We start from the raw sequence: 71,588 nt of genomic DNA on the forward strand, positions 1-71,588 counted from the left end.
GGTAATGACTCTTCATATGAACAATCCTGTATGTGTGTTAGAATCTTGTTTTTCTCTTAATCTAACTAAACCATCACTTGTTATGTCTTTCAGAAGTATTAAAGCTAGCCATATACTGATTTCAGGGGATGGCCTGGTGTATCTTTCTGGATTAAACCATCTTTGCAGCCTAGTGAGCAGTGGGAAACGGTTAAAAGCTGTGTATGACTTCCCCCAGTTCAGTACATCAATGCTTCCCTGGCTGAGTCCTGAACTACTGAGGCAGGTCAGTATATGATGCAGTTCACTGTGGCTGAGCAGTCGTGCAGAAAATACGTATTGGCACAGATTGCATCTAAGAAATGTCTATAAAGAATTCTAATTGTGCCTTATAAAAGCTATTCTTAATTACTTAATGTCCTCCTTTTTATTATTAACATTTGACATCTTAGTGTTCTATATAACACTATAATTAAATACAGTGGTACCTTGGGTTACATACGCTTCAGGTTACATACGCTTCAGGTTACAGACTCCGCTAACCCAGAAATAGTGCTTCCGGTTAAGAACTTTGCTTCAGGATGAGAACAGAAATCGTGCTCTGGCGGCGCGGCGGCAGCAGGAGGCCCCATTAGCTAAAGTGGTGCTTCAGGTTAAGAACAGTTTCAGGTTAAGAACGGACCTCTAGAACGAATTAAGTACTTAACCCGAGGTACCACTGTACATGCATTTCACATTATTTGAGAAGCTATGGATAATGTGAAATGCATGCCTCTAAATTGTTGTAGCCCTATAATTTATGTTGAAATATGAAATTATTCTTGCTGATTATTACTGAAATTAAGTGGAATGGTTTCGCACATCCTTACATGATAGATTGCTACCTCTTATCTTCCTTGTAGGAGCTGTAACAATTATTCGAACTCCTAAATTTTTGTAAATATTTTCATCCCTCTCCATTCCTCACATTATTGGGAGGAACGCTGGAGTGAACTAGAACCATTAAGCTGGAGGTCTGATTTCTGTCTACTTCTATAGTTATTACTTGAGATTTTAAAGAACATTTATAGTGAAATGATCAGGCCTTAATAGAATATCAAGGTTTGGCATGACATGTACTTATATTACCAAGTTAAATATTACCAAGTTCTTAACAGATCTTGTTTGAGTGACCCAGATGAATAATTTACACACGCCTATATATATATGCAGGAACTAATACCACAGATTACATGACAGTGGCTTTTATTATGGAAGTAGTCTCCTGGTCCACACAGCATGCTGGCTCCCAGAAAGGAGATTGTGGCCTCTTTGCTCCTTCTCAGTCATTTTGCTGCTGCACTGCTTGCTCCAGTTTAGCTTAGCATCTCTTCCAAACCTAGGTTTGTGGTTTAGCTCTCTCTAGACGAACCACAAGCCATAACCAAGATTTGTCCTATGATTGACAGCTCATGGCTTGTTCATGAGTCTAGGTTCAAACATGTTTTAGCATGGCACAGGAGCAAAATGACTAGGGAGAAAGTGAAACAGTCATGATCTACATTTGCCTTAAGCCTTACTGCAACTTGAAAACCAGCTCAATATTTTCCCTGTTGTGATCACTAGCCTATAAAGTACAACCCTTTCTCCTAGTTTAAACCACATCAAGTGGGTTCTGACTTTGTGATAAACCTATGAAATGCAGCCTGGCAGAACTGGCACATAAATTAATTTCTAGCTTCTTACAGGTTTCAGGTATTTCAGTGTAAATATGATTAACCTTAGTACCGATTTTCAGTATAAAACAGCACTGAAGACCATAGCTGTATTTTATGGTGTTGATATTCCATTTTGCACATGAAGCCATTTGAAAGGAAGCTAAAGGTTGTATTATGAACTTGTTAAATGCAGCAAATACCATTTTTGTGAAGAAAAAATAGTGCAGTTGTGTTAAATCCAGTACCATACTCAAAGGGCATAACGTTGTGTGCTTCAGGGCTTGAATGTAGCAACAGGCTTATTTTTATTTAAATTTATAGGGTATCTTTTTTCAAAAAAAACCACCAACTTTTAATAGTTGAATATGCATGTTTATTTAAATTCATGGCACACTGGCATGTATTCAGCAGTTATCAATGCAATGTCTTCTTCCATAGGATATGTATGGCTATAATGTGAAGTCTGACATCTATAGTGTGGGCATTACAGCATGTGAACTAGCTAATGGGCATGTACCTTTTCAGGATATACCTCGGACGCAGGTAAGGCACAAAACTCTTCAACTTTTGACCGATAACAATGTCACGAAAAGAGAGGTGCCAATTTTGAGGATCTCGAACACCTAGCTACCCAATGCAATAAGACTTCCTCTGTTGTAATATTTCTAAAATGTATGTGTTTCAGCATATTTGCAAACATCAAAATGCATCCTTTCTGGTGCTCTATTTTTAAAAAATGTTGCAAAGTGGTTCAGAAATGTTTACCTATTCAGGAAGCATTGTTTTGAATAGTGTTTGTGCCAAGTTTGTTACATGTTCCCTGATTGTCTAGTCTAAGAAGCATCGCCCTCACTCTGATTGGATTGTTCGCTCTTAGTTGGCTGTGTAGCTTTGTGACACTATAATATAGATAATTGATTGGATTCAGAAGCAACATGAGATAGGGGAGTGGCAGTAAACAGCTTTGATAAAAGGTGCACATTTTAGAATCATGCCCCCCCCCCCGGAAATATTTACACTGAAAGTACCCCTACTGACCCAGAAATTAAACAGGTGTACATTTGAGGTGTACAGGTAGGGCTAAGACAGTCAACGGACATTTTCTTTCAGATGCTGCTGCAGAAGCTGAAAGGTCCCTCTTATTGTCCTTGGGCTATAAATACTTTTCCGCGTGGTGAATCCAGGATAAAAAATTCTCGATCAGGGATTGACTCTGGAATTGGTGAAAGTATGACACACACAATGACAAGTGAGAGATTGCAGACTCCACCAAAAACTTTCTCCCCAGCTTTCCATAACTTGATAGAACTCTGTTTGCAACAGGACCCAGAGAAAAGGTAAGGCTGTTAGAATTGAGTTGCTGCAGTTAATATTTGTATGGGGTTCAAAGAGCTTTCTAATTGCTTGAAAACTTTGTTTTATACATGAGCTCGAAGTTATCAAGAACTTCCCTCTGTATATTTCACATAGATGCAGTACATAAATGTATATTTTGTTCACTCACAGTGCAAATAGATATGTAATTTTTGGTGTGGATGCACCTAAAACTTTTAGTTGATTGGTAAGTGGGCAATATGGTCACACTTTCCTTGCATTTTAAAAGCTATTTTGGAAAATGTCAAAATGACCTTTTCTAACTTAAGTGTAGCTATATATTTAATCAGTTCAAGAGGCAGTTAATTGATTAAATTCTACAGTCAGTTGATAGTCCCAATTTTAAAATATCCACATATGAGGAGCCGGAAGCTACACTTTTTGCAGGGTTTATGTTATTTTGAAAATGAGCAATTTTAACAAGTGGGGAGCTTACTTAAAATGGAATACCTATGCTTGATTTTTCTTTCTATTGACTGACCCTGTAATAGGCAAAAAGAGAAGGGGAAGTTATTACAGTACTAATACTATATCTAAGTTCTGTTTTTCTTCCTGGGATCTAGGCCATCAGCAAGAGGTCTCCTGTCACATGCTTTTTTCAAGCAGGTGAGCTTGTTACAAATTATTAGATGTGTGAATTGCAGCTAAAGACCAAGGCTTTGATCGAGAAAACATTCGTGAACTGGGTACAACAAGCTGCTCATAGCTGAACATGGCTGAAACTGTGGTGCCTATAGCTGGAAGGCAATGTATCTGGAGCAGTTTGATTGCAATTTGGAGAACTACCACAAGTGGGATTTGTGCACAATATGCTTGCAGAAGGGACACAATACAATTGCTTCTTGTACTACGTGGTAGACCGTGTTCTCATCAGCAATGGGGAATATCTGGCTGCAGGTGCTACAAATGAGCAAGGAACCTCTGGCCCTCAAATGCTCTCCACCCCTTTCTAGTGTCACTAATTCATTGAGCCTGGTTACTGATAGTTGCATGCCTTGAGAAAGTAAACCAGAGCTTTAGAATCTGAATTCTGTGCCTGTTGCAAGTTAACGAGCCTATCCAAATAAATTCACTATGGCTTTGGCATATTTGTGGGTAAAGGTAAAGGTGACCGACTCTGGGGTTGCGGTGCTCATCTCGCTTTACTGCCCGAGGGAGCCGGCGTATGTGGCCAGCATGACTAAGCCGCTTCTGGCGAAACCAGAACAGCGCACGGAAACGCCGTTTACCTTCCCGCCGGAGCGGTACCTATTTATCTACTTGCACTTTGACGTGCTTTTGAACTGCTAGGTGGGCAGGAGCAGGGAGAGAGCAACGGGAGCTCACCCCGTCGCGGGGATTCGAACTGCCAACCTTCTGATCGGCAAGTCCTAGGCTCTGTGGTTTAACCCACAGCGCCACCCGTGTCCAAGTTCAAGTTCACTATTCCAAATCACTGTGTTCTCTCATTTCAGGTAAAAGAACAAACGAAGGGTTCTTTACTTTCACTGCTGCCTCCTGCCGTCCAACATGTCCAGCCACAGGTGCCAACAGTGTGTTCAGCAGCCATCTGTAAGACTGGATACGTTTTGCCAAATGAGAGAGAGGTGTACTGGGAATTCTAAAGATACTAAACCATACCTCTGATATCTCTCTCTAGGAAAAAAATAATGTGATTTTTGTCGCTGCTTTTTCCTTTTCATGTTCAAAATACAAATATTAGTTATATACTTGAAAATGATAAAAAAAATTGTGCCAATACTTTATATGAGAAAAATTCTTCCAAAGTGGTACTACAGAATGCAGCAACCCTCACTTCTTGAATTACCATAAATGCCTACACTTTCTCAAGCATCTCCCTTCCATTCTTACAATTGAATTGCAATGGTGCATATTTTAGCCTGGTATGGCATGTCTGATATATCTATGCCTTTACTGCCTCAGAAGTGTTAATCTAAAATACTGTTTCCCTTCTCTCAGCTTGTGTGTGTGTGTGTGTGTGTGTGTGTGTGTACTATAAACTTCTTTAAAGTAATGCCTATTCCTACTTTAAAAAATTGGTGTGCAAACCATTGTGAGCTTTGTATGCCATCTACCCTCCAACAGTTGTTGGGGTAGCCATTACTGCAGCCTGGAGACAGCTGTGATCTTTAATGCAAGGTATATTTTTAACAAAACCTAATCAAGGGAGAATAATTTGCATAACAGCAGTAAAACAGGAGTTTGAAAGTACTTGATTATATTATTTATAAAGAGATTGCTTAATAGACCTGCAGCTCTGCCTTGGGCTCACATCTCACTAGCCTTTAAAAAGCCAACATCTCAATTTGAATACTGTTGCACCAGCGAGGAAAAGGAATCTATGTGGCATACAGAAGACCCACTGAATGGAAGCATGGCTTTAATACTATGGCAATACATGACTGTTGGAGGTATACTGCTGCAAACACTATTCTAGGAAGCAAAAGATGCTGAAATGAGATGGGACTTATGCCTTGCAATTTGTCCTCTTTGTTGTGCCTTTCATTGAGACAGAATTCCCAATTACAAACAAGAAGCAGCAGCAATATAAAGGCCAGACTGACAAGAAAGAGACCACTTTCTATTCTTGTTGTTCTAGTACTGTGAATGACTGACTGAACATGACCTTAACCAAAATTCTTGCTTTTTGTACAGCATATAATTTTGGGGACAGGGTTTTTAATACTGAGATATTTACAACTATATTTTATTAATGCACATTTTATTTGATCATGTAAAATAGACGTTAGCTTAATTTTTTTTAAAAAGTGTAACCTCACAAAGTTATATCAGATGTGATGTTATTAGCATCACAATTGTTCTTTTAAATAGGAAACTACTGAAGTAATTCTTATGTGTTTGCGATCTCTTGCCATCTCAACTCTGACAAATGTAACTGGAATAAAATGTACTTATTTCAAGAAAGCTCTTCAGTCATGCTTCTTCTGGTAGTATTTTTACTTCATACTTATAAGTCAGCTAAAACTACTTTTGAGACCAAATATCAAAATTAAACAATTAAATATATAATAATGCAGTAGTTGTTTTTTTTAAAAAAACCAACTACTACATTATTACATATTTAATTGGTGTTTTTTTTAAAAAAAACCCTACTTGCATGACACTTATTTCCTACAGATTTGTCAAGATATATATGATTGCTGCCAGTGCCACTGTGAGGATAAAAACTATTTAAATCACTGGCAAAATGTTAAATGTAACAAATAAGCAAATTGTGCAGAAAGAATATAGTTCCTAACCCCACTTATTTGGGGGAGGAGCCCACTTAATTCAGTGGGATTTACTTCTGAGTAGCCAGTGTTGTGTTTGGGAACAAATCCCATGGAATTCAGTGGAGTTTAGTATCAAATTGACATGTGTATATACTTTTAGAACTGTGTAGACACTTCACCCTGGCAGTAAATTTGCTTTAACTAGATAAAAAGACTAGGTTAATGGGTCTGAGAAAACAGGGCATCATGGGTTGATTCTGCAGCTCATAGGCAGCACCATCCAATTAAGGATGACTCTAAGAGGTCTGTTGAGTGGATACAATGGGTTCTAGGCTTTTCAGCCACTCTTATCACAGGCAGAATGAGAACTCGGGAGCAGTGTGTGGTGGTCTGCAGTCAAATTCTAGCAGCAGGTAAAGGTAAAGGGACCCCTGACCATTAGGTGCAGTCGTGGCCGACTCTTTATTGGCCGAGGGAGCCGGCGTACAGCTTCCGGGTCATGTGGCCAGCATGGCTAAGCTGCTTCTGGCGAACCAGAGCAGCGCACAGAAACACCGTTTACCTTCCTGCCAGAGTGGTACCTATTTATCTACTTGCACTTTGACGTGCTTTCGAACTGCTAGGTTGGCAGGAGCAGGGACCGAGCAGCGGGAGCTCACCCCATTGTGGGGATTTGAACCGCCAACCTTCTGATCGGCAAGTCCTAGGCTCTGTGGTTTAACCCACAGGTAGTTAATGCTAAAAGGGAAGTTAGCTCAGTCGGTTAGAGAAAGGACTGATTTTATTTCTAATATATGCATTTGCCTCTGCACCCATGCTCAGTATGCATCTGAGGGGACTGAGCCAAGTGGGAAATTGCAGCTGCCTGCCCTCCATGTTTCCAAGATTTTCCTGAATTCTGTTGCTCTGCATATCTTTTGAGGGTGGAGCTGGCAAGCAGGGTCTATTCATTCTAAAACCAAGAGACCGCGTGGCAGCAGTGATCCCCCCCCCCTTTTGCCAAGATGACATCATCTAGCCAGCACGATACTGTGCCACTGGGAAAGAGCAAGGAATTGCTGCTGCAGCGGCTGGGCTTGACCTGAAAGGATTATTAGGCTAGGCATCTTAGCATCATACTGTGAGTAGTAGGGAGTTGCAGTAGACATTATGGGTCTTTTCCAGCAATCACCTAAGCACATTTCATCAAGCAAGAGATGAAGCATTGCATTCTGTATTAAAGTAATACCAGTAGGGAATTCTGAAGTAAGCATTAGAGGAAGGTCTGTAGCTCAGAGGCAAACACTTTGCATACAGATTGTCCCAATTCATCTCCAAGTAAGACACCCTGAGCTCCTGCAAGCCACTGTATGCAGCAGGGCTGAGGAACCTCCGGCCCATCAGCTTAATTAGGCTTGGCACAGGTCCCAATTTGACCTGCAAGACTGTTTCCCGCAAACAACATTCGCCTGCCTCACATCTGACGTGTGAGGCAGCTAAAGGTGCAACTCCAAAGGGAAGACTGGTAGAGTCCATTTTGGTTTCTCGGCTTCTCATTTTTCCAATGTTTACCGTACTTTTCTCTCTATAACACGCAGATTTTTTCTCCTAAAAAGTAAGGGGAAATGTCGGTGCGTGTTATTGAGCAAATGTGTGGTCCCTGGAGCCAACCCTCCCGAGCGCAGGGGCAAAAATCAGGCAAAAATCAGGGAGGAGGGAGCTCCGTGAGAGAGGAAGCTGTTGCTTTCCTGCATTCTGCCTCAGGGTCTTACTGCCCACCTGCTTCTGTTTCGGTTGCTGTTTGCTCAAACGGAACAAAGAGCAGGCAAATCCCCTCCCCCCCAGGCAAGTAGAGGGGAAAGGAAAGGATCGCGTCAGTCCTTCCTTCTAATTCCTCTCCGTGCTTATGCAGGTGGGAGAGAGAGAGAGAGAGAGAGGGCTGGCTTGGGTGGCTGGGTGGGGGAAAACTTTTGCCTTCCTTTCCTCCCTCCCGTTAAACCCCTCTCCTGCATTCTTAGCCAGCTGCTTCTCCGCACACCCCTCTCATGCTCCTTGTCCCTTCTGTGTTTTTCCTTCCCTCCCCACTTGAAATGTGGTTACAAAGCATGGATCCACATGGATCCTCAAGATCTTTGCATTGGGCCACACCAAATTCACCATCACATCACATGTCCATGGCTACAGCCTGCACCCAAAAAATCACGCACCCACTGTTGCCTGGGGCTGCAGTGGTGCAAAAACATGGTTACAAAGCATGGATCCACATGGATCCTCAGGATCTTTGCATTGGGTCACCCCAAATTCACCATCAGATCACATAGCATGTCCATGGCTACAGCCTGCACCAAAGAAATCACGCACCCACTGTTGCTGGGGCTGCAGTGCTGCAAAAACATGGTTACAAAGCATGGATCCACATGGATCCTCGGGATCTTTGCATTGGGTCACCCCAAATTCACCATCAGATCACATTACATGTCCATGGCTACAGCCTGCACCAAAAAAATCACGCACCCACTGTTGCCCAGGGATGCAGTGCTGTAAAAACGTGGTTACAAAGCATGAATCCACATGGATCCTCGGGATCTTTGCATTGGGTCACCCCAAATTCACCATCACATCACATTACATGTCCATGGCTACAGCCTGCACCAAAAAAATCACGCACACACTGTTGCCCAGGGCTGCAGTGCTGCAAAAACGTGGTTACAAAGCACGGATCCACATGGATCCTCAGGATTTTTGCATTGGGTCACCCCAAATTCACCATCAGATCACATGTCTGTGGCCACAGCATGAGGCACAAAAATGATACATCCACTGTTTCTTCAGAATTTTTTCCCCTTGTTTTCCTCCTCTAAAAACAATGAGCGTGTTATGGTCAGGTGCGTGTTATAGAGCGAAAAATACGGTAACTTCACTTCTCCACTGTTTCCTATCAGTTGCTTTCTTTTTAAAAGAAATTCATAAAATTCATCAGAATCCCAAGTGCAAAGTTTTCCTAATATAAACCTTTTTACCTAATGCATAATTTTGCAAGATGCATTTCCCTAATACTTATTATGTCCCCTAGTAGAATGCATTTGGTGTGTTTTCATGAATGCACGCTTATGCACACACTGCACCTTATTTGTGTTTTTGTACACATTACTTGGCTGGAGAAGTGTATTTGCAAAATTCAGTGAACTGCAAGGATGTCTTTCATTTCGCATATTGTTTTAAAAAGAGCTAACTAGGTAGATTCACTTTTAAATACAAACAGATTCAAATTTCTGCCCCACTCCTAGCTTAACGTCAGCTCCCAGTTGTTCTGTTGCAAGTTTATCAGAGCTGATAGGAAGCCCTACTTGAGATCAGATGCACTAGGGAGTTTCTCCATTGGAATACCCTGGTGTAGTGGGGGGAGGGGGAGCTTGCCATCAGCACTGTTCCATCCTAGAGGAAGTTCCTTTTTAGGGAAGTCATAGAATCATAGATTTGGAAAGGACCACGAGAGTCATCTAATCCAGCTCCTGGCAATGCAGGAATCTTTTGCCCAATGTAGGGATCAAACCTGAGCCCCTTTATTCATTTGCAGGCAGTTTTGATTCACACTGTGTCTGGAAACAGGTGACTGACAGGTGGGTGGCAATGCCCACCTGTCAAATTTGCCTAGGCCATTGTGGCATATTTTACACACGCATGCACGCACGGGCACAAACAGAAAGAGAAATGTATGGGTCATTGATATTTGACTTGACATAAGCCAGCTTCCTATCTATAATAATTTTAAAATATCCTTAAACTTTCTTTAAAAATGTATATACAAAGAGGGTTTTATTTTTCATAATAGCTGGGGGAAAGTAAGAACATACGTACGTAGCTGGTTTACACAGAGCTTGTTTCCATTCATCCATTATTTGGGGGTCTTGCGTTCTGCCTCAATATATTTTGGAGAATCCTAAGTACAACTTCCAGTTGATCGGGTGTCATTTTTAAGATCTGTTCTTGATTGTTAAGCATCTCCGTTATTGAACCCGCTTGATTTCTTGGAGTCTCGACAGCAGAGAGATAGGATCTGGGTGAATCCTTGGTTATGAGAGTCGTAGAACTTGGAGCAGGAGTTGGCCTTCCCTGGCTGGAGCTGCCCTCCGGGACTCTTCCTAAATCAAGAAGAGCTCTTTCTACGGCTTTTTCAAGATGCCTGTAAGCTTCCATGTCGATATCATCTGGGCCCGCAATGTTCTGAATATCAAAATGAAAGCAAAGAGTTGTTTTATGTATGTGTATAATAATTATGACAAACTTCACTGTAAGACAATGTGAGCTGCATCCCATTCATTTCCCCTTCTCCTCTTCCCTACCCATAAATTGGCTGATTTAGAAGGGGGCGCAGGAGAAAGGAGAGAAGGTGGAAGTCCCATTAGGCAAGCAGAAGTCTTGTTGACAATCCTGGATTACAACCCAAAGTTTTCATTCATCAGCGCTCAGTGGTTGGCTTATCAAACAATCAAATTTGCACTGTTCTCTGTCTCTTTGCATGCCTAAGCCTTACTTTATTTCATTTAACAAACTCATGCCGCTGTTAATATCTGGGTCAGGTTAGTATCTGTTGTCTTCTAATTATTCAGCTAAATACTAGTGGTTGCTGTTCTATTTCCTTCCCCATATTAGGAATTGGCTGAAGTGCTGTGACCGATACGCCAAACATTCTAAGCACTCAGATGGCAATGCACAGGTGCAAGTTCTTGGTTTGCCTAAAAGATAAAGGTAAAGGGACACCTGACCGTAAGGTCCAGTCGCTGACGACTATGGGGCTGCGGCGCTCATCTCGCTTTATTGGCCAAGGGAGCCGGCGTACAGCTACCGGGTCATGTGGCCAGCATGACTAAGCCGCTTCTGGCGAACCAGAGCAATGCACGGAAACGCCGTTTACCTTCCCGCCGGAGTGGTACCTATTTATCTACTTGCACTTTGACGTGCTTTCGAACTGCTAGGTTGGCAGGAGCAGGGACCGAGCAACGGGAGCTCACCTCATCGCGGGGATTCGAACCGCCGACCTTCTGATCAGCAAGCCCTAGGCTCTGTGGTTTAACCCACAGTGCCACCCATGTCCCTTCTTGGTTTGCCTAGGGAAACCCTAAACAGGTTCTAGAGCGGGGGGGGGGGGGCGCGACCTGTGACCTGCAGGCCAAACTTGATGTCATACAGGACATTGGGCATGGAACAGGTAAATGTGGGTCTTCAAGGAACCATCAGGAGCTTAAAGTGAGCTCTCAACTTTTGCTGGAAGGTGAGCTTCCAACCACCCAGAAGCCAATGAACAGTGGGACCATGCTTTGCCCATGGAGGGGGAAGTGGCTTTTATCTCATGGAAAAAACTTCTCCCTCCCAGGGCTATTCTTTGAAGCCCCCTGACATTGCAGGTGGAAAAAAGATGGAAAGGGGGAAGCATGGGGAAGCTATGGATTCCCAACAAATGACTCTGTGCTTCTTCCCACCTCTGACACCCAAGGTGGAAAGGAGAATGAGGAGGCTTGCAAAGTATAGCGGTGGCAACGCCCCTTGTGCTGTGGTTCCCAGCCTTGGAACCTTGCCCCTTCCAATCGTGATCTCATACTGACATTGTGCGACTGATGGGTGGGTTGCCCCATCCACCTGAAAAGTTGGCCCTTGGGCAGAGCGGGGCAGAGAGAGGTTCTCCACCTTTCCTGGAGACGGAGACCAAGATGCTGTTGGCAGGGGATTACAATGCCTGTAGGGATGCTGGTATGGCTGGGAACTGGAGTTGGAAGGGAGGTCAAAAGATGCAGAACGTGCAGAGGCAAGATGATGTGTATTGCTTTTGTGGCATCTTGTGTTTTACTGCACCTGTGCATATTGCTGTAAAGGTAAAGGGACCCCTGACCATTAGGTCCAGTCGTGGCCGACTCTGGGGTTGTGGCGCTCATCTAGCTCTATTGGCCAAGGGAGCCGGCGTACAGCTTCCGGGTCAAGTGGCCAGCATGACTAAGCCGCTTCTGGCGAAACCAGAGCAGCGCACGGAAACATCATTTACCTTCCTGCCGGAGCAGTACCTATTTATCTACTTGCACTTTGATATGCTTTCGAACTGCTAGGTTGGCAGGAGCAGGGACCGAACAACGGGAGCTCACCCCGTCGCAGGGATTAGAACAGCCAACCTTCTGATCGGCAAGTCCTAGGCTCTGTGGTTTAACCCACAGCACCACCCACGTCCCACGTCCCTTTTATTTACATACTGCTGTACACCACCTCAATTTTGTAAGTGGGTGGCTTATACATATTGTTGCAAACAAAGGAATAACATTTAAGGAACAAACGCCGTGTGCTGAGAAGCAGTAAAAAAGAAGAGAAAGTATGGTGCTAAAGGTAACGTGGGGCCAAGGATGTGTATGTACTCTGTGTCAGGTTTAGAAGGGCAGAAATGGCCAAGCTTCACATTACAGTGGTACCTCTGGTTACATACTTAATTTGTTCCGGAGGTCTGTTCTTAACCTGAAACTGTTCTTAACCTGAAGCACCACTTTAGCTAATGGGGCCTCCCGCTGCAGCCGCGTGATTTCTGTTCTCATCCTGAAGCAAAGTTCTTAACCCGAGGTACTATTTCTGGGTTAGCGGAGTCTGTAACCTGAAGCGTATGTAACCTGAAGCGTATGTAACCCGAGGTACCACTGTACACTGCTTTGCTTTGTGTGGTGCTATTCTGATACAGCAACTGATCAGGACTGCAACTGCTGTGCGGGGAAAGGGTTTACGGCTTTCTCGCACATGCTGTGGTCCTGATGAAAATCCTCTTCCGATAAGTTCCTACTGACAGCTTCCATCCCAGGCCAAATAGGAGGGGCTTTTTGTGTGCAGGGTGGGGTGGGGACTTTTATCAGGACTGGCAAGGGAGAGAAGGGTTAGAAAATTCTCCCCACCCCAACTGCTACTCCTGAAAAGCAGTACAGTCTCTGAAAACAATCATTTACATGGCCCAGGGATCATTGCTTAGTGCAATCAGCAGGCTGGCTGTGTAAGCAACCAGTAAGCACTGGGTTTACTGGGCTCATGGGTGTAGTCAAATCACCTGGCATTAAAGTCTTTAATACAGGAGCCCCTGTTTTGAAGTCTGTTTTTCCAAGATGTTGAGCTTTGATTTTAATTTGCAATGCTAGTTCCATGGCTCTGATCGGCTCTGTTTGGAAAAAATAAATGCATTAAAGCATATATTGTCCTAGATGTGCTGCCTTCAGAAATAATATTTGTGGTCTTAAAGTACAGAGTCAATAACGTTCTTACCAATGTGCTTCCTTTTGTACGCCCAGGAGCTGGTATTTTAGTTGTGGATGATTTTTCCGAAATATTTTTGGAATGGTTTTGTAGCTGTGGATCAGACGGGACAGCAGTCTTGGTGAGTGATTTTTTGGGCTTAACCTCCGTATCTCGCTTCTTCTCAGATTTCTGCTTCAAGCTTTCCCTTCGTGTACCGCTGGGGGATGCTGTTGCTTTGGAATCCTTCCTATTTTCGGTGGCGCTCAATTTTGGAGAAACTGATGGGTGCCTTTTGGATTTTTCTTTTAAAATCTCCTTAGAGGTGCTTCCAGTAGGCACCCTTTCTCTCCTGGTTTGTGTACTTATTGATGCTTGCTGGTGTGACCCACTATCCTTCTTTGTGTCAGATTTCTTCCTTTTTGCCTTCTGGTGGTGTTTAACTGCTGGCTTTGCATCTTCCTCAGATTCTGAATGCAAAAAGAGAAATGTCTGAGGGTTCACCGGAAAGGGAGGCTTGGAAATAAAACTGTGGGGCTTGCTGCAGAAATAATTTTTCGCTTCACTTTGGATGCCAATATCACGCGCACTCAAAAAAGATGTGGCAAATGGTTCAGAGATTCTCTTTGAAGTTTCCTCAGGTGACTTGCTTTTTAATCCTACATCAAATGTTGTTCTCGTTATATTTGGTATGATCAGATTATCATTGTACTTCGGCAACCTGTGACTTTCTTTTTTATGTTTCACTTTTTTGGGCTGACCCATCGTCTGAGTTTCTTGGCTCCTTGTTTCTACTTCCAAAAGACTTGTTACAGAAAGGTCTACAGCTTCTCTTTCTATTTTGTGTTTTTCACCCGCTGTTGAAATTTTATGAAGACTTTCCTTTGAAGGAACTTTTCCTCTCTCAGAGACATCTGTCTTACTAACTCTCTGACTTTCCTCAACATCTGGCAGAGATATAGTACGGCATTCATCCTTTATCTCAACTTCTTGGCTTATCCCAGTTTCAGAACTGTTTTGTATGGGAAGATCCTCAAAGCTTTTCTCTAAAACTGATGTTAAACCTTGTACTTCTGAATCTGAAAGTTTGTCTCGGTGGCCTTCATTTAGAAGTCTGCTCAAGAGAGACTTTAGATTTTGTAGTTCTTCCTCCGAAAACCTGTCATGCAGGCTTTGAGTATCTAGTTGTGTACTTTGCTCGTCTGAGCCTTCATCACTCTTTGCTAGTTTTTCCACTACTGGAAACAAGTTTCCAAGTATTCTCTTTAACTCACTCTCTGTGATCATGCCTATTTTTGAAAGTCTGTCTGAAAGATGGTCTTGAATCTTTTTGTTCAATGCATTCTTTAGGTTGGCAATTTCGTTTTCTGAAAGCACTTCAAAGAGATTTTGAATACTTTCATTTACCGCCAATGTCTCTTTAGTAAGGCCCTCGCTAGAAGAATCTTGCCATTCTTGCAGCGCAGCCTTCTCTGGTGTAACACTGTCATCCCCTTTCACAGCCAAGGACAACTTCCGGCACACTGTTTTCAAGTCTTCTCCCTTTAATCCAGCCGCTGAAAGTTGATCTTTAAAGTGATCTCGGTGTTCTTTGCTTAAAAGTGATTTCAAACTTCTTATTTCTGCTTTTAAAATTTTTTCTAGGAGAGCATCATGAATGGAAAGTCGCTGCTTAATGTTATCTGTGTCTGTGTTCACAGGTAACATTACTCTAATGATTTCCAGTGACTGTTTAGAGGGTTCTTTTCTTAAGTCTGTCTTCTCATTTGTTTGTTCGACTGAACTACTGTCAGTTTTAGGATATGAAGCAGCCTCTCTATCACCATCTATTTTGCTTTCAGATAAACCTGTCCCTGTAACTACTAACTCGCTTTCTTTACTGCTTTCTTTAATAGTTTCCTTACTACTTTCTTTACTATGCTGTACAGATTCAGCTTTGATAGTGGTTCTTGATGGATGCTCACTTAGTGATTTTAGTGTTGTTATTTCAGTTTGTGAAATGCTTTCCCTGGATAAGCTTTTCCTCCTCTTGAGCAAATCAGCAGTAATTGGAAAAGAAACTATCTGGTCTTTTTCAGGTAGATCTGTATCTGTGATTATCCCCTCTTCACACAATTTGTCTATAAGATGAGCCTGCAAATTTTGACTTACAGCAGCTGTTAGTTTTGTTACATCTGGTTCTGCAACCTTCTCTCCAGACATCTTTCTTTCCTCAGGTAGACATTTATTATCCCCTGGCAAACTGCTATCTTCCAGCGTTTCAGACAGCTTTGCTTCTGAGAGTCCCTCTGCAACAATGTTTTCAAGGTTTTTGCTTAAAATCGACGACACTGCTACGACTTTTACAAGTTTATCAGCAAGCACGTCTTCAAGAGACTTCTCAAAGGAAATCTCAACCTGTTTTATTTCTGCTAGTTTATCTTCTAGTGTCTTTTCAGAAGAACCCGATGTCACAGTGAGTGGCTCCGAGGCCTTTTCATCCTGCATGCCACGTTTTTGATCCTCCTCTTCTAAATCCATTTTTCTTTCTATAAGCCTTAGTATAGAAAGCTCCCCGCTGCTCTTGATTAATTTAGTGTCCAGACCACTTGTCACTTTTGTCAATGACATCCCATCAGGTGGATCTTGGTCTTCTCGTTCTTTGTTAGCATCAGAGGGGTACGTTTTTTCTAAAGGGCCGACATCTCCTTTGCCAAAAATAGGTGGCGGAGGCTGTACTTTACTGACACTTCTCAAGAATGGTTCAAACTTGTTTCCACTAAAAACCGCTTCCTGGAACTGTAATTTAAAAAAGGGAGAGAGGGCATAATTATGAAATTTTGAAAGCTGCAAGATGAACAGAGGAGTTATGTGGGTTTTGGAAATTCCTCTGCAGTTGGGTACTGTGCTCATCTCTCCCCCCCCCCCCCCGGGGTCTTGGGAACAGGTTTTTTAACAAGAGGCTTGCAAATGAATAATTTTTATTGGTCAGATGTTTATGATAATACAACAAAATGAAGAGTATAAATAGGAAAAATGCATATAAATAATACATTAGTAATACAGTATATTTCCTACCAATATAAACATTATTTCTTATTTGTGGTCAGGGAATAAAGGAGACAGGTTATATTTTCAGCTGGGCAGTCATATGCATGCTAGCAGATAAGCATCAGAGGCCGTTGGATGGGGAATGGCAGCTGCACAAGTGCTATCCTATGATGATGTTATATCTGGGAGAAATTGCAGTCAAACATAACTATGTCTGGCTGCTAGTTAGTGAATGAAGGGGTTAAGACCACAGAATTAGATACCTAGACTCAGCTGGATTGAGAAGGCGATTGGGCTGCATCCGGCCCCCAGGCCTTAGGTTGCCTAAAAAGGTAAAGGGACCCCTGACCATTAGGTCCAGTCGTGACCAACTCTGGGGTTGCGTGCTCATCTCGCTCTATGGCTGGGGAAGCCCAGCCAGATGGGCAGGGCATAAATAAAGTATTATTGTTATTATTATTATTATTATTATTAGCGGAGGGAGCCGGCGTTTGTCCGCAGACAGCTTCCGGGTCATGTGGCACTTTGACGTGCTTTCGAACTGCTAGGTTGGCAGGAGCAGGGACCGAGCAACAGGAGCTCACCCCGTCACGGGGATTCGAACCGCTGACTTTCTGATCGGCAAATCCTAGGCTCTGTGGTTTAACCCACAGCGACACCCACGTCCCTTTAGGTTGCCTACCCCTGACCTAATAGCTGACCTGTGGTGAGAGCAAGCTCCCTGGGATCAGCTGAACTACTCAGCTGAGTTCCCCATGGGAAATGTCACATCCAGCCAAACCTTGAAGGGGCTTTGCCAAGAAAAAAGGTAGGGGAAAGGTGGAAATCAGGACTGTAGATCAGAATGCTGAAATTCATAAACAAGCCTCTTCTCCACCAAACAAAATTAACTAAAGGAATTAACAATGTGGCAATAGCGAGAGACTCCAGTGCTCAAAGACCACCCATAAATATATACCCCCCATCTACCTGTTCTCTTTTAAAGCAGAAAAACCAGGGCTGTAATAACCAAGGAGGAAGACGAGAAAGTGACACGTGTGTCAGCACAAAACATTTTCCAAATGAATCCAAAATGTCTTTTAAGAGGTACTAACTATCCCTGGCAAGTGAATATAGAATCAGATGCATGGAATGATAGAAAGATTGTACCAACTCCTCATGCTGTTTTCTGCAACAGATCATGAACTAATGAGGTAGATAAGAAACGTTGCATGATGCTGCCATCACTACAAGGACATCACCAAATCCACTTAACTGTATTATATGCTATCGGAGCAGTGCTTAACGAGTTATTCCTTACCATAGATTTCCAAGGCAATTGCTGTACTGGTTCAACAACTGAATCTAGGATGGATCAGCAAGAAAAATAAAATATTAAAGAGCAACAAATGGAAGAGCAACAAATTTTTAGTTGTAAAATCTGGTATTTAATTTTACTCAGTGTAAATTAATAATGCACAACACTCCCCAGCAAAATAGACCAAATCATTTGAGCAATGAGTTATTTTATCATGGAATTCAGTAAAGACACTGTCACTTCCATAAATGACCACAGAGAGCAGAGTGCGATAATATAATAATAATAATAATAATAATAATAATAATAATGGTCACATATTAGTGAAAATAATGTAAAAAACAGAGAAAATAGAAACATTTAAGGGAAATATGCTTCGTAAAAATGTGTATATTAGAAATTCTCTCTGAAATGCTAATGAGTTCTTGTGCGGACTAAAAAAAATCTGCAAAATGATGTGGAAATGTGGAAAGCTGAATTTAGGATTAGAAGAATGAGAAACTGAGAGAATTCTAGATTAACAGATATGCCCATCCCTAGCCCTTGGCCAGCATAGCCAATGGCCAGGGTAATGGGATATGTAGTTCAACACAAGGTAGAGGACACAATTATGGCTACCTTTATATGAGGAAATTATGTATTGTTGGGAAACTGTGTATGTGCAGCTACTCGCACAGAAGGCAATCTGAAGGAGTAAGTTTGCCTGGTGATAACAGAGGCATGGAGACAGCTCCATGATTGGTCAAGCTCTCTCAAGGGAGTGATAATTAATGACCTACTAACTGGAGTGTGTTAGTTCAGTGTTCAGAGGTTCAGAGTTCTGTGTGTCAGTGTAGGTGTTGTGAGTTGTGTCAGAGAGAGCTAGCAAAAGATCCGTGTTCTGTTCCTGTAAATAGCCCACTGTATATAATAAACACCTAACTACAAGTCCCTGGTTCCTGGTTCGTCTATCCTGTCTGCAGCCAAGTTGCCAATTGCTTCCGTGGATTCTGTGTTTACTCTGCTAGGTCTGGCTAAGGTCCTGCAACTAGTCAGAAAGTTGCGAAACACCAAATAGGTTTTGCCAATATGTATAACTGCAATATATTTTGGCCCCTGACTAAGGCAACCCCTTTCTTTTTCAAGGAACAACTTCTAAACACTTTGTAGCAGTTAGCGCACAAACATCCAATCTATTTACTTTGGCTTGATAGCAAAAGCAAGACTGCCAACTTGCTATTCTCTTCCAATACCCCTGTAGAACTTCCTATATATGCTTTCTGTATAATTAGTCCTGTCCTGAGAGTTCCCTGATTATCAGTTTCTTCTTACTGCAGAGGTATCAACTATAAAAGAATCCTGCAATTCTGCATAGTCTTATGGAAACACCTTTTCTGCCTCTAATGGTTCCCGATCCAAAAGATGGGAGATCAGCAATCCTACCTCTGGGAAAGAAAGACAGGAGGAGAAATGGAAATATAGGCTGTGTTTGAATGTAACATTAAATCATGGATTAGGTCAGTGGTTCTCAAAGGTGTGGCATGGTTAGGATGGCAATTGTAGCAGGAACATTCAAGGATAATCAAAGAAACATTTAAATATTTCAGTGTCCATTCCAATCCAGATAGCTTATCAGAATCAAGTCATTTCTTTTTGCTTTCAAATGTATTTCTCATCAATATAAAATGGTGTGGAGCAAGCAAATTTTTGTTCTGTAAGTGTGGCCCAAAGAAAAAAGTTTGAGAACCACTGGTTAGCCCTATACAGTGGTACCTCGGGTTACATACGCTTCAGATTACATACGCTTCAGATTACAGACTCCGCTAACCCAGAAATATTGCTTCAGGTTAAGAACAGTTTCAGGTTAAGTACGTACCTCCAGAACGAATTAAGTACTTAAACCCGAGGTACCACTGTACTGATGAGCCTCAATAAGTCTGAGGAAAGTGCTAGTAGTAGCAGTAGTAGTAGCAGTAGTAGTTGTTATATTTATTTATACCCCAGCCCATCTGGCTATCTGGGTTTTCCCAGCCACTAGTCTTAAGCGCTTCTCACATGGTCAGGGAAAATATTTCTGCCAAGTTTAGTTTCACTTTTGAAGAGTCTTATTAGCCGGGTGCCATGTTTAAACAAGAAATCCTTATTTAAAGCAAACTAATCATTGTAATAAGCCACATTCATAACCCATGCTTTGAAAAGTACAGCTGGTACCTAACTTAAGTATAAGTTACTCACTGGCATTGCAGTGCTCTCAGGTGGGGTGCTGGTTCAAAGTGCAGGATGAAGGCAGGAGGAAGTTCTTATGATGCAGTTCGCTCCTGCCTTTGTCAACAGCAGTGGTGGACTTAACATCTTGGGGGCCCTGAAGCTTGAACTGTCATGGGGGACCCTTCACAACCAGCAATGAGGTTTGGGTAACCACTGTTATCTTATTCAGTGGGACTGTTCCACAACAGACCACCACACCTTTACAACATCTGTGCTACTGACTCTCAAACTTTGGGATTGTTGAAATATACACAACAAAAGACCCACTAGACCCACATTTTTTAAGCAATGTGGAATGTAGTTCTCTAGAATTAAGCTTCATTAATTTCATAGTGGAACCGCCCTGGGTTGACAATCACATTTACCAGAGCTCCCTTGTACTTTTCTCCTCAGCCTAGTGTTAGTTTATTTGTTAATCTTTTTCTTTTTCTTGCCAGAAGTTGTTCCTTGGGGACAAAGCTTCACGCTTTGCTCAGAGGTATACATATTTAACAAAAGTTTGTTGGCTTCCTACAGGCGATATTCTTTCTGTTTCTTGAACCCAAGCACCAGGCCAAGCGAGGTTTTAGAAGTAGGTTGTGAACTTGTGAAAAGCCTTTTTTCCCCTTTTGGTCCTTGGCATATCATGTTTTGCTTTATTTTATATAGAACCCAACCACCTGGAAGCTGATGATTACTATTCAAAAAGTTTTGTCAATTTACCTGATGGTCTAGGAGGTGCCACAAACTGAGGTGAGACACTCACAGAAACTTCAGACTTAGGCTGTGATTCCTTTGTAATTTCAGAGGTGATACATCAAGAAGAAAAAAGATAGTTATTCACTCGTATAAATCACTGTAACAGTAAGAATGCAAAATGAGTGTGCAAAAGAACATCTGTTGGCAGAGTGTGGCTAGGTAGAACATCACCGTGCAAAGTTGGTCAGAATGGAGCAAATTCCCATTTTCACAGGCTCGAAAGTTTCTACTTTAACAAATCTTCCTGCCAATTGGACATTGTGCTGTTTGGAAAGTGACTTGGAAATTCACTGCAAAGGGTGGGATGAATGGGTGGTTAACAGGAAGACACGTAAACACCACAAGTAAATCAGGATGAATGCTTATTGTCGAATAACCCTCTCAAAAAAATCGGAACAAATTCTCAGTGAAGACCTGAGTCAGGGCACTTACTTGTTTATTGAGCATTTATCCTGATTTGTTTGCAGGGAGGCTAGACAATGTTGTGTCAAAGCAAGTGCTGCCCACATTTTCCAGTTACTTTTCTGTCAATTTCCTTACTGCAAAAAGTATTATCTTTGTGGGGATGTGGGCTTTGTTGCTCAAGACACCCCAAGTACAGAATCAGAATTTGCACTGGTATGTGACTGAAAAAGTCTGAAAGCGTCTATAGTCTAATCACCGCTTAAGTATTCTGCAAGCAAATCCAGATGAATAGTCATACCTCATGTTACGTTTGCTTCAGGTTGTGTCCCGCGGTGACCTGGAAGTACCGGAAAGGGTTACTTCCGGCTTTTGCCTCTCACGCATGCGCAGATGCGAAAAATGACGTTGCGCGCATGCGCAGAAGCAGCGAATCGCGACCTGCGCATGTGCAGACTCGGGTTGCGTTCCTTTCAGGTTGCGAACAGGGCTCCGGAACGGATCCCATTCGCAACCAGAGATACCACTGTACCAACAAACAGATTGTCTGGAGGATCCCTTAGTGTACAGCATATTTACAGTAAAAGTCTGATGCGGCACAGCTAGATCATCATTACAGTTGCTACCCTTGACCCCACTGTAAGAACGCATCTATTAATTACAGTGGTACCTCGAGTTACATACACTTCAGGTTACCGACTCCGCTAACCCAGAAAAAGTGCTTCAGGTTAAGAACTTTGCTTCAGGATGAGAACAGAAATTCTGCTCCGGCGGTGCGGCAGCAGCAGGAGGCCCCATTAGCTAAAGTGGTGCTTCAGGTTAAGAACAGTTTCAGGTTAAGAACATACCTCTGGAATGAATTAAGTACTTAACCCGAGATACCACTGTATATGCTATGGCTTCAAAGGAGCAAGAATGGTAACCTCAAAGCTCCAAACAGCTTGCCCATTAGAGAAGGAGAAAGCTGAATAACCCACATTATCCCCTGGGGAGGGGAAAGTGAAACAATATGTTACATATCACCTGTATTGGTACTGGCAGATATTCTTTAATAGGTGGTTTTTTGACTATGACAGGTATTTCCTCTTCTGTCACTTTCCTCTCAGGACCTAAAGAAGCAAGGCTTTCTGAATCCCTAGCCTCAGACGTTTTTGCTGCGCTTCCAACGGAACTTGATAGAGAGGTTTCAGACGCAGGATGAAGTCTTTCTCTTACAACTACGTCCTTCATATTCTCTCCATCTGAAGAGTCAGGATGAACTTGTTCTCTAACAACCGTGTCTTTCATGTTCTCTCCATCTGAAGATACTGGAGAACTCGTAGGGTTAGGGGTTACAGTCAGCGCTGGGACTGGTGGGGTTGTTTCAGCAGGTTGAGGAATCTGTTCTGATGAAAATAAGTTTCTGCGGGATGGCACAGGTCCAGAAGGTCGTGCTGAGAGAGTAGACAGTTGACTTGTCCATTTCTGCAAATGACAATAATCATCACCAACACTAGTGTACTAAAATGTAGTCTTTTTATAACTACTGGTCTTAATTTCAGTGAAATACAGTGGTACCTTGGGTTACATATGCTTCAGGTTACATACGCTTCAGGTTACAGACTCCTCTAACCCAGAAATAGTGCTTCAAGTTTAGAACTTTGCTTCAGGATGAGAACAGAAATTGTGCTCCGGCGGCGCAGCGGCAGCAGCAGGAGGCCCCATTAGCTAAAGTGATGCTTCAGGTTAAGAACAGTTTCAGGTTAAGTACGGACCTCCGGAACGAATTAAGTACTTAACCCGAGGTACCACTGTATACACTTCTTGGGGTATATGGCTCGTACCTCTGGAAAGGGACACATTGTGCTCCTTCTTGGGTGGTATGCCCACCTTTGGTTCCCACCCTGCACTCAGTTCTCACCTGTGGCCCCTACAAGCAGTCAGCATGCAAAATCAGCCACATCCTGCAAACGGCTTCGACTGGCCGGCTAAATCAAGTGAGGGGAGCCAATGGGTCTCCTGCATGCGAATACAGGCTCTGGCAGATTGCGTGTACAAGACCAATAGTGAGTCCAAGGGTCAAGAAGGTGGCTTCTGCACGTGTTGTTGGGGGAAGTGAGGGACAGAAGGGGCTTGACAACCTGGGAAGGTAGCCCATCCAAGAGAAGGACAATTCTGATCCTAGACCTCCGCTGCCTTGTGGCCATACTCATTCATGCAGAAGAGTTCAGTTGCTTAGAGCATGGTGCTGATAATGCCAAGGTTGCAGGTTCGATCCATCTTTGGACAGCTGCATATTCCTGAACTGCAGGAGGTTGGACTAGATGGTCCTCAGGATCCCTTCCAACTCTACAATTCTATGAAAAAGACTTTGGGAGTAAACCCAGAGGGAAAATCTGTATCTACTGTTTTGCGGTACATCTGCAGGAGAAGAAAATGCTAAGGAGTAAACCCTACACAAATCCGGAGTGGAATCCCCAAGATGTTTGGATGCATAGCTGTCAACTTACAGATTTGAAAATAAGGGACCAGCAGCCTTGAAAATAAGGGATCAGCAGCCAAAATAAGGGATTTTCTGAACACAGGTATGTTCAACTTCTGAGCCCCTCCAAGCCAAAGGCAGAAAGCCCAGCCAGCAGCCAAACGAAGCCTCAAGCGGTGGTTCCCACAGCGCAGCAACCGGGCAAAGGGGATGCAGCAAGGAAAACCACCGTCACCTCTCCGCTGGGAAGCGCTGAGCAACAGCAAGTCCCCAGGCAATGCGGCCGATTTGATCGGCACAAGGCATGCAAGCTCCACCTCCCAGTAGTTCTTAGACTCCTTATTGGGTGAGCAACGCAGCCAAGCAATACAGTTGGAGCCTCCCTCCTCCCTGGCCAGCAGGGAGGGAAGGAGAGGAGCTGCTTCCTTTGAAACCCGGGAAATTTAAGGGACATCATCAATAAGGGACAGCAGCAGGACACAGCGCTGGGATAAGGGACTTTCCCGCCAAATAAGGGACAGTTGACAGCTATGGTTGGATGGCGCCTTGTACGCCTCCTTCCAGCAACTCCTGCAGCCAAGCTCCAAGCTGGTGCCAAACATATTGCTCTGCTTTCCTTTGGACCACATCAGTGAGACCATAGGAGGTGGTCCTCTGCGCAGGCCAGGACCTCCACACACACACACTGCTCAGGCTTGCCCCCCAAGGAGGTCACTCTGTTGCTGCTGATGCAGCAAAAGCAATGCCAGAGGCAGCAGTTACGAGTTGCTGGTCTCTGCAACCACAGCAGGTGCTGTGATTCTCCAGCAGTTTGACTTCACCCCTAAAAGCGCACTCCATTGTCTCTTCAGACAGTTCGATGTCGACTCCTCAACACTACTTGGCAAGACTCAGGGCTCCATCAATTTGGCATTTCATGGTTGAATTAATACAAACAGAGAGTAACTAAGTAGGGAATGCTAGTAATTATTTCATGCTTCTTTAATGCTAGGAATTTTCTGAACAGTTCAGTACAACAGAATAGGATATGGTACCCTTGATGTGTATGAAAGGAGACAGGTGAAGTTAGAACAGTATCATAAAAACTCTGGGCATATACAGCAAGTATTACACAGACATTTGAAAAAAGGAATAGAAATTTCAAGAAAAATAAAGAAATCTACATAGCAAGCAGTATCACATGACAGAGCTCTTTACGGGATTTACCATTTTAAGACTGCAAGAAGGGAGACTATTGCTTCAATGCTTCCACAACTCCCTGAATGTAGAAAAATAACCATCAGGGAGCAAGGTGGGGTAGAACCTCTCTCCCGGTTGTACTAATTTTCTACATGCAGGGAGAATTTTCTAAAGTTAGGGGCATTTTATCCTTTGTCCAGTCTGAAGTGATACAGTCAATCATGTCTTATTTCTGAATGTGCAGCTGGCTGTCATTACATGTTGTTAGGCTACAACAACGCCTACTCAGTAATGTGATTTATAGGCTAATTTAAATATACCAGAAAAAAAAAACCCTGACCAGTAGGAAGAGGAATTATTTCACAAATTAAAAGAAAATTACAATCCTGATACTATTTAAGACATACCCTTCTGGTGGTGTAGCCAATATTCATTTAAAAAGGGACAGGTAGTTTTAAAAGCCTAACCTACCACAAGAGCCTCATTCCAGCATTTTACCTATTTCAGGTGTTGCTGCTATTTCTATAGTTCAAAGGTGGGGAACCTCAAGGGCCCTATAGGCAACCACCTGAGGGCTGCAAGCCTATAGTGGGACAGGCAAGAGGCCGAAGTAGGCAGAAGCAATGTTCCAGCCATACCAAAGTCCAAAGTTTCTACCAGGGTGCTGGAGAACTCAAATGAAAACACAAATGGGAATGGCTGATGTTTCCTCAACAGTTCCAAGTGCGGAACAGAAAACAGTTCAGCAAATGCAACTGGTATTTGCTACTGTTGTTGCCTTCAGCCCATAAACAATACATAACTGGTTATGTTACTTCCCCCCATGTTTGCACTGTGATCCTTTTGCACTGAAATGGAGTGGAATAACGCAATGCCAACACCGCGTAGGCAATTTACGTAATTAATTACAGTACTTATAGAATCACAGATAACTGTAGAGATGGAAGGTCATCCGAGTGTCATCGAGTCCAACCACCTGCAATGCAGGAATCTCAACGAGATATATGATGTAAAGTCATGTACCGTATTTTTCGCTCTACTGGACGCACCCGACCATAGGACGCACCTTGTTTTAGAGGGGGAGAACAAGAAAAAATAATTCTCCCCCTCTCTGCTCAGCGCTCCTTCAGCAAAGTGGCAGGAGAAACAAGGCCCCTTCAATTTCTCCCCCCGCTTCGCTGAAGGGGCGCCAAGCAGCTCTCCCTCTTTGCTGAAGCCAGGAGAGTCTTGCTCTCCCGGCTTCAGCAAAAGGAACCTGAAGCCTTCGGAGTGCAGTGCGAGTTCCCGCTGCGCTCCAAAGGCTTCAGGCGGCTATCCCTGAAGCCTGGAGAGTGAGAGGGTTTGGTGCACACTGACCCCTCTCGCTCTCCAAGCTTCAGCGAAAGCAACGCGTAGCCTCCGGAGCGTGGAGGGAGCGCTCCCTCTGCACTTTGGAGGCTTTGCGTTGCTATCGCTGAAGCCAAGGAGCCTGCATTCGCTGCATAGGACGCACACACATTTCCCCTTAATTTTTAGAGGGGGAAAAGTGCGTCCTATAGAGCGAAAAATACGGTGATTTTGCCAAAGTGGACAGACAGTGGGGCAAATAACGTGGTTTTGGGTGGAAGACAAAACGCAGTAGAACAGAAACAGCGCGGCATGTAGTAAACACAGGGAAGGACAGAAAACAATGCCTTCTGACACCCCTAGCTTTTGCATACCCATCTCTCCATCCATTAAAGCATTATTGCCCATTCCAGCCAGACAAAAGCAGTCAAGCAGGGCTGTTGAGAGGTGTGGTCTGGGGCAATGGGCACTGAGAGTTCTGAGGACCAGAGAGAGATGCATTTAGCCCCACATACACTATAGTCCTGCACATATAAGGCCTTGCACATATACTATAGTTCCTAAAATATGTGGGAGTGTGATTGACAGTAACCTCTTTAGCTGTAGGGGTACCACAGTGGTGTAATTTTATGAAGCAACCTATCAATAACACACACCTTCATGTCTTCTCCGGCGAATGATCTCATGTTTTCTTGAGACATTACCTCTGAAGCTGCAGGTGGCGGGAGAAATTTTTAGAAAGTTATATTGTAAGAAACTAAAAAAGGAAATACTACTTGCATAGCAAGACCACCAAGTTCCTTATGCTGGATAAATGCTTTATGGATCTTTTTTTGAATGCAAATGCACATTATGGTTATGCACCATGAACTCATAAGTGCACTGAAGTTCATAGGCATCGTCTTTAAAAAGCAGTCCCTTTTCAGCGTTCAAACACTCCATGCTGTCACCTTGACTGGCAATATGGTAATCAATTGATCAGGACTTCCGGGGAGGAACTTGGTGGACTGAACGTCTTCTGTCAGCAGCCATGGGGCAATTCTCCCCCCCCCCCATTTTCACACAAGGTAATATTGAACGTTGGAACTTTTGCAAATACCAGTACAGTGGTACATCGGGTTACATACGCTTCAGGTTACATTCGCTTCAGGTTACAGACTCCGCTAACCCAGAAATATTACCTCGGGTTAAGAAATTTGCTTCAGGATGAGAACAGAAATCACGCGGCGGCCGTGCGGCACCAGCAGGAAGCCCCATTAGCTAAAGTGGTGCTTCAGGTTAAGAACAGTTTCAGGTTAAGAACGGACCTCCAGAACGAATTAAGTACTTAACCCGAGGTACCACTGTATATGCTGCACTGTAAAGGGTAGAAAATTAACCCACTGGCCCTTCTAGTCTCCGCTCAAGATGAATAGGAAAACATTTGAGTGTTCACTAAACCTGAGGAGGTATAAACCGTAGATGCTTGAGGGCGTTGTATTTTCCCAACAGCTTCCTTGAAGCGAGATACCTGATAGGGAAGGGAGAGGAGTTAGAAATAGGCATAAAGTGCTTTCAAGTACAGACCATTCTCCTTCCTGTGATAATTAGCATTGGGACCGGAATTCTGCCTTGTTTCCAAGATTGCCACTTAACAGCCTTAACAATTAAATCAAATTGTGATTTGTCGTGCCACAGAGGAAGCTATAAAAATGCAACGGGAAAGGGAAGTAGCACTTTGGAGGAGACTCTTAATTAGGGTGGCCGACTGCAGAAGATGACTGGGCTCCTATACTTTTAGCAGGGGATTTCTGGAGGCCTATGTGTGGCAAGGCTGTTCTATTTTTTCTCATCCTCTCAGGTACTGTACCTATTCGCCCACAAGGAGAAAAGCTGGTGAGCAGGATCTCCCAGTCAACAAATAGCAAAAAAAAGTGCTAAACAACCCTTCCTTCCTTTTCTCTAACTACCAACCTTCTTCCCCAACCTTATACTGCCTATAACATTAGTGTCTCCCATTGAATATAAAGATTCTATGAAAGGAAAACAGAGACACTGCATGTTCTTTTGTAACTCAAGAAAACCTTTAATACTTAAAAAAAAAAGACCTCCACTTCCCATTTCAGCGGCCTGCAATTGCTTTTGGGTTTCGTAATAAATCATAATTCTTCCCCTTTGTACAAAAATGAAAAATAAACAACTGCCTTTCCCACGAGGTTTTGCCCCTAGTCAGTCACACATTATTTGTCTTTCTTTGAAAAGGAAATTACCTTTGTTTGGCCTGGTTTTATTTTTGGTCCCTTTTTTAAGATCAGTTGATCTAAATAATCTGCCTTTTCATGCCATGTTTTTAGATTCCGATATTCAGTTTTCAGTTTCTCCAGTCTAAAGAGCAAGGGGGGTGGGAATTAGTTTAATAGTACTGCAATATACGATATGCATATTTCTTTGCCATCAGCTAACAAAAAAAAAAATGACATTACATGTTTATACAATCCATGGTGAAGTTAAACTGAAATAGCTGAAACTAAGCCCCCTTTAACTCTACTGCAACTACCAGTTCACTTCACAATCTTGCAATAAGCTATTACCTGGAGGGAAAGTAGACCAATACTACTGAGGTTATTGGAACAGATCTGTTTTAAAGCCAATTTTTTGGTTGCTCTTACTTAACTGCTTATAGATAAGGCGGCTGGTAATTTACAACACAATCCTAACCACGTCTAAATCCTACTGGATTTAATGGGGTTTGCTCCCAGGGCTAGGCTTGCAGCCTCAGATTAACTGTCCTATAGTATTTTCCAACTATGATAATAGATGAAAACGTTAGAGGATGCTATTCACAAATAAACCTACCAGGTAAAAAAGAAAGACTGTGATCAATAATATCAGATCAGAAATCCCAGCCACTGCCAGCCACTTTTCCATGAAATTATCTGGAACCATATCAATCAAATTTTGAATGCCTTGCTTCGGTACAGAAACTGCACAGGCTGCCCAATAAGGACGACCGAAGTGCAAGCTTATTAATTCTCCTAGGCCTCTTGGCTGCCTTTGACCATGGTTTGCTTCTGAGCAGGGTTCAGCTTCTAGGATGGCAGCACCCATACCAACATCGTTCCACTCCTGCAAGGAGAGCTATTTCCAGAATGTAGTGCTGAGGGACCACTTATTTCACTCATCATAATGCACATCAATCTCTGACTTTTGTCTTCTGGGTTTCTGTGGGTTTTCCTGTTGTTATTCTGTCTCTCACAGCTACAATAAATCTACCATTAAAATTATGGACTGGTCATTTCTTTGTCAGAGGGCAAACGGGCAAATTTAGCAGGGGATCAAATACTCCCCCCCCCCTCACTGTATAACAAATGTTAGATACATTAATATATACTTTTTTAAAAAAACTTTGGCCTACGTCCTTGCCTTTCTCGGGGTGGCTGGTGCAAAGCCTCCTGAAGGCTTTTGTAGTGCTCTGAAGGTTTTGGTTTATCCAGATGAATCTTTGCCACTGAAACATTCAAGTCTGGAGATAAGAATGCAGGGTAATCCAGGCGCAGTGGCTTGATGGCATTGCTGGGGGGAGAGAAAAGAAAAACTAAGGCATTCAAATGTTGCCTTTGGAGATAATCACAATGGAAAGATTCTCCCCCTTCACCCTGCTACATGGGCTGCTACTCTGATGGTCACCCTTGTTGCTGAAGTCCCCTATATATTTGCAAGAAAAATAAGTTTCAATATGATTTTGATTCAGAAGTAAAAAATGTTAGTCCGCGACCAGAAGGAGGAGGAGTATCACGAAGAGTGGATTAAATTTAATGATTACTTAGTTAAATATGTTAAGTCAAATTAACTGAAAACAGCTTGCAGATACTTCATTGGCTTAGGATTTTATTTATGTTAAGTGATGAATTAATATGTTTAATTTCATAAGGTGAAGATCTAAGGATGTTAATGTTTAAGTTAATTTTTATAAGAACTGTGATTTGGAAAACCGCTAAAAGGATATGCAATGAAATTCAACCAAGGGGAAGCGAGGAAGTCACTTAACAATGTTAATAATTTTCAATAAGGCTACAATTTATGTTTGTTTGTCTTATGTGTTTGTTTGTTTATAATGCTGTGAAAACCAGTAATTTTTTTTTTTTAAAAAAACAGAAGTAAAAAATGTTAAGGAGAAGGGAAGGTTATTTGGGTTTATATATACATCCTTTTTGTTTCAGCGAAGGAGCATATTAGGGTTCATGCTAAGGCGAGCTTTGGAGCAGGCAAGAAGAAATTTCTTGCCTGAGTGCTCTGCAATTTGCAGAGATCACGGGTGTGTGGCTGAATCTATGCAATTCTCAACAGTCTGGGTACAGCATGGCTCATGGAGGGCAGGGAGCAGTTGCTCCTTTGACACTACCCAGATATGTAGAGGTCTCATGTCTCATGGCTGCATGTTAAAGTTAGACAGGAATTTCATTTCTTTGCTGACGAACAAAACTTCATCCATTAAGCGCCACTGCCAAATGCTGAAACAGGAAGCCAGGCAAGGACTTTTCAAAAAAGGTTTCTTTCACTGGACACAAGCGGGGAGTCTTGTGTGAAATATAAAACCTTGTAGCATCCTTGGGATGTGGCTATTTCCTCAGCCACCAATTGGAACCATATAAACCAGAACTTATACACAGCCCACCTGTTTATTGAGTATTCATCCTGATTTGTTAGCACAAAGTCTGTGAGGAGCCTAGACAACATCAGCTTTTTACTGAGCAGCCATTTTGATTTGTCTGTAGTGAGGTTATATGACATTAAATCTAGCAAATGTTATCCTCACTTTCCAGTGCATTTATCCTTATCACAAAGTCAGATTTTGGGGAGAAGGTTTGTTTTGGACAAGAACAAACTCTGCTTTAATCGCACAACCTGTATTGGGGCTTATCCACACTTACCTTTCCAGGCACAGTCTCCACTGCAAAGTTCCATGTCCTCCCGATCTTTCCCTGTGAAAACCCTCTCTTTAAAGCTGAATCGGAGCAAACAACAATCCATGGAAAACCTGAATCACCGTTTGCTCCAATTCAGTTTTAAAGAGCAGTGGGGAAAGCTCTGCGGCAAAAAGAAAAACACAGCGCTTGCACACAGGGTTTTAAAGTGTGGGCCTGTCCCTGGAAAGAGCAGGGCAAAAGGTAAAGGTGTACAAGCCCTTTGCTGATACACCACTCAAAAATAGCAACAGCCTGGAAGCGCCCATGAGACTCTGAAGAGTCTCTGAAGCTTGGTTGCTGCACACTGTGCTGTAACTTATGGGCTTAAATTGTTTTGCAAGGGCAGCGGGGGTGAACTAAGGGCAGCATTTGGCAATGGGCAGTGGGGCTTGCACTTACATGCACTGTCGCCCTTCACTCTTTCACACACAGATACAGACATACAGCAGCCAGAGATAAGAGAGGGGAGGGAGTTGGGGACAATAAAAGTGGGGCACAGGGGCAGCCTCTGTGGGCAAAATACACCAGCAGCCTTGCCCCACCTATGGAGCAGATTATCCTGGTTTGGTGTAGTAATCTGGTAGTTTTCAGACGTAAGGTAAGTGTTCTAGAGTTAAGATTTTATGATAGACAAAACCAGAATACACCAGAAATTTCCGTGGCAACATTCAGGTAAACCCTTGTTTCACATAGACTTTGGGGTTGCCTAGTGCTGCTAGGGTTTCGCCCAAGAACTGCACCCTCCCAAGTCTTCACATATACCTAATGAAAGGAGAGTGTGTGAGACAGAATATTTATTGTGCTGTATCTGACCAAGTCATTCTCAAAGTAGATCCACTGATTTCAATGTATGACTTAGCTGGATACATCCCATTGGAATCCCATAATTTGAAATGGGAACTCATTTACACCGTAAGATGTAAACAGACCCTCACATCTGCATACATCTAAAACCCTATGGGTGATATCCAGCTAAGTACAGTGGTGCCCCGCAAGACGAACGCCTCGCAAGACGGAAAACCCGCTAGACGAAAGGGTTTTCCGTTTTGGAGGCGCTTTGCAAATCGAATTTCCCTATGGGCTTGCTTCGCAAGACGAAATGTCTTGTGTCTTGCGAGTTCCTGCGGGTTTTTCCCCCTTTCCCCCCCTTTTCCTAAGCCGCTAAGCCGCTTATCAGCTGATCCGCCGCTTATCAGCTGATCTGCTAAAAGCCGCTAAGCTGTCAATGGGCTTGCTTCGCAAGACGAAAAAACCGCTATACGATGAGCCTCACGGAATGGATTAATTTCGTCTTGTGAGGCACCACTGTAATGTTCAAAGTAGGCACATTGAAATCAGTGGTCTTAAATCAATGGGTCTACTCTGAATACGGCTAACATTAGATATCACCATGTGGGTCCGATTCTAAAACATATGACTGACTGTATGCATAGCATTATAAAACAGAGTCCATTACATATTGAAACAAATCTAGTTAGATGTCAAGAATTGTTGCCTTATTTTGTCTCTTCTGTCTTCAGGAGGGGGAACCCGCAGAAACATGGAATATGCCACAGCCTTTGCAGGATCCGCACCTGGCAGTTTTAGCTGCAAAACAAAGCCATTTATGGCAATCAATAAGGATGAATGCTGAGATAGCTGATAAAACATAGCATAAAGTGGTACTTCAGATTATGTTCCATGACCTCCAATAGTCTCTCTACCCCCTGATTATGCATGGGAGACAGGCAAAGTTTCTATAGCTACTCATTGTCCGAAGTATTCTTGCAATTCTGTTCTTACTCACAGGAAGCTGTTATGGAATTGTAGACCCTTTTCATGGGTTATTATCTGGCTGTCTCTATGGGAGACAGAAATAATGGCAAGCGGGGAAGAGTAGACGTAGACTTCAACAGAGGCTTGAAAGGAGCTGAAAGTTCTGTCTCAAAAAGCAAGAGTGGCGTCCAGATAGGGGCTTAAATGGGAAACATGTCACTGAGATATTGCAACAGGGTAAATGGCAAACTGGGTGGATTAAACTAAAAACCTTATCATATTTCCTCCAGAAAGGGTCAACCCAGATTAAATGGACTGTCATTTTGATGTCAATGGCATCGTATAGATGCTGCAAAAGACATGCATGCATGAGGACCACTGACTTCTCAATAAATATACATCGGCTGTACCCCAAATGCCATCATTCATCCATCCAGTCTGGGCATGATTAGCTCATTAGAGAAAGAAATCACCCCCCCCCTTTAAGTGTCTGTGTACACTATTCATCTTGCTTTTCCAGTTTGTGACTAGTTGGGAATGAATTAGTCCCACCTTGATAGGACCTTTTATTGTTGAAAAACAAGTCTCATTTTCATCTCTGTTCTGTACAGTAAAATTATACTGCACTGCTAGGTCTCCTTGCCTCATTTTGTAATACACAATCAGAAGTTTGTTTAAAATAAGCAAACAAACAACTTGGGCAGTGTGGCGTTTGCCTCCTAGGTGGATCATAAGAAAAGGGTTAAAATGAGTGCGATGCGATTGGCCAGTGGAAACTGATAGGAAGAGTTAGGGATAGAGGGGGAGTTGTGTGGAAGTCAGTTGAGAGAAGGAAGAGGGAGGTTAAGTCTGTGGGTTGGTCGAGTTGTGTGGTGAAAGGGTGAGAGGAATTGTTAGATGGAGTCAGATAGATAGTTGGAATAATCAGTTTGAAGTTGTTAGGAACGCATAGGACAGTTAAGGAGCTAAGATTAAGAAACTGCCAAGGAAAATTAAGTGAAACCATAAGCTTGTTCATGCCTATAAACTTGATTATTTGTTAATGTTAACAACTGTCTGGACTACGTGATTACCCATGAGGAGAAACGGGTTGGTGGCAGCGAAGAAAGCAATCACAGTGGTGGCACGGGGTCAATAGACCGTCAAACGTCCGGAGGCCCTGTGTGATCGCCACAGGCAGTTTAGGTTAGAAACCAGTTTAGGACCTGATGGTGCTTCCTGAATTCACTCATTAATATGAGACTGAGGAGGAATCTTCCCTAGGATGTCTACTGAACCATCTGGAACTGTTTAAGGAATGGCAATCTTTAGCATGGCAAATCTCGTTTGCTCACTCTCTGCCTATAAAACACTACAAATAATATTCTGTGAGTTGACCTGTGGGCTGGAAAGTAATTTACAGTACATGGGAGGGGTGCTAGGCTTCATGATATTCTGGTCCCTTTCAGCCTTGTGATTCAAATTAAAATCATCTACTTCAGCAAAGAGAGACAAGACCTGATGTGAATATCCATATCCAAGACATCCATAGCAGAACATATATTCCACTTCTGCTGTGCAGAACACCTGTAGGTATAAAAATCCCTTCTTAGCATAACAATTCTCATTGCAAATTCAATTTAAAGTTATTTTATGGCAAACGATCACAGGTATAAGAAGAACAGAATTATTGAGTTTTTTAAAAAATCCATGGTAAGTCCTTCCCTGAAACAGCAATTAAACAAAAAGGAAAACTTTGCAGAAATAGTAATAACAAGCTCAGGTCCGCATCCTTATAGCCAGGACCCAAAGAAAGAAGCTGCATTAATGTTGGTTTGGAAACTTTTGCATAAGCACCCGAGGAAGGAAAGGTGGAAGAAACAACAAGGGGATCATCTTATCCTGGACTTGGTCCCCACCAACAGGGAGGAACTGATCAGTGAAGTGGAAGTGCTGGGAACTTTGGGAGGAAGTGATCATATCTTCTTGGATTTAATTATACACAGACAAGGGAAGGCTGAGAGTAGCTGGATATGCACTCTGAACTTTACAAAGGCTGATTTCAAAAAGCTTAAGCTTAACTACTGGGTGAGATCTCTGTGTCAGAAATACTCAAAGAGAAGGGAGTCCAAGATAGATGGGAGTTTCTGAAAGGTGAAATACTGCGCACAGCCCACAGAAAGCTAACCTCCAAAATGTAAGTGTTCAACAACATGGTTTAAAAATATTGAACAACAGATTGTGACATTACTCCTTTTAAAATACATACGCAGTAAAAAACAAGGCTGTGACTATAATAGTATTCTTCATTTTCTTGCTGTCTCCGTGAGTTCCTGTCCTCCTGTTTACAATTATGCACACACCAATAAAAGCAAGATAAGCACAAAAATTCATTACCGATAACCTCCTCTGCTTATAAACACAAAGCTTTTAATCAAGTCGGTTTCATGTTTACAGAGAAAAAAGGGCTACAGAAGAGTTTGTTCCCTTGGATCTGAAATTTACTAGGTCACAAGAACATAGGAAGATGACTCATACCGAGTCAGACCATTGATCCATCTAGCTCAGTATTGTCTATTACACTGACTGGCAGCAAGTAATCCAGAGTGGTTTGAAACACAACCAGCAGAAACCTTGTGGCTTCGCTTTCAATTATCCAGATTTATAGACAGCAGCTCTAATCAATAGTCTCTCTCTTTCCCTCTCACATATCCCCAGTGCAATGATTTGAAGCTTTCCCTCAATTACAAAGCTGCAGTTCAAATTAGACGAGGCACTTAAGATAGGTTGTGTGGGTTTTTTTACAACCATCGTGCAATATGCAATTAACAAAAATGTCTTACCATATTTCTGATTCTAAAAGCACATGTTTCAATGAAGGACTGTTTCTGAATGGGAGAGAAGAATACAAACAATTCGAGAGCTTCTCTACTGTTCACTACATAAAGACCATGAAACAAATCTTTCCATATTTTTTTTTGAATTTGCATTTTATTTATTTGTTAATATTCTTATACTACATTGGTAAACGTTGTCATATTACATTACAGGACTTACTATAATTTCCAACATGTATACAAAAATTATATACAAATTTTATATACCTAGAAAGAAAATGAAACACAAAAAAAGAACCAAGAGAAAAAACAAAAGCATTCCCCCCCAAATCAGATACATACCAACACACTAGCCTTCCTGTCTATCCCGTTGTATATTCCTTTTTTACAAATGAATGTACTCTTATTATTGTATATTTCTTTACATTATATCTAATACATTCCTATACCATTATGTGCTCTTAGTCTTTTTTCTCAACTCAGTCTCACTCCAACGTCAATCAAATGCTAGCATAGACAGCAAACCTTTACTGTATTTTTGAACATATGTTTTATATCCCACTTTTCCATAATTTTTTGATTTGAATTGCCTCTCAGGGTATTTGTTAACTGTGCCATTTCAGCAAATTCTTGTAGCTTGTATTCAATTCAAAATCCTTTATTAGGCATAGCACACCACACATTGACAAACAACATATACAAACTGTATAAAATACGGGTACAGCAAACACAATTTATCCTAGTCCTATTCTTAACTCCCAGAAATTAATCAATGTACATGAATAATATAATACAATTTAATATGAAATAAAAATAAAACACAGCAACGTCACCTACCATTAGAAACCACTAAGTCTCTCTATCATGGCTTGTAATGCCAGTCTGTGATTGTCGTGGCTTCTTGTTCCTTCCACCCTTTTGCCACCCGAGCTGCAGCTGTTGCATATAAGAATACCTCCCCCTAAAGGCCTTCAGGAAACAAATCTTTCCAAATGAAAGGCCACAGGTTTAGAAAAGAGAGCAATTGCCAGGTGTAATTCTGGATATTCTGATTATGAATCCACATTTGTAACTCAGATACACATAATTGTTGGACAGTGTTCTCGAAGCTACCAACATGTGTTTGACCAAACTGCGGGAGGCAGTGGAAGACAGGAATGCCTGGTGTGCTCTGGTCCAGGGGGTCACAAAGAGTCGGACACGACTAAACGACAAGACACATAAATGGTTGGTTTCCACAAACTGGTGCATATGCACAACCATGAGTGAGCTATCTGTTTGTTAAGTGTATAAAGAAGAGCCTAGCTGGATCAGACCAAAATTAGCCTTCTGTTTTCAAAAGTGGTCTTCTAGTGTTAAGCCTTCGCCTATTACTTGTACCAAGCATGCCTTATTCAGAGGTGTACCAATCCTCAATTTGGAGGCAATATTAAGTCTCCAAAAGTCACACTCTTCTGATGGTTCCATCATTGTAAGCATTTTGGCTTGCCAGACTGAACAATGCCTGCTCTCCTTACCCTGTGCACTGTTCCAGAGGTTCTCCAGACCCACCTACCCAAACAATCTTCTTTGGGAAGTGCACTGTTGTGCAAGCAGACATCCTTGCATGGGCTTCTGCTGACAAGAATAATTAGCTGAATTCTGCCTTAAAGACTTGGATGTCCCAGCTAGAATTTTAGAACCTAAACTCTGGCAGCAAATGGGGAATGGAGAAGTGTAGTAATCTTGCACTGTGACCAAGTGACTGAAAGACTTAGCAAGAAGGAACCTTTATGCATTTGAATTTAAGGGAAAGTGTTACATAACTTATCAATTCTGATTATGTAAAACACCTAGCAGAGATTAATATTTTTTCACAACGGGAATTAATATTTCATACATATTTATGGTCCTCTTTTTCGAAGCATAACCTGTATAATCCACATATAAGAGAATCTCTTTTTGTTATACTCACTCGAATGACTTCATAAAGATGCATGTTTGCATTCCCATAGAGCCTTGGAAAGTCTTTTGGACCATCAAAGCCCACCAGCTCTAAAGTAATCCTATTCCTAGGATCACCTTTCTGCTTTGGAACCTGAAAAACAAAACATGGGGTAAACCTATTAACTTGAGTACAATTTACTCCTAAAAGAAGCTACAGGAAATGTAACCTATTTGCAACAGCCTTCGTAGTACAGGTATCACAGGAACCACCTCCAGAATAAAAACAGGAGTCCACAAATTCTGGCTGACCTAGACAGTCAAGTCCAAAAATTTGCATGCCCATCTTTTCAGTCCCATCCTATTTATGTTGTGAAACAAAACAAACAAGATTATCTACTTATCTACTGGAATGTAGTTTGTTTGGTTGTTGTTGTTGTTTTGCTTTTGTTGTTTTTAAGGGATGGCATCCAATTTCGTTGCACTTGTGCAATGTTGCACTTGTGTAATGACAATAAAGAATCTATCTATCTATCTATCTATCTATCTATCTATCTATCTATCTTAAGCTTCCAAGCTTCCCCTATGGAGTGGCCAAGAGAAGAGCACAGGGCCCCTACACCTTTAATAGTTGTGCAGAAGGTACTTCAGAAGGTGGCGTTTCTTATGCAAGGCACACCTCCTGGAACTCCCTTTTCTGCACAACTAATAAAGCATGGCCTGGGCCATCCATGAGTCAGAGTGAAACAACCACCTCTGGTAGCAGGATCTGCAGGGCAGCAGATCTGGCCTACAAGGAATGCATGACCTGCTGTTGCTGCCGCTGCACTCCCCACTTGTCCCAGAGCAGATCTTCACTCCCCCCTTGTTCCCAATGTAGATCTTTACCCCGCCCATTCCTGATGTAAACCTCCACTCCCCGCTTCTTCCCTGGTGGGTGAGGAGGCATCATTTTGTGGTTTGCCTCAGTTGCCAAAACGTCTTGGGCCAGCCTTGAATAAAAGCACAAGAATCCTGTCCTCCGCCACTTCCCCACACTTATGACCTCTCTGACATCACAGCAGTTCTATCAATAATAGCTACTAAGATTTTCAGACAGGTAGCTTTAAGAAGATGGAAGTACAAGAAAAGCAGAAACATACCTTCAGAGAAAAATATCTCACGTCTCCGAAATTAATCGGAATTTGCTTCTTGCTTGGTCGGAAGACTTGGGGATTTGTGCATTTCATGATTTTATCAATGCTAATGCGAATCAGTAAGTAGGTGTCATGTTTAACATCAACTGAAAGAATCTCATGTTAAGGAAGAATAAATCTTTCTGGTGGGCAAGTGACCATAAAAGGAAGATGTGCATTGAGTAATAGTGCTAAGGAAAATTATGAGCAGCAAGTTACAACATCTAGTTAGCAGCTTGTATCTACAAGTCTCATTGACAGCAATGGGAATAAAGGTTAAAGCAGGTAACATATAGAGACCCATGTTCAGATTTCCCAGTGTTTGTATCTGTGGGGGCTCAAAATTTGACTGGAGCAGTGGTGCTGTGGGAGCGATTTCCTATGCATCATTTCGCTAGTTATATTATTATTATTATTATTATTATTATTATTATTATTATTATTATCCTCATCATCATCATCATCAATACCCCGCCGATCTGGCATACCAGATGGAGCTGGTAGACAGCTGCCCTGGACACAGAATTGACCTGCACCTCCATGGACAGCTGTGAGTCCAAAATGACTCCCAGGCTGCACACCTGGTCCTTCAGGGGCACAGTTACCCCATTCAGGACTAGGGAGTCCTCCATACCCACCTGCCCCATCCCCCCAAAACAGTACTTCTGTCTTGTCAGGATTCAACATCAATCTGTTAGCCGCCATCCATTCTTCAACTGCCTACAGACACTCACACAGGACCTTCACTGCCTTCACTGGTTCCGATTTAAAAGAGAGGTAGAGCTGGGTATCATCTGGATACTGATGAACACCCAGCCCAAACCCCAGGATGATCTCTCCCAGCGGCTGCATGTAGATGTTAAAAAGCTTGGGGGAGAAGAAGGAACCCTGAGGCACCCTACAAGTGAGAGCCCAGGGGTCTGAACACTCCAGGAGGAAGGAGCAGAACCACTGTATAACAGTGCCCCCAGCTCCTGTAGACAGTCCAGAAGGATGTCGTGGTCGATGGTATTAAATGCTTCTGAGAGATCCAGCAGAACTAGGATACAGCTTTCACCTTTGTCCCTAGCTCACCAGAGATCATCAAAGATCTAAATAGGCTTACCAGATGCTTCCCACTGCAGGGTTAATAGAACAGAAAAAGGATACATTTGGGGGTGAAATCTTTGCACTGCTTCACACTAACTGCCAACAAGCCATTCTATTAGAATATGAAATGTTATATTATGACTAAATTAACTTTATTAAAACCACAACTTATAAAAAGCACATTGCAGTTACACACAAGCTTTAAGGTATAGGGCAAATTCCTGGAATTATCTACGGGTTTTTCCCTGAAATCAAATGCTTCAGTGTTCTGTGCATTGGGTGTATGTGATAAGATAAGCTCACTGATTTATGTTCCAACATGATGACAAGATAGAAGCATGCTCCTCTGCATATTTACTTGGAAGTATGTACCACTGTGTTCAGCAGGACTTAGTAAGCATAAGATTTCAGGCTTGGGATTTATGGAATTTTCAGGTACGTCAGACCTCATTTAGAACTGCAATTCATATTGAAATTTGGTGCATCTACATGTTTCTTGATATCTGTACGTACTTCCACCCTTAACAGAGAAAAAGATGGTCCTTCACATTAGGTGGTTTTATTCAACCATCATGTCCTTCTTAATTTGAGATACTAGTCTGTGCCACATCTCAATACTCTTGCCTTCTTTTCAGGCACCCCCCAATTTACATTCTGAGACACCGCATACATCAGTGAAATCACGTACCCTATATTTGAAACACCACAGGAAAAAACCCACAAACACCCTGTTCTGCCCCTTTTTGTGAAGTTTTTCGGTCACAAATATATGCCCGTGTACACAGTCGCACACATACCGAACATATGTAAATGGGGGAGTTGCATACACACACACACACACACACACACACACTTTTTTTCATAAGAACAAATGCAGCCACGAAATGGAGGTGATTTTTCATGAGCACCAATGGAAGCTTTTTTTCTAATGTCAGTTGTAGCATGAGGTGGTGGTGTACATCAGTTTTACTTTTTAAAACAACACCAAATGTGGCTAAGTTCTTTTTAGGTTCCAAGAAGCAGAAGAAAAATGTACTTGCTTGTGTTACCCATGTTGCTTACTTGTTCATACAATTTCCAGCCCACGACTAGAAGCTCTATGCTAGGTTAACACTATGAAAATCACAATGAAGCACTACAAAGTTACACCAGTGCCTTTATAACTGCATCACAGGCATATACTGTATGCTAACCCAATGTATCTGAGACCAGGTTATTAGTATTTGTAAGAAGGTATTAACAGTCTAATGAAAGGAGAAAGTAAGGCAACTTCTCAAAGAAAATCTCATTCCCTAGCTTAGTCATCAAAACTTATTTGCAGTCTCATAGTAACTAACAGGTAAAGTATCTCCTGTAAAAAGGAAAATTCTATGGAAAAATAATAATGTGAACATACTTAATCTACGTACCACATCACCACAAGGAATTAAATTATGTACATCAAGGTACTGATTAACCGTTGATTCTTCAGATGCCTTCTGATTTCTCATTAACATCTATAAAAAAATTGAAAATTAGGTTCTGCAATTAACTAAAAATAGTAGATACTGCAACCTGAAGCAACTTAGCTTTGCACACATAATTTGAACATTTGATCTACATGGCATGTACCGGTAATTCATTTTGCCACATACTAAATTGAACGCCTGCAGTATGGCCAAAGACACTAACTCCTAAAATTTGAGTCACGTTAATCTAGCAGGTGGGCCGACAGGACATCCAGAAGGGGTATGTGGATGAACTGACATAAAGGAACTAAAATGGGTTGGGAGTGGAATCTTCCCATTGCTCAACTAACTTCTCACACCTTTTGACTTAGAATGTATGCAATAGGGGCTTTGAGAGTAGTTCTTAAAGCAAAGTAAATATTAGGGCTCACAATCTGGACCTCATAGTTCTGAGGCTACACACTCAAGATCACAGGTCTATAGGCAAGGCCTCCATCTTCTGAACCGAGTGTAAATTCCGATGTACAAATATAGATTTAATTGGGAAGAGGAGTGACATTTATCCCAACATGATTGTTATTCTAGTACTAGCTAGGAAGCTGAAATTAGGCACAAACAGCACCCAAATCAAAGGCTGGGCTCCATCAAAGGAAAATAATTGAAGGGAGGACATTTGCTTGGGGGATTTGATGATAATCAAGGTACTTCCAAGCCACCCAAAAATCTGGGATTTGGCATGTACCACGGCACACTGTTTAGAAGAAACGTCTAAAAAGCGGGCACTTTTGCACCAGACAGACAAAATGAATTTACGTCATAATAGAAGCCAGCATTCTAGCACAGGCATAGCCAAGATGCAGAAAGGGTGGAATGCTGGACTATGGAAGTTCTGCTTCTCAAGAGCCCCATCCACACCTTCAAAATTATGTTGCTTGGATTTGAGAAGAAGGGAGCAGGTACCTGCACACTGGCCCACCCCGTAACCTCAGCACATGGGTGCGAATCGACCTCTACACACAGACGGGTGTAGGCTCTTCCATGCGCCAGTTGCACATACAAAGCCTACATACGTAAAGAGCCCCTTTCTTATAGCATCGCCCGAGCTTGTGGAGTCGAGGGGTGCCAAGTTTCTCTCCCTTGCACCCCCTTCCCCAAAACCAGCGAATGCAAGTATTGGAAGATGTGAGCGCTCTGGTCTATGGTCTCTATGCCTGCGATTTGATGTAGAGAAAGGGGCTCTTTTCTGCAGGAACGGCGAGAATGTGTCCATTTCTTTACGAGAGCGGTACATTTCGAAATCAAGTTGCATCTGCGTTTCGGGAGGCCCGGAGAAGACCGTAAGGCGGAAACGTTGAGACTCGCATCATGAAAGAATGGGCAGGATGCTGGCCAGGGGCCAAACTCAGCATCCCCCAAAAGCAGGTATGGAGCCATGTTTCTCTTCCCTTTGAAAACGCGGAGCCGGTTCGCCCGTGAGGCGAGGCGCCCACCTCACAAGGCAGGACCAGCAAGTGCAAATCTTTATCCCCCCACTCCCAGGATTTCTGAAGCACATCTCCCCTCAGGCCTCCTTCCCAGGTAGGAGGGCGGGCGCCATTTTGGGCTCTGCCTCAGGTGGCAAAATGTCTCTGAGGAGGAGGAAGAGGGCGACGAGGGAAGCCTGCCCCCATCCTCTCTGGCCTCAAGAAATGGCGCCCTGAGTTCTTTGAGGGCACTGCGCTCTGCACACGCTCAGGGGCACTTCTTCCCTGAGTAGTAGTACCATGAGGAGGGAGCGGGCCCTTTCCCCCTTGAACTTTTCGGCCGAGGGGCCTCCTTCGGCGCCGACGCTGTCGCTCCGGCCGACGCCGAGGCCTCGCAGGCGGAGGATCGTCGACAAGGAGGAGCGGGGCGCGACGCCGGCGGAGGGCGAGGCTTCGGCGCCGCCGGTGGAGGTGACGCTCGCGCGGGGGGCGGAGCTGGGCGGCGGCGGGGTGTCGTCGGCCGGGGCGCCCTGGTTCGGAGGCTCGGCTGCCTTGCGGCCGAAGAGGCTCCGCATGGCAGCGGCGGCGGCGGCGGCTACGATGGCTGGTGGTGGCCTTGGTTCTTTCTCATCTCCCTCCGGTCGGGGAGGACGCGCCCGCCGGCAGCCCCGGCTTTGCTGCCGCCTTCTCCGGCGCCTTCTCCGGCGGCGCTTCCCCCCCTCAGGCGGCGTCACAATTTGGCCGCCTCACATAAAGGCGGCCCAGGAGACCCCACACCACCACCAGTAACGCCTCATAAAAAATGGGAAATTAATGGTAACAGGTTAGGATTAGCTCCTGAGAGCAGCACGGGTACCCCTGGGAAGCCCGCAAGCGGGGCGTCGTTATTATCATTATTATCACTTTATTTGTACCCCGCCCTTTTCCCCAAACAGGGACTCACGGCGGCTTACAGGTAAAATAGAAATAGCCAAAACATTTTTGGGGAGGGGGACGACGACAGTGATTTAGAAACCAACTAAACATGAATCGAATTAGAACTATACATACAACAGTGCACACACATACAAAAGGCAATTAAACATGAAATAGAACTATACATGCACACATAGGAAAGACAAACACGAATTAGAACTATATACATGCAACAATGCACACATACGGAAGAATTAAACGTGAATTATAACTATATACATACAATGCACACATACAGAAGACAAACGTGAATTATAACTATATACATACAACAATGCACATGTACAAAAGACAAACATGAATTAGAACTATATACATACATACAATTCACACATACAAAATACAATTAAACATGAATTAGAACTATATACAGTACATACAACAATGCACATGTACAAAAGACAAGCGCGAATCGAATTAGAACTACCTATCTATACATACATATAGATACGTAAATGGGGCATGTATTTTATCTGTACCTTGACATTTCCCCAGATGGGGACTCGATAATAAACAAACAATAGCATTTTAACTATCTATCTTGTTTGTTTATACCTTGCCTTTTTCCTAGACAGAAACTCATGGCAGCTTGCAAATTATGATTATGATTGTTTCTTAAGTTTGTATACCACCCTTCATCTGAAGATCGTAGGGCAGTTCACGATGTAAAAATACAAAATGAGAACACAAAATACATAATAAAACACAAATTAATAAACCCCCTCCCACATAAATAAAACAGGAATAACTAAAAACATGGGATGGGGGCAAGCATTAAAAAACAACTGAACATTAATGGAATTAAAAGTGTGTGTGTGTGTGTGTACACCCATGTACATTTAAATAAAATATTAAAAACACAGATTACTAGAAAAACAGTTGGGCACTTTCATTAAAAGCAATCAGTTGCCAAAAGTCTGTTGGAATAAGAAGGTATCACCTGCTGACAGAAAGAAAACAAGGGAGCTGGTGTCATTTCTCGGGGGGGGGGGGGTTTCCATTATATCTTTATAATGAAAATACTTGATTAAAAAACCTAAACAAATCTCAACTATATTCTTCCAAATATGAGGCACATTAATTAAAAGAGCTGATTTTTTATTTGCACAAATGTTTAAATTTTACAATGTTGTACAAGAGGTAGACTGAGAGAACACTTATTTTAAAAACCAATTTGGAGTTTCAAAATCAGTGACATCATGAGGGAGGCTTAAGAATTGGCAGAGTCTGTTTCTGCTTATACTTCCAACTACATTTGAAATACAAGTTATTAGTTCTTCAGTTGTATGAAACATTTGTGTAAGTACATTATATCATAAGGGAACCTACCCAACCCAACACATTAAATTGGGAGTACACATTTAACTGGAATTGGTCATGATACGAAACAATGAACTTCTGAAATCTATAATTCTAAGTAATGCAATAATAACTCAGTAAGAGCTGGTAGACAAATTTATATACTTGTTCAGCTACATTTATAAATTAAGCAGTACAATACAAACATGGTTTATGGGTGCCAGCAGCTGTGGCTATGGAGCAGCACAAATTTGTAAAGACATATTGCAAAATTTTCAATGAGTTATTTATGCTGCTCAAACTAATGATTTAAATATGCATATTAATTCCTGATTTAATTCTTTAAAGACAAATTGGCACTAAAACTGTTGTAATATTTTGAATGTCAATGTGCTCTCAATTCTGTGAAAATATGGCTACCAAAATGCAGATTATTAAAAGGGAAGAAATGTGCTACAAAGAATGTTCTCTTATTCTTTTAAGTTTCCTGTTCCATGTGTCTCCTTGCATTAGCAAAACTAGATATTTAGAGAGTAATTTTAGAATATTCCTAAGAATAAAGGAGACTTTGACACTGTCCTACTATTTAAAAACTATTGACATTTAAAAATAAACATAATTATAAGGTATGCAAAAAACCCACAACCCTATACAATGCAAAAATACAATTTAAATATAAAAAGTATTAAACAGAAATACAAATAAGCCATCATAACAATTGTATTTGAAGAGGGTCTCTGTGCTATGAAGACACTTTGGCTTCTTTATCTGGTGGGGGATATTCTTCTACTTCAGCATTAAACATCAGTTCTGCAAGAAAAGACAAAACAGTAGGGAACATTAAAATACAGTTGAAAACATACAATTTTCGTCAGCATCAAACTCTGAATGCCCCTTACGTATCTTAGCATTTGCTCCAAATCTCTAGCCTACAGGCCTAATTAGGGCCAGCAAAGGTCATTGTGATTTTTACCCCAAACCAGACTGACCCACCCCACACCGTGACATCAGGTATGGGGCAGGTAAATAAACAGGTGCAACGTAATAAACGGGAGCTTAAAGTGTGCTTCTGATTGATCACTGGCATGAGGGCTCACAACAGCGATCAGATGATCGGCACCAACAGCAACCCCCTTTTGAAGTTGCCCATTTGTAGGCATGGTTTGGATTCAAACCACCTGCAAACAGATTTGAATCCAAGCTGTGCTTGCAAATGGATAAAGTGGGGATTGCTGTCAGCACCAATCCATGCTGTCTTTTGAAGCTGGATTCTAAAGTTAAAAATCTGTTTAAAATGTATAATTTATTGTTGGAGTGGCATACAAAGGATGAACAAGTTAAATCAGTGATGATAGATTGGGCAAGAGATGTAGGACACAACATAATGTTTGAGGATTGGGAAAGATTGTGCAAGAAAGGGGTTAAGTTCACCGCATGTACAATGTTAAAGGAAAACATAATGAAAGTGATGTATAGGTGGTATCTGACCCGTTAAATTAGCAAAGATTTATCATACCTGTGATAATCTATGTTGGAAATGGAAAGAAAAAGAAGGTATCTTCTATCATATGTGGTGGACCTGCCCCGAGGTGAAAGACTTCTGGGAGAAGATTTATAATGAATTGAAAAAAAATGTTGAAATACACATTTATTAAGAAACCAGAGGCCTTTCTTCTTGGAATAACAGGTTTAGAATTGCCCAAGAAAGATGTCAAATTATTTTTGTATGCCACAACTGCTGCTCGAATTTTATTAGCTAAGAATTGGAAAACACAAGAAATACCAACAGTGGAAGATTGGCAGATGAAGATGATGGAATTTTCGGAGCTAGCCAACCTGACTGGAAGAGTCCGTGATCAGAAGGAGGAGGATTACCAGGAAGAATGGACGAAATTTAAAGATTATTTAGTTAAATATGTTAAGTTAAATTAATTGGAAAAGCTTGCAAATACCAGATAGGCTTAGGATTTAAATATGTAACGTGATAAATTAATATGTTGAAATTTAGATTGGGAAAGAAAGAAAGATGTTAAGTGACTAAGTTAATTGTATGAGAATATAGGTTTTGGAAAACCGTTAAAAAGATATACACTGAAATTCAACCAAGGGGATACGAGGAAGTCGCTTAACAGTGTTAATAAGATTAGTTTTAATAAGGCTAGGATTTATGTTTGTTTGTTTATTTGTTTGTGTGTTTAAAAATTTGTGGAAAACTAATAACAATTTGTGGGGGGGGGGATGAAGTTGCCACCTGATGTAAAGTAACTGACCAATACCTCAATTGAAGTGGCCTGCAGGGAGGTCAAGATCAGAACCCCTGATCTAATATGGTACTCTCAATGTGGTACTGTACAATGTTCCAGCTGTTTCTTTTCCAACCACCCTGCTCTCTCTTCTTTCCCCCAAACCATCACAATAATCTTTCCATTTTCCCTGCGTTCGGCTACCTCCAAACTGCAGTTGTTCCTTTCCTTGGAGTTTGCAGTCTACAGTACTACCCTGAATTTCCCTGGATCTTAAACAGGTCTGGGAAAGAAAGGGCAATTTGCCCAAGAAGAAATCTACGGTGGAGATTTTGCACAGTTTATGAATCGCAATGGAGCATCCCTGTCTTTTACCTTCACTGTGATCTAACTGGGGCCGGTAGGATAAGAAGAGCCAGGAGATCCCAACGAGAAGAGCTATCACAAGATTCACCACAATCCAGGGCTGAAGAATTTGTTCCTCTGCACCCGAGGTCCTGGGGGGGCGGGGGGAGAGACAAGTACTTATGGCGAAACTACATTTGACAGCATCGGTTCTGCTTGCTTAAATGTAATGTGGAAATGCCCTTTGAGCAAAAAGGTGAGTTATAAATCTATAGAAATCAAATTGGTTTGCATTCTATCTTTAAGCACCTACAGTACTTACCTATCGAGTGACAGGTATTATATAAATTAGGTGAAGTGTTAAATGCTACAAAATAGGTGTTGCTCAGAGACAAATTAGACATGAAGGCAGCAGTTCCATGAACAGAGAAAGGAGGGTGAGGGGGTACAATGGAGACCGGAAAAGGGGATCCCCTGTGCCCACTACATTTCTCCTTGCAGCCCCTTTCCCCAAGCCTTTTTATCCACTGACATCACTTCCAGTATCCTGGAGCTCAGCTGAGGAGTGCTCAGTAAGAGAAGTTTGCAAATGGAAGCTGTGGGTAACAGAAGGGCTCTGTATTCCTCAACCACATTTTACTGCTAAAATTGGATCCCGCCTCCCACTTTCTCCTACAGCAAGCTCAAAACTTATGTGAATTTATTAATAATAATAATAATAATAATAATAAATTTTATTTATATCCCGCCCTCCCCAGCCGAAGCCGGGCTCAGGGCGGCTAACAACACTAAAACAGTACAACATTATAAAACATTATAAAAATGAATTAAAATCAAAATTGATGGCAACCATAAACTAAAGTTTTGTAAAGATTGCCAAAGGAGGGAGTCAGGCTGCGCCCTGACCAAAGGCCAGGTGGAACAGCTCTGTCTTGCAGGCCCTGCGAAAAGATGTCAAGTCCTGCAGGGCCCTTGTGTCTTGTGACAGAGCGTTCCACCAGGTTGGAGCCGCAGCCAAAAAAGCCCTGGCTCTAGTTGAGGCCAGCCTAACCTCTCTGTGGCTTGGGACCTTCAAGGTGTTTTTATTTGAAGATCGTAAGTTCCTCTGTGGGGCATACCAGGAGAGGCGGTCCCGTAGGTACGAGGGCCCTAGGCCGTATAGGGCTTTGAAGGTTAAAACCAGCACCTTAAACCTGATCCTGTACTCCACCGGGAGCCAGTGCAGCTGGTATAGCACCGGATGAATGTGATCTCTAAGCGAAGACCCCGTAAGGAGTCTCGCTGCGGCATTTTGCACCCGCTGGAGTTTCTGGGTCAGTCTCAAGGGCAGCCCCACATAGAGCGAGTTACAATAATCCAGTCTGGAGGTGACCGTCGCGTGGATCACAGTGGCTAGGTCAGGGCGAGAGAGGTAAGGAGCCAACTGCTTAGCTTGGCGGAGATGAAAGAATGCCGCCTTTGTTATAGCTGCAATCTGCGCCTCCATGGAGAGGGAGGTATCGAAGATTACACCCAAACTCTTAACGGACGGTGCTGGCACTAACTGCACCCCCGCAAGAGATGGGAGTTGCCCCCTCAGCCCCATGTCGTCCCGTCCCAGCCAGAGGACCTCTGTCTTCGAAGGATTTAACTTCAACCGGCTCCCACGTAACCATCCAGCCACAGCCTCCAAGCATCTGATCAGTGTGTCTGGGGCCGAGTCCGGGTGGCCGTCCATCAACAGATAGAGTTGGGTGTCATCAGCATACTTCTTCTTCTTTTTCTTCTTCTTCTTCTTATTATTATTATTACCCCCACCCATCGGGCTGGGTTGCCCCAGCCACTCTGGGTGGCTTCCAACACAATTTGATTAAATGTGTGTACTGCCATTCGTCTGAAGATCACAGGACAATTCACAACATAAAAACTTGTGCACATTCAGCTTTACGTGTGTGACAAGGGTGGGGGGCAGGGTTCTGGGGAAAATGACTTTAGCAATCCTACCCACCACTGAATCCTAAATGTTACCCCCTACGTAAGTTGCGGGCTTACTGTATTACATATGGAACCAATTCTATCATGTCTAGTCTGCCTTGCTGATGGCTTAGTCTTCTAGTACTTCGGCAATCCATCTCTAGGCCACCATGGTTCACCGGCCAAAATTAATTAGGAAACATTTACTATGGGGAAACATTGACCACCATGTTGGCGTTAATACTGTACTAAAAGTCCTTGTTAATAGTCACATGTTTCTGGCAATCTAGAAGAGGGTTGCAAGATCTACTCACTGACCCCTCGCTACAACCTGGAATACAGCTGCTGCATCAACTTTTGTCCTGGTGTTGGACAGAGATTTAAGCTGGTTCCAATTTAGAATTATATTATCACAAGCTTATCTATCACCTGATTATTAACCATAATTTGGGTTTCGACAGGTGTAAACCGTTGGGATCTTACACAAGAATTTTTTTTATAAATCTAGAGGATTGACATCTGCACAAACCCTTCAGGCTATACAAACTATGAAGCTTTCATGTGTTTCAATAAATGAGCAAACAGAGTCACAGAAGCAACATTATGGGGGGATTCAACAATTAACTACCAGATTCACAACTTTTGGTGCAGCAATGCATTGTCTAACACCTTCATTTCCTAGTAAAATAACCAGCAGAGCAAATCAACTGATTGCATATTATATCACATGCCATATTATGAAGATTTTTGTGCTGCTCGATACAAAAGTCAAAGTAGTTGATCTTTTAGAAGAAAAAAACCCACAATTCCTACCAGAGGCTACCATTCTCCGAAGGTGGTGTGTACAGGTGAATTCTGTCACTCGTCATTTGCTGGCTCAGAGACAAGATGAGAGCAGCAAAGTACACTGAGAAAAATGAATGAAATAAGTAACACTTGCTGTTTTTTCAAAGCCATATTATTGTGAAATTCACCACTGTCTTCAAAGTCCTGCATTTATTATGTAGGTCTCCCTCTTCAGCATCACAAAAACCAGTCATATTTCCTGTCTGCTATCCACCCACCAAGGACGGACACACACACACACACACACAGAAACACACACTGCATTCAGATCAAGGAAATGAATTGTTTCAAGAGGAATTCACCACCCTAATTTACTGACTTTTATAGAAAACACAACAGTATTTCTCTCTCTCATATATCTCACTTTTCTGTGGAAATCTACTCAAATATTTCAAAACAAAGGACATGAAGGAAATCCTGCTTAAAGTCAGTAATGATGTTGTAACAAAGACACATACCACTAGTAGTTTTGCAAGGCAAATGGTGACGTCTTACTTACTGAAAGAGGCAATTGCTGCTGGGTCCAAGGTAAGAAATCCTCGTACAGCTACTGATGCTTTAGCCAAGTCAATCCTGGATATGAAATGGGTTTGTTTAAAACTAGCACAACGTGACATCAAGCGAATCAATGCCGTGTATTTTACTCTGATACACAGCAATCCAGTCCCCAAGGAAGTCAAAGACAAAACTCCATTGATTTAAAAGGAACAGGGTTGCACCCTTAGGTCCCAATCTTAGGGACTGTTGTTCCAGTTAAGAAGTGGCATACCATATTTTTCGCTCTATAGGACGCACTTTTTCCTCTCCAAAAATTAAGGGGAAATGTGTGTGCGTCCTATGGAGCGAATGCAAGCTACTTGGCTTCAGCGATAGCAACGCGAAGCCTCCGAAGCGCAGAGGGAGCGCTCCCTCCATGCTCCGGAGGCTTCGCGTTGCTTTCGTTGAAGCCTGGAGAGCGAGAGGGGTCGGTGCGCACCGACCCCTCTCGCTCTCCAGGCTTCAGGGATAGCCGCCTGAAGCCTTTGGAGCGCAGCGCGAGTTCCCGCTGCGCTCCGGAGGCTTCAGGTACCTTTCTCTGAAGCCAGGAGAGTCTTGCTCTCCCGGCTTCAGCAAAAGGAACCCGAAGCCTCCAGAGCGCAGCGGGAACTCGCGCTGCACTCTGAAGGCTTCAGGGATAGCCGGAGGCTTCGGGTTCCTTTTGCTGAAGCCGGGAGAACAAGACTCTCCTGGCTTCAGCAGAGAGGGAGAGCTGCGCAGCGCCCCTTCAGCCAAGCGGGAGGAGAAATGGAAGGGGCTCCGTTTCTCCTGCCGCTTTGCTGAAGGGACGCTGAGCAGAGAGGGGGAGAATTTTTTTTCTTGTTCTCCCCCTCTAAAACAAGGTGTGTCCTATGGTCGGGTGCGTCCTATAGAGCAAAAATTACTTCATCAGTGCATAGCCATACTCTAGCCAGAAGTTAGGCTATCACTGTCCAGACAGGGGCACAGCCAGGCCACCAACTAAAGGTGATGGTGGACAAGAATTGCCGCAAGGGTAGAGAAATGCATGAAAATTGTACCTGTCAAAAGCCGAAACCGTGCTAATTGTAAGCAGAAGGTAAAGGAGACACTGAGCAGGATAAGCCAACGTCTTGTATTGCTGCAGCAAGTTGGAGACAGTCGACAGCTGGTTTCCTGCCAGAACATAAATCACTATGATGTTCCAGACAGCATAGCCAGCAAGGAAGCCGTGAGTAAATAGTCCAATCACCCTAGATGAATGAAAGCACAATAAAATAAAAGTTTAAGCCCACACAAATACCAAGAGTTAAAACAGTTAGGGTCTAACAGGTTTGAAAAGGGGGAAATTGCCTTTTATTACTTTCTAAAGTATGCATCTTTTCTCAACTTGGTTTAACAATGCAGTCAAACCACAAAAACACCAGCTTTTGCTCCTAAGTTTTAAGTTTCTTAATATATTTTTATAGCAACAACCCAAAATAAAAGTTTGTAGTTAATCATCATCACGTGTGACAATTGGTCTAGTTGGAATGGTAAGCAATAATTTATTGGTAGAGACCAATACTGCTTAATGCTCCTACAGTTCACTGAAGGAATTCACACGAAGTGTACAAACGGACTGTTGTGTATAGCTAGACCCACTGTGCAGAATATCCATCTCTATTTCGCTGTTTGTATACTTAGCACTCATATTGCCTCAAGCTTGAATCATTCTCTGATACACCATTGAAAAGATCCCCTACTTTGGGAAATTCTCTGAAGTCACATTAGTTGGTGTTACCTTGTATATATTGTATGCCACTTGACTCTGAATGAAGATACAATTTAGTAGCTATATAAAGTGTTGTATCAAATTATCAGCCTGTCGTGTTGCTTTTAGGTTGCCATACTTTAAACGACAGCCAAGTGAGACAAATCTCATACCTAAAACCACGATGGACGGAGAGTGCCACATCCTTAGTTGTCCAAGAAGCCTTCATCTCCATGAATACATCAAAGTTTTCAGTGGTTTTAATTAAATCTTTGCGGTCAGCTGCCTGGAAACGCCCTTTGGAGAGAAAGTGAAGTTTAAGTAATTGTAAAGGTAATCACTTCTAGTGCTACATTTTTTCATCAATTCACAGTAGTGTTGCCGTGTTTTTTCCTTAACTTCTTTCCTTACTATACCAAGGTGTAATCTTTTGCTCACTTACTTGAATGTAAATCCATTGCACTAACTAAACACACACACAGTGGCACTGAAAGGCTTTTTAAACCTTTTATGTTTTGTTTACAGTGGTACCTCAGGTTATATACTCTTCAGGTTACAGACTCCGCTAACCCAGAAATAGTACCTCGGGTTAAGAACTTTGCTTCAGGATGAGAACAGAAATTGTGCTCTGGCGGTATGGCAGCAGCGGGAAGCCCCATTAGCTAAAGTGGTACCTCAGGTTAAGAACAGTTTCAGGTTAAGAACGGACCTCCAGAATGAATTAAGTTCTTAACCCGAGGTACCACTGTATTCCCGTTTTTCCCCATCAACAATAACCGTGAAGGTTGCAAGGAGCTAAACTGAGAAGGGGAAAGCTTGAAAAATGATGAAGTAAAAAGGGTTTGCCTGTCAGTCTTTTGTTTCTGCTGGGTTGTAGCGAATGGTTTTGTTCCAAGAAAGGAAGGGATTATCTGTTATTTGCAGAACAGTCTTTGATCTAGTGGAGATCCTTGCTAATGGAAATAGGAGGGAAAGCCATTCTTGCATGTTCCTCCTGCAGCAATCCATGCCACTTCTTACATTGTGCTGAAGGGACCCAGAACATTCTGGAGTATATTTTCAAGGTGCATAGGAGGAAAAATGGTGAAAACAAACTCTCATTTCCTCTTCTGGATCGAAGAGTGGATTCGACCTGCTTAAAAAGGTAAAGGTGGACGCGGGTGGCGCTGTGGGTTAAACCAGAGCCTAGGACTTGCTGATCAGAAGGTCGGCGGTTCAAATCCCCGCGACGGGGTGAGCTCCCATTGCTCGGTCCCTGCTCCTGCCAACCTAGCAGTTGAAAAGCACCTTAAAGTGCAAGTAGATAAATAGGTACCGCTCCGGCGGGAAGGTAAACGGCATTTCTGTGCGCTGCTCTGGTTCGCCAGAAGCGGCTTAGTGATGCTGGCCACATGACCCGGAAGCTGTACGCTGGCTCCCTTGGCCAATAAAGCGAGATGAGTCGTCACGACTGGACCTAATGGTCAGGGGTCCCTTTACCTTTACCTAAAGGACGCCTGACAGTTAAGTCCAGTTGTGAACGACTCTGGGGTGCTCATCTTGCTTTACTGGCCGAGAGAGCTGACGTTTGTCCGCAGACAGTTTTTCCGGATCATGTGGCCAGCATGACTAAGCTGCTTCTGGCGAACCAGAACAGTGCAAAGAAACGCTGTTTACCTTCCCGCTGGAGTGGTACCTATTTATCTACTTGCACTTTAACGTGCTTTCAAACTGCTAGGTTGGCAGGAGCAGGGACCGAGCAACGGGAGCTCACCCTGTCACGGGGATTCGAACCACCGACCTTCTGATCAGCAAGCCCTAGGCTCTGTGATTTAGATCACAGCACCACCCGCGTCGACCTGCTTACAGTAATCTAATTAAATTGCTTGAGTAGCCATGGGTTATTCAAATTTTACAAACAAACTCTACTCAAGTTCGAAACAAGCCAAGTTCGTATCATAGATTACAAAGCTGTTTTATTAAACTAGCCAGAGTTTGCTTTAACCAGGATCCCTGGTTAAGCCAAGAATTGTGGAAATGGAAAGGAATTGTGGCAGCTCTCCTCCTTCCAGCTGTGCAGGAGGAGGAAGGGTATGTGAACCCAGCACCCTGCTTGGGGTTATTGAGTCTCACTCGTTTATTTTCGCTTTTTGCAAAGAGCTTGAGGGGAACCAGACTGAACTGCTTGCTCCTGAAGTACTGCCCCGCTTAACTGAAAGCCACATTCAGATGATCACATTTCAGCTTAATAAGCCAAGATTTGATCCAGCTTTTTGGGCACACACATTACCCCTTCTCTCCTCCCTTCATGTGAGGAACAAACCAGGGAATTTACCATTGGCCATAGTTTCCCATTTTGTCAGAACCAAGAACACGCCAGGACATTAAGCCAACTTCAGACTATGCATGGATATCCTTTCGCAAAATATTTAACCGCGGTGTCCTATAGCTAATGGAAGATTTCCTGGTTGGTTTGCTTGCTCTGCCAAAATTCTTGTTAATATCTCTGCTTATTAAGCCAAGATTTAATCACCCAAACACGGCCTAAGAGTGTGATCTCTCCTGCAATGAAAATGATCTAAAATTCATCATAAAAACATAGTTGGAAGCTGCTGAAGCCACTGCTTCTGCCAGGTTGCAAGATCAAATGAGCATAACACAAAATATCCTATCTTCAGCAAAAAGCATGCATTAGAAAGCGTAGCTTCTGATTTAAAAACAACTATGTGTTATTGAAATACTAAGACTTACTTTTTTTGTATTAAGATTTTTATTAAAGTTTTTTTCATATTACAGTAAGATATAAAAAACAAAAGTAAATAAAAATGTTTTAATGTAAATAAAAAAGTAATTAAAAAAACTGCGTAAGACTTACGATTTTTTTCAACGAACACCTTGCTAATAGGCTGGCTAACACCAACTGGAACAGAAAACACAGAAAAAACAGGATGCTGCTCTGAGCTTTTTACTTGCTCTTCTTCAATTATATCTTCTTCCTCCACACCCAATTCATTGGCACTTTCTGCTGGTCGAGTTTTCCTATAATTAAAAAGAAGAGAAAGAAAAATATGACAATTCTCCTTTTAGGCTAGTGACTATGGCAGCAATCCTAAACTCATTTATCCGGGAGTAAGCCGTATTGAATTCAATGGGGTATGTACAGGATTGCCCTGCAAGGTCACATCAACACCACATGTTTATTGATATTATTATCAACCATCATGGGATCTATGATCTGCATGGAAGGCCCTGTTAGTGGTGCCACCTGGGCCCCGTTGGGAGGAAGTGTGGGGCAAAAATTTAATAAGCAACTATAATAGTATTTGAAGTGACGTGATCAGCATCAGGGCTAGCATCTGATCTGAAGCATTGGCCCTTTGACATCTCTGATCGGAAGCTTTTGGTGTCCAGCGTATCATCATCATCAACATTTGTTAAATTTTTACACTGCCCTATACCCACAGGTCTCTCAGGGCACAATATACAAACACAAAATACATAATAAAACAAGAACAAACCCAGTAACACCCGAGTGTAGTGGTGATCTGCTACGTTAGCACACAGAAAATACCAACTTTCCTTATTTCAGCTTGTCCATTTTTCTCTACAGGTAAGACTTGTTCTGGGTTATTTGTGCCATTATCAGTTGATGGTGAAGGGCTATCTAATTCTCAGCTTAGTCAGTTCCTTGCAATTGCATGACCTGTTTTATGTTTTGCTAGGCCATAGTCTAAAGAGGTTGTTCAGCAGCGGAGGGGTAGAAAGTAAGTCAGACTGGAAGCTCTCACTTTACTCTTTTCCGTTGTTTACGAGTCACTGTTTCCTCAGCCGGTGGAGGGTCCACGCCATTTCCGTTCTGTTCCATGAAAGATGTCTCGGATTCTGAAGATTTAAAACAAAAAACACCACAATCTGTATTGCAGGCCGCCATAACTTGATGCCCAGAGAAGGGCAAGACAAGAGTATTTAAAACATCAAAATTTGATTATCTGCTTCCTTTACTCCAAAGAGCTCAGTGTAATGTACACTGTTCTCATCTGCCCCCATTTCCTTCTCACAATAACCTTGTAAGAAAGCTTAGGCTGAGAGAGATTTTCATGGCTGGGTCTTCCCGGTCCACATCTAACACACTAATCACTACATCACATTCTCTCTCTAGATACAAATACTGTAAAAACAATTTATAATCCAATGCTAAAATAAAGTCATATTTACTTGATGTGTGCTTCATGATAAGATTCCCACTTTAGTACCATTTTGTGTTACCAGAGTCAAAAGCGCAATAGGCACTCCCAGTATACCTGAAGAAGCGTCTCCACCCCCATCGTTCAGCCCGGACACTGAGGTCCAGCTCCAAGGGCCTTCTGGCGGTTCCCTCTCTGCAAGAAGAGAGGTTACAGGGAACCAGGCAGAGGGCCTTCTCAGTAGTGGCACCCACCCTGTGGAATGCCCTCCCATCAGATGTACCCGACTCTTCCTCCAAGAAACTCAGAGCTGCATTTGAGCATCTCTGTTGGGAAACTGTGTACATGCAGCTACTCACACAGAGTCAGTTAAGGTTTGGCAGACCTCCAGAAGGCAATCTGAAGGCGTAAGTCTGCCTGGTGATAACAGAGACATGGAGACCGCTCCCTGATTGGTCAAGCTCACTCAAAGGAGCGATAATTAATGGTCTACTAACTGGAATGTGTTAGTTCAGAGTTTGGAGTTCGTGTCAGTGTAGGAGTTGTGAGTCGTGTCAAAGAGAGCTAGCATAAGATCCGTGTTTTGTTCCTGTAAATAGTCCACTGTATATAATAAACACCTAACTACAAGTTCCTGGTTCCTGCTTTGTCTATCCTGTCTGCAGCCAAGTCGCCGATTGCTTCTGTGGATTCTGCGTGTACTCCACTAAGTCTGGCTAAGGTCCTGCAACTAGTCGGAAAGTTGTGAAACACCAAATTGGTTTTGCCAATAATCTCCACAGCCCCAAGACTGAAAAATGCTCAAAGCCATCCAAGCAAGCATTATGACTGAGTTGGGATTTCAACTTGGGATTTTCTATGACCAGCCACAGAACTTATATTCTCTGCCGGTTCCCCTACCCCACCTGCCATTCTCTCCTTCTGTCTTTTTCAGTTCTATTAGCATCTTTTTTTAAAAAAATAATCATACGCATCAAGGACATTTTACACTACTACAGAAATCTTAAGGAGATGGCAGTTCTCTGCATACCTGTAGGCACCTTCTTTTTCTTCCGTTTCCTCTGAGGTGGTACATCCTGGGCTTCAGATGTCAGGGGCTCACTGCCTTCAGATGGCGGGCGGACAGCTTCTTGAACAACACCATCTAAAAAGCAGGATCAAACAGTGACGTCAATCAACACCTTCTACACTTCCTTGATCTTCTTGTATTGACTGTAAGCATTTATCTTCTACCTATTGCATAATTATCTAAACAGTTCATGGGAACACTTACCACTTGACTGGGTTTTTAACAGGTGCATGCAGACTTAAATATGTCCATAATATTTTCTTAGGCTTACACATTAGATCAGGGTTTCCCAAACTTGGGTCTCCAGCCATTTTTGGACTACAGTTCCCGTTATGGTTCTGGTCAGTCAAGAGTTAGCACTCCAGAAGCGTTCTGATTCACTGGGTGCATTGCCCATGGGACCCAGGCATTTTCCTTTGATCTGTGCTCTGCGGGGGCTGAGCTCTCTCTGGAGAGCAGTCTCTCTGAGAATGTGAGCAAGGTAGTTTCGTTTTTGTTAGAGACAGAAAGCTGCAAGCATGCAGCTAGATTCTGTAGGTTTTTCTTTTCTGTTTGCTATGATTCTAAATAAAGAGTGTTAGAATAGAAGCACTGGTGTCGAGCTGAGTTATTGAGGACACCACGTCGACACAGACAAGCCATTTTACGCTGCGTGTGAACTCTGCTATTATCCGGCAACTGAGAAGAGTGGCAGTGTGCAAGTGGAAGCATGTGGGTGCCACTGGAGTTTGTCAGAGTAGCAATAAATCAAATTTATTGCAGGGCCGTTGCAGCAGACTCGGTGGGTCAAAGGATTTACTGTTATTCTAAAGCAGCAATGCTGCAGCAAGCAAAGGCTCTAACAGCTCAGACAGCTGCTAGTGGCTGCAAAGCCAGACAGGATGTGTGTGACTGCTGCCATGGAAACAAAGGGGCAGTCCATCCTTATTGAGCACAGGATATGAGCTCAGTGTGTGTCATATGACCTGTACAGGATGTACATGGGTGGAGTTTGGAGTTTCTCTCTGTTTGTTGAAGAGAGCAGACATCTTTTACTGTATGACTGCTATAGACAGGAATAAAAGCAATGTAGATACATTTCTGTCTGAGTCTCATTCCCCTCCCTGGGGATATGCAGGGAGGAGGAGAAGGAGGAGAAGCAGTTGGTGTGTTTTCCTCACAGCCTGAGGAAAATCGCCGGAACGGACCTCGTGTGTTTTCCTGCCGGGAGTCGCCGGAGGGAGGTCAAAGGAATTCAGCCGGTGCCTGCAGATAGGCACATACCTCTGACCGAGCCTGAATTCCAACAAACTTCAACAGTTCCCATCATCACTGACCACTGGTACTGCTAGCTAGGGATGGTGGGAGTTGTAGTCCCAAAACAGCGGGAGACCCACGTTTGGGAAACCCTGCATTAGAGCTGGTAAGGGGGACTGAAGAAATTGATGTCTTGTGAATGGGTTTAAGGAAGTAAAAGGGTGCATTGCAACTCTGGTGTGTGACTCCTTCTAGAGTTGCCTGAGTTGAAATCCTAACAATAGGCAGGATGAGATTTGTGAGACTGGCAGAGGAAAATAGTTTTCACAGGCGAGATTTTCACCCCAAACCAAGGGGGGCATAACTCTATATTGCAGTGCAGCTACCTGTAACAGCCCAATGGATCTTTCTCCATTGCAAAAGTGCCCTTTGGAGAGGATACATTGCAGCACAGGGTGGGGGAAGAAGGAAAGAGCATAGCATTTTCCCTGCCAGCCATTTGCAGCGTAATGTTTGATTATATTCTTGAGAGGGAAAATGATTATGTACCAATTTAAAAATGAAGCCAGTCGGAAGCACGTTTGATGGAAAGTCCACGAAGCCACTCTGAAGTGGTTATTTTACAAACATAATGTGCATTCTCATTTTATATTTTTCTGTTGTGAACCGCCCTGGGATCTTTAGCCGAAGGATGGTATACAAATTTAATTAATAATAATAATAATAATGTGAATAAATTTTAAATCAGCATTTAGCTCTGGTCCGAGTAAAGTAATTTGTATGTTTGGAATATTGTAACGCTCCATATAATCTGTAAAATTATTGTCCAGCCCTATGTATTTCTACTCAGAAGAGTTTAACAGTGCTTATGAACACAGATCACAAAGACAGCTAACTTTTGCTCTTCGGCCACACTACACTAGATTAGTTTCTATAATGAATTTCAAAACCAGCACAATACGGCAATTAAAAAGGCATCTTTTTAAAAGGATTAGTCTTATTGTTCAACGTATGAACAATGAGTGAGGAAAAAAAGACTCAAAAGCAGACGCAGTATGACTCACTGTCTAGTTCCAAGTGACCGAGATGCTCTGAAAGGACAAAAATAAGAGAAAGTGGGGGCGGGGGGGGGGGGAGAACCCAGTTATTTCACGACTCTGCCAGGATATACTGTTCTACACAAAAATTAGAAGATTACAGGTAATCTAGGTCAGTAGATATTAGACAGATTCCAAGTGGTACCTCAGGTTACATATGCTTCAGGTTACAGACTCTGCTAACCCAGAAATAGTACCTCGGGTTAAGAACTTTGCTTCAGGATGAGAACAGAAATCGTGCTCCGGCAGCACGGCGGCAGCGAGAGGCCCCATTAGCTAAAGTGGTCTTCAGGTTAAGAACAGTTTCAGCTTAAGAACAGACCTCCGGAACGAATTAAGTACAGTAGTGCCCCGCAAGACGAATGCCTCGCAAGACAAAAAACTCGCTAGACGAAAGGTTTTTTCGCCCGCGATTTGCCTCGCAAGACGAATTCCCCTATGGGCTTGCTTCGCAAAACGAAAACGTCTCGCGACTTTGTTTCCTTTGTGTAAAAACCGTTAAAACCAAGGGTGCTTAGCTTGAGCAGCTGCAGTTGCGACTTGACTTCGAGGAGCAACTGTTAGCACGTGGTTTGGTAGCCTTTTCTCAGACTTTGCTCACTTTTGAAGATTTTCCAAAACTTTTCCAGAACTTCTCTTTCATCCATTTGGTAAGTTAAACTTTTAAAACTTTTTTGGGGGGTTTAGGATTTTGGGTTGGGGTGTTTGGGATTCAAGGACTTGGTGTTGGGAAGGGGTTTGCGATAATCTGGGGGCTTGTGGGCCTTTTTTGGGAATTTTTATGATTTTCTGTGACCACTGGGCCAGGTTGTTTTTTTTAAAAAAAATTTCTGAGTTTGAATTTCTGAGTGCTGGCCATGTTGTTATTTTTTGAAATTTTTTTTGTCTGGGTGGGGAAGCAGTTGGGGAGGGGTTTGCAGCAGTTGGGGAGGGGTTTGCAATTTCTGTGTTGTGGGTGGGTTGGTGCGTGTCTGTGGGAGCAGTTGAGGTTTTTGAAGACATTGGTGATTTTTGAAGCTTTTCCTAAACTTATTTTGCAGCCATTTGAGGTTTCTGAGGACTTCGGTGGTTGATTGTTGAAGCTTTTCCAGAACTTCTCTTTCATCCATTTGGTAAGCTAAACTTTTAAAACTTTTTTGGGGGTTTTTGGATTTTGGATTTGGGGTTGGGGTGCTTGGGATTCAAGGCCTTGGTTCTGGGTTTTAATTTCTGTGTGGTGGGTGGCTGGCTGCTTTTGTATTTTTTGGGTTTGAAGCACATCACTGATTTTTTTTTCTGTTTCTGAGTTTACGAAGGTAGGAGCTGTGCTGCCATGGGACCCAAGAAGACTGCTGCTGCGGTGGCCGGCGAGAGGAAGAAGGAGAAGGTGACGCTGGAAATGAAGAAGGAGATCATCTGGAAGCACGACGGCGGAATGCGTGTGACGGACATCGCCAGGGAGTACGGCAGGAACCCATCGACCATCGGGACCATCCTGAAGATGAGGGAGAAGATCCTGGCGACTGATGCAGCCAAGGGAGTCACCAGGATCGTGAAGAACCGCCCAGCTGTCCTGGAGGAGGTCGAGAAGTTGCTGCTCATCTGGATAGAAGAGAAGCAGCGTGCAGGGGACACAGTGTCTGAGGCCGTCATTTGTGAGAAGGCCAAGGCCTTGCACGCTGACCTCATCCGGGAACAGCCAGGAACCTCAGCCGAGCCAGAAGTCTTCAAGGCTAGCAGAGGTTGGTTTGACCGGTTCAAGACAAGATCTGGCATCCACAGTGTGGTCAGGCATGGAGAGGCTGCCAGTTCTGATGTTCCTGCGGCTGAAGACTTTGCAGCGGAGTTCCTGGAGGTTGTGACGACGGAGGGCTACGTTCTGCAGGCAGAGGCTGCGCAGGAGCAGGCCTCACTGGAAGAGGAGGAAGCAACTGAGGAACGGCTGTCCTCCGAAAGACTGAGGGACATTTGCCAGAAGTGGAAGGAGGTGCAGACTTTTGCAGATCTACACCACCATGAGAAGCACGTGGCACATGACGCTGGGAACTTTTATGATACGAGGGTCATGTCGTCTTTCAGGGAGCTGCTGAAAAGGCGGATAAAGCAGCAGACTATGGACAGGTTCTTGACCAAGAAGCAAAGAGTGGAAGAGGAGCCTTCTTCGAGTGGTCCCCCAGAGTCTTAGAAAATGTACTGTACACTTTGTTGATTTTTAAATGTTTTTCTGTCATGTTTATAAAGTTAATTTATTTTCCCTTCAATTTTTGAACTGCTCTTTACAGTATGTGTGACTTTAAAGAGCAGTTAATAAACTGTTGTTGTACCAAATTTGGCTTTGTTTGGACTTTTTTTGACCATAGGAACGCATTAATTGATTTTCAATGCATTCCTATGGGATTTCGTGCTTCGCAAGACGAAAAATTCGCTAGACGACAAAAATTGCGGAACGAATTAATTTCGTCTTGCGGGGCACCACTGTACTTAACCCGAGGTACCACTGTAGTGGACGCGGGTGGCGCTGTGCGTTAAACCACAGAGCCTAGGACTTGCAGATCAGAAGGTCGGCAGTTCGAATCCCCACGACAGGGTGAGCTCCCGTTGCTCAGTCCCAGCTCCTGCCAACCTAGCAGTTTGAAAGCACGTCAAAGTGCAAGTAGATAAATAGGTACCGCTCCGGCAGGAAGGTAAAAGGCGTTTCCGTGCGCTGCTCTGCTTCGCCAGAAGCGGATTAGTCATGCTGGCCACATGACCAGGAAGCTGTACGCCAGCTCCCTCGGCCAATAAAGCGAGATGAGCGTCGCAACCCCAGAGTCGGCCACGACTGGACCTAATGGTCAGTGGTCCCTTTACCTTTACCAGTACCACAGTCACACAAGAGGTACTGTACCTCACAAGCTCTCAGCTGGAAATGTAACAGCCAGAACTGGTGAGATCTAGAACAGATCTGGATATAGCACTCTTTACCCTATATTCATTTACAGATAGGTAGCCGTGTTGGTCTGCCATAGTCAAAACAAAAAATTCCTTCCAGTAGCACCTTAAAGACCAACTAAGTTAGTTCTAGGTATGAGCTTTCGTGTGCATGCACACTTCTTCAGATACACTGAAACAGAAGTCACCAGACCCTTCTATATAGTGAGAAGGTGGGGAGGGGTATTACTCAGAAGGGTGGTGGGAATGGGTGATTGGCAGATAGCTGTGATGAGCCTGTTGACGACTCTTAACGACTGCAATAGGTCTTACAGGAAAAAGCAAGGGGTGAGAAGGTGAAAAATGGCTTTATCATGTATAATGAGATAAGAATCCAATGTCTTTGTTCAGACCAGGTTTCTCCATGGTTTTAAGTTTGGTAATAAGTTGCAATTCAGCAGCAACTATATTCATATTATCCTTGTTATAAAAGGCTTGTAAGTCCCCAAGACCTGACTGCTTCCAGCTGGGCGATTCTAGCTTGCTCAGCAGGTGACATGATGCTGGAATTTTCTGTCAAGAACACCAAGGCCTGGTTTGCACTTAACACCAAGCCAAACTGTGCCTTAGCATGAACATACAAGTGTGCTGATGCATATACAGTGGTACCTTGGGTTAAGAATTTAATTTGTTCTGGAGGTCCGTTCTTAACCTGAAACTGTTCTTAACCCGAAGCACCACTAATGGGGCCTCCTGCTGCTGCTGCACTGCCAGAGCACGAGTTCTGTTCTCCTCCTGAAGCAACGTTCTTAACCCGAGGTACTATTTCTGGATTAGCGGATTACCTGAAGCGTCTGTAACCTGAAGCGTCTGTAATCCGAGGTACCACTGTATAGAAAAGCTCATGGTTTGTTTTGATTCAGAACAAAACAAACCACAATCCTGGGTTTACGTACAACGATAAGCCAAATCATAGTTTAAATCCTGGTAGCACAGCAGGAACATGGGAAGAGCAAAGCACAAACAATTTTCTAAATATGCGCCAGCATGTTTGCTTGTTCAGGTTCAGCATTACTTGTGAACCGAGCCAAAGTCCATTGTTTAACCAAGACTGAAGACTGCATCACACTCTCGGACGAAGACAGATTATTTTAGCTAGTCTAGGTTGCAATTGGTAAAATTAACCTGGTCTGTGAGGAGATACATGTTTGTTTTCACTGTGGAAGTAACTGGTTTAATTTAAAGATAATTCGGTTAGTACCATGTGCACTTCCTGCATACAAAAAGGCTAAATAAGTTGTGAAGCACACACACACACACACACACACACACACACAAATGAGTATAGAAAGAATTCAATAACTGCACAAATAGAGTTGACTTGATGCATTACCTGAATCTGTAACTGCATTCAAAGACCATGATTTGCTCTGGAATGACTCCCCTCGGCTGCTTTTACACATACTTGCTTAACTGCATCAATAAACCTGGAGCTGCTTCTATCCATTGAATGGTGTCTGGCTGTATTTGTTTTTATTTATTTGCTATTACAGTATTTACACTCCACCCTTCCACCCAAAGGAGCCCAGGGTAACAGATAGTAGATTCTTCAAGGTAGATACTGTAGATTCCGGCATATAAGACGACTTTTTAACCCCGGAAAAGAGGTTAAAAAGTCGGGGGTCGTCTTATATGTCGGGAGAAAGCTGCCCGGCATGGAGCCCGCCCACTGCTGCAGCCCAGTGTATTAGGCGACTGGATTTATAAAACAAATCCCCAAATTGCAGCTGCCAATTTGGGGGGTCGTCTAATACGCCCAGTCGCCTAATACTCTGGAATCTATGGTAATTCATGAAGATGGGAGTTCCTACTAAATTTGCAGAGCTCAGATTAGCATAATCCAAGCTAGCTAGTCATGCATAAATTATGCTGCCTGTGAAACTGTATGCGCTGCAATGGCCAGTAGTCTATACGCTGTTCATCTAAAATCCACTGTACTGTTCTCAATCAAAACAGCCTCTTACCTAGTGAGCTTTTCCCCTTGGCCTTTTTCTTTTTTTGGCGACCAAGAGGAATTTCATCTGGAGTAAACAAAACAAAACAAAACAAAAAACCAAATAATTTGTTAGATATCTGAGACAAGGTACAATAATAGTTATACCTAGCATTTGTATAACATCATTTTGGGCGTTCAAAGGGGTTCAGATGCATTATCTAGCTGTAAACCTTAAAGGTAAAGGTAAAGGTAAAGGGACCCCTGACCATTAGGTCCAGTCGTGGCAGACTCTGGGGTTGCGGCGCTCATCTCGCTTTATTGGCTGAGGGAGCCGGCATACAGCTTCCAGGTCATGTGGCCAGCAGGACTAAGCCGCTTCTGGCAAACTAGAGCAGCTCACGGAAATGCCGTTTACCTTCCCGCTGGAGCAGTGCCTATTTATCCACTTGCACTGGCGTGCTTTCAAACTGCTAGGTGGGCAGGAGCTGGGACCGAACAACGGGAGCTCACCCCGTCGCGGGGATTCGAACCGCCAACCTTCTGATCGGCAAGCCCTAGGCTCTGTGGTTTAATCCACAGCACCACCCGCGCCCCTGCTGTAAACCTTATAACCATCCTAAAGATCATTTGGGCTAGAACATCCTACCCGTTTTTCTATGTTCTACTCCAGGTGATTCTTTTCTTAAAAAAAGACAAAAACCTGCAACCATTTTAATTACTCAACAGTTACTATAATTTCTGCATCAGTCTTAAATTACTGTCCCACTGAACTCAGCATTAACACTATAGCAGCATCTGTGATTATTCCAGCACAGAATTCTGCACCCTCCAACCAGATGACAGAAGGCAATAGTTTTTTGGTTTTTTTAAATCTAAGCAAAACCTATTCAACTTATAACCACAGAACATTTACACAAGAAAGAGTTTTGTGCAAATAATCTAGCTGTTTAATAATAAATTAACTCACCTTGGTTTCCACTTCACAGCAAAGCAAGAAGTTAGGAAGAAATATAAAAGAAAGAGAACTATTAACTTAACTTCAGAACAGATGGCAATCCAAAGCTGTTTAAATTCTTCCACCTAACAGGTATGGCTGTAACATTTAGACAGCAAGAAGCTCATGGGCCTTTGGACAAGGGGGATTTCTAGCTTTCCTTGAGAGTTTTAATTTTTACAATCCCATTTCCCCAGCAGTTAATCATTTAATCTTACCTTGGCACTGGTGGGAGAACCCGCGGCGGACACTGAAATAAAAACATAAATATATTTATATGAAAAACAGCTGCTCTCTTCACACATATCCAGCACAATGTAACCGATGAAGCAATATGTGATAGCTACAGCCAGGCCATCACACATTTACTAAGATGCAAGCATACATCATCGCTTTTAAAATCACTGCCTAGAAGTTTACTACTGTTGTTTATTAATTTCAATCTTGTCTTTCTACCACAAGAAACAACAAGGCACTTTATAGAATAATCGATACAAAATACAAAATACAGAAGAAGCCAAAACTTAATACATAAATGAAACAGCAGTTAAGACACAATTTCTGAGCTGGAGCAAAAGTTACAGTAAATTCACAGCTGTAAACAGATTTACTCCAACACACATCTATCTGGTGGGTCTTAACCCCAAGTAAGAGTGTCTAGGACATAAGTATCAATATACTAGAATACCCCACCTAGCCCCCTAAAATAATTTTCACTGCCTTTCTGTACTAGATGCCATATCTAATCCAAATATGTACCATGTTTCGAAATACAATACAAATTATTATTTTTTACCAGGTTATAACGGAAGTTCAGTCTGTATAACTGATAATCTCAGTGACACAGCTTAAGAATCAGATCTCTTATTACATTAACTGAAGCAAAGGAAAAACAAGTTTTTTTAAAAAAAATCAGATAAAGTCTTTATCTCAATAAATAGCTGAAGAATAACAACTCAAAATAAAACTCACCACTTGCTTCTTCCCCATGTCATTTAAAGTGAGATTTCATGCAGCAGACACAAAACAATCTCCTACACCAACAATGACCTGTGTTAATACTGTACTAAAAATATCCAACATCCAGGATTAGCTGGATGTGAACCATTGCCCCACATGACTGAGGGCACGACAATGATTTCATTAAAGTTGTTTTGTTGCTGATGCCAAATAGCAACTTATTATTTCAAATTTAACAACTTGATCCCATCTCTATAAGCAACGTTCCGCAACGCTAATCTCAGCATAATTTGTAGGAGTAAAAGTGGCAGAACTGGATTTAGGCCTCTTTTTTTTTTTTTTTTTTTTTTGGCTCCAAGGGCTCTTTAATTCTGACCTGAATTAACGTCATGCTTAGTTTCCGTATTGAAAACCGAAAAACATGACTCATCTGCACTGAATTTACCAGCACAGATTTATAAACAAGCACCTAGATCCTCAAATTACTCCAGCAGTGTAAGTGCAACTGAAACCAAAGGGGCTTACAGTAAGACTATTGGCACGGCTACTAAATGGACTTATAACAGCGTGCAGTGCTCTTAACAGATAGAGGTGGGCATTAAGGTTTCAATTATTCGGTACACCTATTTGGATAGATTGATTTCCTTCTGAGTAAATATGCATAGTATTGGGCTGCAACTGACAAAAGGGGGGGGCATAATATATGGTTGTTGCAAGATGTAGTAAGATAAACTGCAGGATAAATGAGGGTGAAGAAGAGGTGCTTTGAAAATGCGGACAAATTTCCCTCGGCTGTCACTATGCTTTTAAGTACAGTGGCTGTGAAAACAGAAAAAGTGTGTATCACCCGGGCATTACTCTTAATTTTCCAAGAGGTCAAAAGGTATGGAACAATGGCGAGAATCTGGACTCGGGGTGGAGACACACAAATTCAGATCACTTACTCAGCTGTGAAGATCACTGAGTCACCTTAGGCCAGCCACGATCTCTCAGCCTAACCTACCGTATTTTTTGCTCTTATAAGACTCACTTTTTCCCTTCTAAAAAGTAAGGGGAAATGTGTGTGCATCTTATGGAGCGAATGCAGGCTGCGCAGCTATCCCAGAAGCCAGAACAGCAAGAGGGATCGCTGCTTTCACTGCGTAGCGATCCCTCTTGCTGTTCTGGCTTCTGAGATTCAGAATATTTTTTTGTTTTGCTTTCCTCCTCCAAAAACTAGGTGCGTCTTGTGGTCTGGTGCATCTTACAGAGCGAAAAATATGGTATTTTACAGGGTTGTTTGGAGGATAAAAACTAGATAAAACATGCTGACCACCTCAAACCCCCTTTGGAAGAAAAGGTAGGATATATATACGCAACCTAGCTGTTAGACTTATAAACCACTTCACAACCAGAAATGACCAAAGTGGTGTACAAAGGAATAAATAAACCAAAGCTGTTCTAGAGCAGCATCATTGGCCCACTTATGACCACGAAGGCTGGGGAGAAAAACGGAAGGGGAGAATAAAACCACAAAACCGGAAGCCGACATAAAACATACTTGTCAAGAGGCATGCTATCCTGGGGTCTTCTCTGAGTGAGTCTTCCAAGAATCTGGTTTAACAGCAGATTAGGGATACGATATACTAAGGGTGGCGCTGTGGGTTAAGCCACAGAGCCTAGGATTTGCCGATCAGAAGGTTGGCGGTTCGAATCCCTGCGACGGGGTGAGCTCCCGTTGCTCGGTCCCTGCTCCTGCCAACCTAGCAGTTCGAAAGCACGTCAAAGTGCAAGTAGATAAATAGGTACCACTCCGGCGGGAAGGGAAACGGCGTTTCTGTGTGCTGCTCTGGTTCGCCAGAAGCGGCTTAGCCATGCTGGCCACATGACCCGGAAGCAGTACACTGGCTCCCTCAGCCAATAAAGCGAGATGAGTGCCGCAACCCCAGAGTCAGTCACGACTGGACCTAATGGTCAGGGGTCCCTTTACTTTATACTAAGGTTACCAGACATCCCCGTTTCCCAGGGACAGTCCCCGGATTTACAAATCAGTCCCCATACAAAATCTATTGAAGTTGAAAAGTGTTCCTGGATTCACTGAAAAAAATCTGGTACCCTTACAGTGGTACCTCTGGATGTGAACAGGATCCGTTCCGGAGCCCCATTCGCATCCAGAAGCAAACGTAACCCGCGTCCGTGTGTGTCGCAATTTGCCGCTTCTGCGCATGACATTCTTTTGACCATCTGCGAATACAGCGAAACCCGGAAGTAACGCACTCCATTACTTTTAGGTCACCACAGCACACAACCCAAAAATACTTATCCCGATGCTACTTCAACCCAAGGTATGACTGTACATGCATATCATATACAGTGGTACCTCTGGTTACGAACTTAATTCGTTCTGGAGGTCCGTTCTTATCCTGAAACTGTTCTTAACATGAGGCGCCGTTAGTGAAAGCGTGTTTCTTGCTGCATGCGCGCCTCTGGCACGCAATTCCCGCTCGCATCCCGGGGCAAAGTTTGCAACCAGGAGGAACTACTTCCAGGTTAGCGCAGCTCGTAACCCGTCGCAGGCGCAACCAGAAGCGTTCGTATCCAGAGGTATCACTGTATGCACACATGTATGCATTGCAGGGGGTTGGTCTAGATGACCGTCAAGGTCCCTTTCCAACTCTACAATTCTAATTCTATGAACCGCAGCATCAAATGAGGACTTGCACGCATGGGTGTATTGTATTAACATCTCCGCATGCGGCGACAGCTGCTGCCGCCACACCCTCCAAGGAGCCTTTATATCACATTCAGACGTTCACACAGCAAGATGACACGAGCCCTGTCTCAACCTGCAGGTTCCCCATTCCCAAAAATAAAAAAAATAACTATTATTCATGAAAATAACTTCCATTGGGTGGCGGGGCGAGGACGACACAACCGGAGCAACTGTCCCCGGGGGAAGCAATGCAAAACACCACAAATAAGAACGGGTCGATCCCAAAACCGTTACGACGGAGCGCTGTCAAGAGACTAGTCCTCAAGGAACCGGTTTCGGATTGTAAAGTGATTCAGATTGTGTCCTCCTGAGGAAAAAGGCTAGTCTTCCGTTAGAGCCGCCCCCCGCCCCCGCCCTTCATCCTCCTGCAGAGGATGAAGATTCGCTCCAGATTCCGGGGGCTTCGCTCCAGATTCGCTCCAGATTCGGGGCTTAAGCTAGAAGCGCGAAAAGGCTGAGGCACAGCGAGAGGCGGGCGAGAGGCCCTGAGGGCGGGCTTCGCAGGCCCGGCGCTGCCGCTGCCGCCGCGTCCGTCTCCCTCACCGGGCGGGAGGAGGCCTCCATGGCGCGCCGGGCGGGCGGCGTCTGCACAGCGACAGGCCCTGAGGGCCGCGCCCGGTCGCCTAGGCGCTGGGCCGGAGGCGCCGAGGGAAGAGGCGGGATGGCGGAGGAGGAGGAGGAGGAGGGAGCCGTTTCCGGGCGGAGAAAGGGAAGGGAAGACGGAGCTCCGCCCGCCGCGCCCCCAAACGGCCCCCCGAGGGGATGCGGCTCTGCTTTTTTCGCCTCGCCGAAGCAGCGTTCGCCTTTGCCTGCCTCTCCAGGCTTCGTGTCAGAGGAAACAGATATATACATACCCTCCAACATTTATCCCATGGAAAAGAAGGACGTCCTATTCCATCATCACCATCATCATGATCCCATCCATTCCAAAGCGCCCGCCTTTCCCTGCCTCGCCAGGCAGAGGGAAATTTTTATACACATCCCCTAAGTCCTATTCCATCATCATCATCATCATCATTATTACTGTATTATTATCCCACCCATTCCAAAGCACTCGTCTTTCCCTGCCTCTCCAGTGTCAGAGGAAACAGATATATATATATATATATATATGCAGGTTTTGGTGTCCTCGGGTGTCTTCCCGTGTAAAAGTTGGGGTGTCTAGGCGACGTTTCGACGAGGTCTCACTCGTCATCTTCAGGCTGGTGCTTTCGGCTTCTTGTTACTGGAACAGAGCAGGATCTCAGTGTTTGAGTTCCTATAAATACTGTAGAGGGGGTGTGGTGTATAGCCTCCAATGTTCTGGGCAGAGAGGAAGTTCCCAGGCTAGTGTGCCTTTTCTTCTTTTGTTCCTTAATTACTTGAGAGATATCTTGAGTGATTTCTTGAGTGATATCCTGAGTACCACTTAGGTGGGTCATTAGGTGTGGATTAGTTGTTAAAGTCTTTGTGTCTTGACCTCTTGAACTTTGTGAAGAGTTTTCCTGAGAAGATGGCTGTACTGTACTTAGTTGTGCTCTGGCTTGGCTTCGTGTATAGGGGCGAGCTGTGGTTTTGTGGCTTGTGTCAGCCAGATCTGTGTAGGGATTGCAGGGGGGTGCAGCATCCGGAGGTGCCACCATGGATTGGCTACTGGATGGTGTCTGTAATTCATCTGTGGAGAGGGTCTGGGTTTGGGTCTGGTGTGGTTGATTGGTGTTGGCGTATGTGTGTGT

The 71,588-nt window shown here is 43.2% G+C and overlaps 3 protein-coding genes across 4 annotated transcripts in view; 1 reads left to right on the forward strand and 2 right to left on the reverse strand.

Moving 5' to 3' along the window:
* The window catches only part of STRADB (STE20 related adaptor beta), a 15,857-nt gene extending 9,882 nt beyond the window's left edge, over window positions 1-5,975 (forward strand). For both annotated transcript variants that reach the window (XM_081844433.1, XM_081844432.1), the window contains 5 exons: window positions 94-265; window positions 2,115-2,219; window positions 2,787-3,013; window positions 3,614-3,656; window positions 4,505-5,975. In XM_081844433.1, coding sequence (XP_081700559.1) covers window positions 94-265; window positions 2,115-2,219; window positions 2,787-3,013; window positions 3,614-3,656; window positions 4,505-4,654 — 697 coding nt within the window. In that variant the 3' untranslated portion in view covers window positions 4,655-5,975. The remainder of the gene's footprint in view (window positions 1-93; window positions 266-2,114; window positions 2,220-2,786; window positions 3,014-3,613; window positions 3,657-4,504) is intronic.
* A 4,086-nt stretch (window positions 5,976-10,061) lies between these two features.
* C2CD6 (C2 calcium dependent domain containing 6) lies at window positions 10,062-43,533 on the reverse strand. The gene is made up of 17 exons (XM_081850367.1): window positions 43,108-43,533; window positions 41,307-41,393; window positions 39,958-40,009; window positions 38,776-38,915; window positions 37,665-37,787; window positions 35,717-35,761; window positions 34,392-34,460; window positions 32,635-32,726; window positions 29,596-29,745; window positions 28,443-28,557; window positions 27,634-27,703; window positions 26,850-26,905; window positions 22,251-22,691; window positions 20,790-20,859; window positions 17,844-17,887; window positions 13,544-16,291; window positions 10,062-10,486 (listed from the first exon to the last, which is right to left on the reverse strand). The coding sequence occupies exons 1-17, from the start codon at window positions 43,381-43,383 to the stop codon at window positions 10,151-10,153; spliced, it is 4,914 nt and encodes a 1,637-aa protein (XP_081706493.1). The 5' UTR covers window positions 43,384-43,533; the 3' UTR covers window positions 10,062-10,150.
* A 1,331-nt stretch (window positions 43,534-44,864) lies between these two features.
* TMEM237 (transmembrane protein 237) lies at window positions 44,865-70,452 on the reverse strand. Its single transcript, XM_081850420.1, has 14 exons — window positions 70,417-70,452; window positions 66,380-66,411; window positions 66,135-66,145; window positions 65,196-65,252; window positions 60,250-60,276; window positions 57,911-58,024; window positions 56,485-56,578; window positions 55,572-55,735; window positions 52,891-53,014; window positions 52,026-52,217; window positions 50,969-51,042; window positions 50,437-50,530; window positions 47,701-47,822; window positions 44,865-45,892 (listed from the first exon to the last, which is right to left on the reverse strand). Exons 1-14 carry the CDS (start codon window positions 70,435-70,437, stop codon window positions 45,825-45,827), a joined length of 1,194 nt encoding a protein of 397 aa, XP_081706546.1. The 5' UTR covers window positions 70,438-70,452; the 3' UTR covers window positions 44,865-45,824.
* Between the last annotated feature and the right edge of the window lie 1,136 nt (window positions 70,453-71,588).

The sequence above is a fragment of the Podarcis erhardii genome (assembly GCF_964252035.2).
Source record: "Podarcis erhardii genome assembly, chromosome: 1".
Classification (NCBI taxonomy): domain Eukaryota; kingdom Metazoa; phylum Chordata; class Lepidosauria; order Squamata; family Lacertidae; genus Podarcis; species Podarcis erhardii.

Excerpts from the sequence above, each read along its gene's own strand:
- TMEM237 (XM_081850420.1), bottom strand. The coding sequence starts at position 70,437 with ATGGAGGCCTCCTCCCGCCCG. Across the intron at positions 50,531-50,968 it reads AGCAGCAATTGCCTCTTTCA|TGTACTTTGCTGCTCTCATC; the intron begins GTAAGTAAGACG and ends CATTTTTCTCAG. Across the intron at positions 47,823-50,436 it reads TCGGAGAATGGTAGCCTCTG|GACCTCGGGTGCAGAGGAAC; the intron begins GTAGGAATTGTG and ends CCGCCCCCCCAG.
- C2CD6 (XM_081850367.1), bottom strand. The coding sequence starts at position 43,383 with ATGCGGAGCCTCTTCGGCCGCAAGGCAGCCGAGCCTCCGAACCAGGGC. Across the intron at positions 35,762-37,664 it reads ATCTTTATGAAGTCATTCGA|AAACAGTCCTTCATTGAAAC; the intron begins GTGAGTATAACA and ends TCTCCCATTCAG. Across the intron at positions 22,692-26,849 it reads TCGCCGGAGAAGACATGAAG|AAATGGACAAGTCAACTGTC; the intron begins GTGTGTGTTATT and ends TGTCATTTGCAG.